The sequence below is a fragment of the Setaria italica genome, chromosome II, assembly GCF_000263155.2.
Source record: "Setaria italica strain Yugu1 chromosome II, Setaria_italica_v2.0, whole genome shotgun sequence".
Taxonomy (NCBI): Eukaryota; Viridiplantae; Streptophyta; class Magnoliopsida; order Poales; family Poaceae; genus Setaria; species Setaria italica.
This window is the reverse complement of record NC_028451.1, coordinates 30,398,450-30,467,424: the sequence shown is the minus strand read 5'-3', so window position 1 is coordinate 30,467,424 and position 68,975 is coordinate 30,398,450. Positions and strand designations below refer to the sequence as shown.

At 46.4% G+C, this 68,975-nt stretch overlaps 7 protein-coding genes and 1 non-coding gene across 13 annotated transcripts in view; 4 read left to right on the top strand and 4 right to left on the bottom strand.

Annotated features, from left to right (window-relative positions):
• The first annotated feature begins 18,506 nt into the window (after positions 1-18,506).
• Positions 18,507-23,657, top strand: LOC101776965 (microtubule-associated protein futsch). The gene is made up of 5 exons (XM_004956753.4): positions 18,507-19,017; positions 19,121-21,846; positions 22,302-22,712; positions 22,820-23,055; positions 23,151-23,657. The coding sequence occupies exons 1-5, from the start codon at positions 18,839-18,841 to the stop codon at positions 23,400-23,402; spliced, it is 3,804 nt and encodes a 1,267-aa protein (XP_004956810.1). The 5' UTR covers positions 18,507-18,838; the 3' UTR covers positions 23,403-23,657.
• A 3,532-nt stretch (positions 23,658-27,189) lies between these two features.
• On the top strand, positions 27,190-29,105 carry LOC101776281 (60S ribosomal protein L34). The gene is made up of 4 exons (XM_004956752.4): positions 27,190-27,351; positions 27,481-27,560; positions 28,557-28,666; positions 28,750-29,105. The coding sequence occupies exons 1-4, from the start codon at positions 27,273-27,275 to the stop codon at positions 28,838-28,840; spliced, it is 360 nt and encodes a 119-aa protein (XP_004956809.1). The 5' UTR covers positions 27,190-27,272; the 3' UTR covers positions 28,841-29,105.
• Positions 29,106-29,312: 207 nt separating this feature from the next.
• TRNAL-CAG lies at positions 29,313-29,393 on the bottom strand. Its single transcript has one exon. It is a non-coding gene; the product is annotated as a tRNA-Leu (tRNA).
• Positions 29,394-29,552: 159 nt separating this feature from the next.
• LOC101775463 (pentatricopeptide repeat-containing protein At1g74600, chloroplastic) lies at positions 29,553-35,423 on the top strand. Of its 3 annotated transcripts, XM_012843461.2 has the most exons (4): positions 29,553-32,296; positions 33,468-33,900; positions 34,872-34,928; positions 35,034-35,423. In XM_012843461.2, exon 1 carries the CDS (start codon positions 29,746-29,748, stop codon positions 32,182-32,184), a length of 2,439 nt encoding a protein of 812 aa, XP_012698915.2. In that variant the 5' UTR covers positions 29,553-29,745; the 3' UTR covers positions 32,185-32,296; positions 33,468-33,900; positions 34,872-34,928; positions 35,034-35,423. The 3 variants fall into 3 exon arrangements, with proteins under 3 accessions (XP_012698915.2, XP_004956806.2, XP_022680197.1); XM_004956749.2 differs by lacking the exon at positions 35,034-35,423 and having other exon boundaries at positions 34,872-35,003; XM_022824462.1 differs by lacking the exons at positions 33,468-33,900; positions 34,872-34,928; positions 35,034-35,423 and adding an exon at positions 33,270-33,458.
• On the bottom strand, positions 34,852-37,304 carry LOC101775876 (putative NAC domain-containing protein 94). Its single transcript, XM_004956750.3, has 3 exons — positions 36,797-37,304; positions 35,664-35,965; positions 34,852-35,568 (listed from the first exon to the last, which is right to left on the bottom strand). The coding sequence occupies exons 1-3, from the start codon at positions 36,975-36,977 to the stop codon at positions 34,852-34,854; spliced, it is 1,200 nt and encodes a 399-aa protein (XP_004956807.1). The 5' UTR covers positions 36,978-37,304.
• Positions 37,305-46,983: 9,679 nt separating this feature from the next.
• Positions 46,984-50,577, bottom strand: LOC101774793. 2 transcript variants are annotated; one of them, XM_004956747.2, is made up of 10 exons: positions 50,229-50,577; positions 49,866-49,954; positions 49,638-49,745; positions 49,417-49,499; positions 49,007-49,140; positions 48,718-48,767; positions 48,528-48,620; positions 48,309-48,400; positions 47,553-47,659; positions 46,984-47,328 (listed from the first exon to the last, which is right to left on the bottom strand). In XM_004956747.2, exons 1-10 carry the CDS (start codon positions 50,493-50,495, stop codon positions 47,287-47,289), a joined length of 1,065 nt encoding a protein of 354 aa, XP_004956804.1. In that variant the 5' UTR covers positions 50,496-50,577; the 3' UTR covers positions 46,984-47,286. The 2 variants fall into 2 exon arrangements, with proteins under 2 accessions (XP_004956804.1, XP_004956805.1); XM_004956748.2 differs by lacking the exon at positions 49,638-49,745 and having other exon boundaries at positions 50,229-50,576.
• Positions 50,578-50,676: 99 nt separating this feature from the next.
• LOC101774391 (activating signal cointegrator 1) lies at positions 50,677-53,949 on the top strand. Its single transcript, XM_004956746.4, has 4 exons — positions 50,677-50,893; positions 52,122-52,754; positions 53,162-53,260; positions 53,379-53,949. The coding sequence occupies exons 1-4, from the start codon at positions 50,732-50,734 to the stop codon at positions 53,727-53,729; spliced, it is 1,245 nt and encodes a 414-aa protein (XP_004956803.1). The 5' UTR covers positions 50,677-50,731; the 3' UTR covers positions 53,730-53,949.
• A 10,796-nt stretch (positions 53,950-64,745) lies between these two features.
• Positions 64,746-68,975, bottom strand: part of LOC101773993 (pentatricopeptide repeat-containing protein At2g36730) — a 4,567-nt gene continuing 337 nt past the window's right edge. Inside the window, exons 1-7 of one of the 3 annotated variants that reach the window (XM_012843494.3) lie at positions 67,094-68,975; positions 66,045-66,114; positions 65,895-65,959; positions 65,612-65,742; positions 65,444-65,522; positions 65,258-65,347; positions 64,746-64,797 (exon numbers count right to left, since the gene is read on the bottom strand). The exon at positions 67,094-68,975 is cut by the window's right edge and continues 337 nt beyond it. In XM_012843494.3, the coding sequence (XP_012698948.1) occupies positions 67,123-68,733 (1,611 nt within the window). In that variant the 5' untranslated portion in view covers positions 68,734-68,975 and the 3' untranslated portion in view covers positions 64,746-64,797; positions 65,258-65,347; positions 65,444-65,522; ... (2 more) ...; positions 66,045-66,114; positions 67,094-67,122. Of the gene's footprint in view, positions 64,798-65,257; positions 65,348-65,443; positions 65,743-65,894; positions 65,960-66,044; positions 66,129-67,093 lie in introns of all 3 variants that reach the window. The other 2 variants (XM_022824394.1, XM_004956745.4) reach the window with 2 other exon arrangements.

Here is a 68,975-nt window from a genome sequence, read left to right as displayed (position 1 = left end):
TTTCTCCAGGATACACCATTGCTTGCTTAGCTTGGAAGCAAACTTTCCTGGGCGACTTCCCGGGAGGCCTCCTCAGCTGCATCCCGCTCCCTTTGCGTGAGCCTTCAATGGGTCCCATAATGTGGAGGTGGTATTTCTCGGGCCCTTCCTAGGCTTCAGATTCATAGGGCCCATCTCCTTAATTGGGCTCTATGCAGTGGAAACCTCTTTCTGCAGGTGGGCCACACTTGTAAGTGCCTTCTCGGGATACACCCATTCCCTTGGTGCTGACAGCAACCCCCGACCCTAGGCTGGACCACCTTAGGTCAAGCATAGGGCCCGGAAGAAGAAAAGGGGACCGCCTCTTGTTCCTTCATCTTCTCCTTGTGCGCAAAATGCCTTGGTTTCGGTTGGGATTCCCCGAGATTCCAGGCCGCCTTCTGTGCTCATTTTTTGGCAGCCATTTCTCGAAGTCGAAGCGCCACACCTGTGCCTTATAAGGCCACATGAACTTTAGGGCTTCCTTCTGCACTTGTCATCTTCCTCGACTCCTCACCAACTCTGCTGCAATCCATTCGCCTGCTCCTCTACTCACCGCCATGGCCAGGAGTGACCGCTCTAGCCGTCGCGCGCCTCCGCTGCAGCAATGTGACCCTTGGGTCGCCCACCTTAGGTGCTCCACGCTCACGTCCGCGGATGCCCTAGGGAAGATCTGGACAATGCTGCCTCCAGTCGAGCCGGATGGTGGTGCGGCGATCCGCGGGACGACAAAGCCGACGAATCCTGACGAGCCAAGGGAAGTGGTCATGTTCCTCCCCTTCTTCTTCTATAAGCCCATTCACCCATTCTCCACCTTCTTTCTCCGCGTGCTGGAGGAGTACCAAGTGCATCTGGTGCACCTCACACCCAATGCTGCCCTCACACTAGCCATCTTTGCCCATTTGTGCGAGATGTTCATCGGTGTGTGGCCTTCTGTTGAGCTCTTCCGCCACTTCTTCTACCTTCAATGTCCAAGCGCGTCGGTTGGCAGTGCTCCTCATGTGGTCGGGGCATCCTTCTTCAAGCTTCGGACTACTCGCGAGGGGGAGTACATCACCATGATTCTCTACAACAAGTGGGAGGACTGGAAGCAGTGGTGGCTGCACATGAACGTCATCGCGCCCCACCAGCGCCTCTGCCTCCCGGCCTCTCCTTCGGTCACCATCGCCGACATCTGGTCTGCCCCGTCGGTCCTTGGAGAAGGATGGCGGCCGGTGCTAGACCAGATTGTCCAGCTGCGATAGGCCGGGCTTACATCAACCATGGTGGTGGTGGACTTCCTCCACCACTGTCTCGCCTCCCTGCGCGCGGGTCCGCCTGACGTGGTTCTACACTGGTGTCGATGACACAACCCGCACACGGTGGCCGGGGGGGGGGAGGGGGGCACCAAACCTTATCGAGGCGGAGATTTCGGAGCTGTTGGTGTTGATCGCGAAAGTACGGGATCCGGCGATGGGGATCCTACTGGGGGGCGTCGTACCCTTGTGTGAGGACCAGATGCGCCATGCTTTCCTCACGACACTTCTAGAGACCGACGCGCACGGGCTCGTCGCGCACCGCACTCGCCCTTCTGGAGGCATCTACATCGAGGGGGGAGCAAGCGGGTCATCAAGGATGGCGGCTCCTAGAGGGGAGAGGAAGCATTTGAGGCCCCATTCCCCGATCCCAATAGGTTCTTCCTCATCTTCGTTGCTGCTATCGCTCTCTCCTCCGCACACTCTGCCTGCCCTAGGGCCAGGGACGTCGTCTACGGCAGTGGATGGGTGCGTCTGCCAGCCGTTCTCCCCTGTCCAAGCGTCCCAGGGAAGCGATGATTGTGGTGGCCCTGGCATCTCGGTGGATCTACATGGGGCCTAGACACAGGTTTGACCTTCGCATCCTTTCCCCTTTGTCTCTTTTTTTAATGGTGATCTTTCTCCAGGAGCACAAGTGGTTCGCTGGGGCAGGCCCCTCCTGGTGAGGCTGGCAGTAGGGTCCTATTATCTTCGCCTCCCTCCACTCGGCAGATCTCTCCCATGGAGGGTCTTCTTCTCACTGGACCGTAGCCCTCTGTGGGTGGGGCCCAGCAATCGTGGACGACCATAGCAGCCCCACCAGCTATCGCTTTGCCTGCGTGTCGCCAGCCCATTGGGTTTCGAGGTTCCCACTAGCGGGGCACTTGATGCTACCAGGCAATCACATGGACCGTCCTCTGCTTCCGCCCCACCCCCCTCCTCAGGCGGAGGCAGTGCCGGAGTAGAGGTGGCGGCTATGGGAGCCCCCGACGTTCCGACGACGGCGGCCTCGGTGGGTGCTGACCCGTCTGGCGGAGGCGACATCGGAGTGGAGGCGGCGGCCACAGGGCCCCCCGATGTTCCAACAGCAGTGGCCCCGACGGGCGCTGACCCAACAGTTGTTGTGGCGGCGGTGGAGGCCCCGACGCTGACAGAGCTCGCTGGCATGGCTACGGCTTCAACGAGAGTGTCACAAGCCCCGGGTGCTAGAAGCGAGGAAGACGTGGCAGCTATCCTACCCAGGGTGCAGTGTGCCTTGGAGGCGGCCCTTGGGGACATCCAGCGAGTGGTGGTGGGTCCCGCGGTGCACCCTCCGAGGAGCATATGGTGGCGCTCCAGGAACGCGAGCAAGAACTGCTCTTCCTGGTGTCCGATCTTGTTCGCCATGAGGAATAGACCCTTCTCTGGGAGGTAGACCTAGCGACGTGCGAGGAGGTGACTGCCACGCGTGAGAGGCTCCTTGACTCGTCAGAAATCGACGGTGCTGGCCCCCGAGCTCGAGCTGTAGGAGCACTCCAATCAGCTCCAGCTTCGGGAGGAGGAGCATCGCCACGTGGTGGACACTGCCCGTGCGCCCGCCTTGGAGCGGGAGGAGCAACTCCGCGTGTAGTCGCTGAACCGTCATGAGCACAAGATCACCCAGCAGGTAGTTGAAGCAGCTGCCACACGTGAGCATGTGGCAGCGGTACGGGTAGAGGCCAACGCGGCGGTCCAGACGGAGCGCTTGACGTCAGCCGCCAGGATTCGTGCCGCTAAGGATGCCATCAATACCCAGCTTCTCGATGCCTAGCAGTAGGTTAGGGAGGCCGAGAGTGGCCAGGAGGCAGCCCTGAAACATGCGGCGGAGGCTGAGGCAAAGGTCACCGGCGTGCTCTCCCTTTCACACATCTTCCTGGAGGAGCTCCAGCGCCTCTGGTCTTTCGCCCAAGAGGCCACCGAGGGTTTTTGCGCCATCGGCCTTTGCCTCCATGATCTGCTCTCGGATGGGGGTCATTATTGGTTCCCCTTTCCCAACTTGTCGATTAACCGTGGATCAAAGCATCTTCTTTCTGCCTTCACCGGGCTGGCAGAGCACTTGGAGGTGTTCCGGTCAGCTATGGATGCGGCCGCGCTGCAGGAGGTGCATGACCTGGCGCAGACCGTCGCGGAGCACATCCCGTCTGTCGAAAGACTCGGCTGCCCAATTTTCCCATGGAGGCGCTGCGTGATAGCCTAGCCATCGAGGAGGAAGAGATGACACGCACCGCCATCTGCAACTTGGCCGCTAAGATGGTGGGCTACTTCGCTCCGGCTCCTGATGATGAGAGGGCTAACGACAAGGAAGGAGAAGGTCCAAAATGCCGCTCTGGCAGCTTCCCCTGGCGGGACCTCTAATGGCTCGTTAGCGATTGCCGTGCACCAGCCATCCCTAGCGGGCCCCTCATCCTCTTAGTTTTATTTATTTGTCTTGTCCTTCTTAGTGTTGGCCTTACCTGAGTGTGGCACCTGAACTTTTAGGGTACTGTGTTGTGCCCCCCACTTTTGTAATAAATTAGACTTCTACTTTTGGCTTCCAGATTTCGCTTTTGTTCCTTCGTTCGGATTTTTCCTTGGCTAGGTGGCGGTCCCTGATGACCTCGCACCAGCACATCCTATCGAGAACACTCGCGTGTCGCCCCAGCTTTGCTTGCACCGCTTGCTACGGTCCTCGTGTTGCAAGTGGAAGTGCCTGTCTGCTGGCTCCGCCTTGCCCTCCTTTTGAGGAAGATCGGCACCTGCCGACCATCTGTCAGAGCGTCCTTTGGTCCGTCAGTCCATGCACTGGCCTTGGGCAAATGATTGCCTCATGAACAGGGTGGCCCTATTAGGTAGCGTGCCTTCCCCAGCTATAAATAGCTACTAGGGCAGCCCTCTTTGCTACCCACCATAGCCATGTGACTCAAAGTTCATCAAGTTCTTATTGGGGGATCTGGTAGCTTCGCCCCCAGATCTCATCTCTATCATGCCACCTCCCCTGGCGAGGAACCTAAAAAAGGGTGGCTGCCGCGGTGTGCAACCCCCCTCCCCCTCTAGCATAGGAGAGCTGAGTTGAAGGGGCGCCACGACCCCGGGGAGTCGTGGCGCTCTAGGAGCAGAGGTGGAGGTGCGGTGGACTAGCGACGAGTGGGGGTATGGTGTGCAGACCCTTGGGTCCGTGCACCTCTCCTACCTCCCCTTCCCTTTCTCACCCAGCATAGTAGAGCTGAGTTGAAGGGGGGATACGCGGTTGGGTGACCTTGCAGGCGGCCCTCCCTGGATCCATCGCAGGGTCGCCTATGGGTTTTATTGCCCCTCGGGCAGCTCCCATGTCGCCTCGCTGACGAGGTAGGCCACCTGGCAGGGTGGAGAAGTCAATGAAGGCTGCCACCTGTGACCGGGATGAGACTGTCCCGAAAATTCGCTGCTATCATGATCACAACGTCAAAGAATGTTCTCTCAACATAGGTGACATGGTCCTCAAGCCTATTCAAGACACCAAGGGGCTGCACAAGCTGAATTAGCCATGGGAGGGTCCTTTCATCATCTCCAAGGTCACTGGACCTGGGTCGTACAGGCTACAAACTATCTCTGGTGAAGAAGTCAACAACTCGTGGAACATCAAGTACCCGTGTCGATTCTACCCATAGTTTACATATTCATGTAAATTGGCCAACAACCTCAGTTGTGCAATTATAATTTAAATAAAGCAGAGTTATTAGTTGTCATAAAACGACTAGTCTCTGCCTGATTGTGACTTGGAAAAGCAGGCTTGTAGAGCTATTCAGCTCCTCGGGTACTATCACCTTAATTCGCAGCTTGTAGTCACAAGCCTGCCAAAATATTTTCTAGGTATTCAACTCGTTGGACAAAGTTGTCTACATGCGGCTTGTAATAAACAAGTCTAGACTTACATTTTTTGAGTTATTCAACTTTTTGGGCAAATATGTCCATATGCAGCTTGCAAAAGACAAGTCTGCACCAAATCATGAGCTAGTCAGCTCCTTGGACAAAGTCTGTCCATCAGCAGCGTCTTCTATAAAAAAAGTCATTAATAGCCTGGGAGTTATCTATACTACCCGAGTTCTTATCTAGATAAGTCCATCTAGTCGCAGCTTGTAATAAACAAGTCTGTTGTTCAGGCCTTCAGGAGCACAACATCCGAACAACCTAGAGAGGTTGCAAAGATAGGCTCTAGCTAACCAAGTCATGAAAAGTCTACTTGCCTAAAGAGTCTGACTACCCAGATACCCGAGTACTTGCACTCCGCAGAAAGGGATTGCATCCTAAACGTACTCTACACTATGTATCTGAAGAGGCACACAAGAGTAGCCTTGTACGCAAACATTCACGACTACCATACGAGCAACTACCAGAGTAGTTCGGGAGATGCACTAAAACAAAGAATTCAAACAAGTTGACAAGTAATAGAATTTGCAACAAGACTTCAAAGAATTTACATTTTCATTCATAACATGTTCTTGTTACAATAACTTCATGTCTTTACATACAGCTACTCAAGGTCTATCTGACTAGCTACCTCTTTACCAATAGGAGCCACCTCTTGCAGGTACTGTTGAAACTGCTCATCAGAGAAGTTTTGGGCAATCCCCTCTGCAACTGGAGCCAAGTCAGCTTGTGGGTTGAAGGACTTCACCATCACCAATAGCTGCTTCGAGATGGACTCTGCCATCTTCTGGATGTAGCCGGTTATCTTCATGGGTACCTCCTTAAGTATCTCCACCAGTGGGCAGGGTTCCACGCCTTCCGTCGGGGGCTCCACCATGTCAGCGATAGGCTGAGCGGCCTCATTCAACTCCTTCAGAGCAAGCTTGGTCACCTTTAGCTCAGCCTCACGCTCCCGGATGGACTTCATGGTGTTTACGAGATCAACTTCCCCATCGGTGCGCATCTTCCGCTCATTCTCCAGATGGTGCACCAGAGTCTCGTACAGAGCAGACAACTTGTCGTGTTGCTCCGTTACTCTGTAGTACGAGTTCTGCCAGTTCGTGACTCAGCCTTGGAGATCTTATTTGAGCTTCTGAACCTCTACAAAGAACAACACAAGGGGTAGTTCAGAATCACCAAGTGCAATTGCTACTTGAAGACCAATAAGAGCAAATGAGTTACCTCCCAACTGATGCTTCAACATCTTGTTGCGCTTCCAGAGACGGCCTTTCTCCTTCGCGGCTTTTTGGACGAGGTTGCGGTACTCAGCAACTTGGCCATCGTACTTCATGAGTAGCCGGTAGGAGTACTGTCACTCCTTGGCCAGCTCGCACTCAAGAGCTTGAGCTCGCATTATCATGTCACCGTAACCTTGGAGTATTTGATCAATTTCTAAAAAATAGAACAAGTACCCGTATGAAGACAAGTGCAGAAGAGAAACTTACAACTGTGTATTCGCCTATATGGCGGTGCATCTCCTAGATCATGGCCTCCATCTCTATGACGGTCAGTGGATCAACAAGGACCTGGAAATCCTCCAGGTTCACCCCTTCAGTTATCCAGGGCTCCTCGTGCTCTTCGGCGACTGGCGCATCAAGAGGCACCAAGGCACGACTACTTGACAGACCTGCCTCAGAAAGCAGGATGGATGCCAAAACGTGAAGGGCGCCAACAGCTTCAATCTCTACTTCTGGCACAAGGGCTACACAGGTAGCCACGGCTCCAGAAGTAGTCGCCTCTGCCACCTTTGTCTCCGCCTCCGGCTCGGGGGCTACAAATATAGCCACCACACTAGAAGTAGTTGCCTCGATGGGTTCAGCTACTGGCAGCTCGAGGGCTAGCACTATAGTGACATTCGGTGATGCAATAGCATCATGCATAAGTGCAACAGCAAGGGATACAGTACCTGCAACTACTTATGGTGCAGGCTACTCCTCTGGTGGCAGAATTGTAGGCGCCAGGATGATGTCTTGGGCCGAGTGGCTGCCGCCATCGGTTGCAAACTTCGAGCTCGAGCCTCCAATGTCCATGTTGGCGGAATACCTGGACAAGACAAGTGTCAAAACACACTACAAGACAAAATCAAGTCACAATCAGTACTCGAGTACTTACTTTGTGGATCGCCTTCTCTTCAAGGAGGGCTCTCCCGCCAGGTACATAGGCTTAATTGTGGGTGATGGCTTCTTCAGCGTGGCTTGTTGGATCGTACCTTGATCCTCGCTAGCCTTGGTCTCCATCTCCACTTCTTGAGTCGTTTGCACGCCGGCGGGGTTAACCCTGGTGACAGGAGGCTCGTCATCATCATCCAGCTCGATGACCTCCTTGATCGCTGGCAGCTCTTGCTGCACGACTTCCGTAGTTGTCTTCTCTACCTCTGTCTCTTCCTCGACTACCTGCAATCCGCTAATGTTAATATTCAGCAAGACATGATGGTAAGGGAATTACTTGCGAGTACTTGATCCTCAGGATCTTGTCCTTCTTCGTATCTGATTACCGGAGGAGGGACTTCATCGGCGGTGGGCGGCTTCTTCACCACGCACTTGACGGTGACAGTGCGCCTCTTCTTTGGCGGTGGCGCCAGCCCAGCTTTCAGGTCATCTTCGGCTTCTCGCTTGGATGTCCCGAAAGAAGACCCCACCTTGTCAGATGGTTGGGGCTTGATAACAAATTTTTTAGCAGACTCTAAATTAGAGCTGCTGAAGGAAGAAAAACCCTCTGACTCCTCCTCCTCAACTACCTTCTGAGCATCGGTGGTCGTGTGCACTCGAGGAGCGGCATTAAAGCCATCCAAGCTGGGTGGAGGAGGAGCGGAGAAAAATAAGTGAACCTCTTCCTGCAAAAGAAAACAAGTAAGAAAAATGAACAAGTACAAAATTAGTACTCAGGGGCTGAGGCCACAGGTACTAACACTGCTTAGCGGGTTCACGGCGCAGAACTCCCGAACAATAGTCGGGATCGCGCTCGCGCGCTTGAACAGGCGCCTCAATCGTGCCATCACTTCATCCATGGACAAGTCATCAGATATCATCCGGGATGGATCATTAGGGCTTGAGTAGTCGTACCCCCAGGTGCAGCGCAGTTGTAGGGGTTGGACTCACCTCTTCATGAAACTAAAGGCTACTCCGACTCCGGTCAGCCCTTCTCATTTGAGTACGGTGATCTTCTCTAGAAGCTCGGGTACCTGAAAGCTATCTCCATGGGAAGGCTCGTCCAATCATTGGTTGTTCCAAACTCGGCAGTGGCCTGTCACCTTGGGTAGTCGTGGCTCATGGTTCCTGATGTAACATCACCTCTCCTTTCAGCCAGAGTGAATGTCAATCAGCTCATAATCCAAGTATAAGCCTTTGACCTTCTCCCACAATTGAATGCCTAACCCCCCCACTACTTCGGAGTGATCCATTCTGAGCTAAGGCTTGACTCTAAAGAACTTGTGGAAGAGTTGAAAGTGTAGTTGGATTCCAAGGAAAGCTTTGCACTATTGCACAAAAATTGCAATATGCAGAATAGAGTTGGGGTTGAGATGGACTAACTCCAACTTATGATAACTCAGCAGCCCGCAGAAGAAATCAGACATGGGCAAAGCAAAACCTCGATTGATGAAGTGTGTAAAGATCACCGTCTCGTGGGTGTAGTTCTCCATCGGCCAAGGGTTGCCGCAGGCTTCTCTCCAGTTGATGAATTCTTGATCTTAGAGTAGATTGGCATCCACCAATGCCAGGATGTCTGCCTCCTTCAGCACGGACATCTTCCAGGCGCACGCTTGTGTTAGTGGGACCGTCTAGTCAGTCTTCCCATACTTCGGCGCCGGCAGCTAGAGTTCCTTCTTTGCAGCCTTCCTCGTTTTGCTCTTCGCCACCTTGCTGGATGTCGCCTTCTTCCCCATTCATGTTGCCATGAGGGTCTTCTTGTGCATACGCTCAGGGGCTAAGCGGTGGGGAATAGGTGGCACTCGAGCTCAAAGGATCACGCAAGTGGCGGCAATAGGGTTACAGTGAGGAAGATGAAAGGGCAGGATGGCTCTGTTGAAAAGGAAGGGATGATTTCCTCAGTTATTTATAACCGAGGCACAGTTAAAACAGCGGTGAGATTAACGAGAATATTCCATTTTTGAAAACGCACGAAGATTATGCAATGGTCAGCAGTTTCCAAAATTATTGGAAGAAGATAAGGTTACTATTGGCAAACGGTCATGTTGACCAGTGGTTGACCCTTATACCAAAACTAGTCGTATAACGGCTTGGGGCTGTGTGCCACGTGCCCATCGGCTAAAAAGTTTTTTCTTTGGGTTTTTAAGGAACTCTGCCTGATTCTTCGATTTAACCTAAGGCTCGGGGGCTATTTCATATGGAGTGCGATTTTCATCACACTTCCAGATAAGATTCAAGATTGAAGATTCAAGACCAAGTTAAATGGGGATTGAGCACATTCTAGCCGCATGATAGTACTCAAGTACGTTTGAAGGCTCAAATCTAATGGAGTAATTGAAGAGCACCACAAATTAGTCAAACTACTGGGGACTGCTACATTTGACTAAAAAGTACTCATGGGCTTGTCGTCCATACATCTATGAGCCCACCAGAAGATTTGGACAATCTTAGATATGGGGTTGTACACCGAGACGTGTCAGACATGGAGACTATGGTGCAAGACGGCGTGGTCTACGTGGAGGACGAGAACTAGTTGAGGATTGGGAACTACTCGTAGCAATTAGAGTAGGACTCTCTAGTCAAATCCGACTAGTATTCTTATAAACAACCAACCTGTAGCCCTACCCCCAGCAATATAAGGCGAGGCAGGAACCCCCTCCAAACAAGTTCAATCAATACAACACAACCAACACACAGAACGTAGGGTTCTACATGATCTAAGCAAGCCCCATGCATAAAACACTACCTCGGGTACCCCCTCGATAGGTTGCCGGGTCTGAACACCGACACAAGGTGATCACACCGGTAGAGGTTCACCTACGCTAGCCTCCGACAACTGCACGGCCCTCGGCTCTCTGGAGAGGTGTCTCTCAAGCTCCTTCTGCTTCTCTGCTACTTCACGTTGAGTACGTCGTCTTGGATATGGGGCTCGGTGGATTTTTCAGGGTATGTATAGTCCAGAGAGCGCGTGGCAAAAAATGGAAGGTGAGGGGGCGAAGGAAACCCCCAGGCCGATCGGCCTGGGAGAGTCTAGGCCGATCGGCATGAGCCTTCCTTTTGGCCCCTTGCGTCCTGCTTCATCTCCAAGTCTCCTCTGGTGCTTTGAAATCTTCGTCTGGTTCGATGCTCGTTTAGTGCTTTATCCAAAAATATACTTTTAGGTCCAATTCCCTGCAAAAAAAGAACATCCTCCAAAATATGTTGCATATGTGAAAATGACTGGTTTATTAGGTGTAATCAATAGTTTAGGTATTAAATTCATGTCATTATTGAAGATAAATAGGGGTAAAAGTGTATCAATAGTGAGCATCAACACATTTCACACTCTGCTATCTCCCTATTTTGGAAGCCATCCTCGTAGGCCGTGTATAATGCAATGATGCTGTCATTTTTGGGTCGAAGCTGTGCAGTTTTGCCCAAACTACCACTCTTGCAGCCGGACGAACTACTGCTGGCCGCACTCTGTTGGCTTGGCTTTCGTGCTCAACCCCATGGATCACTTGTGCGTCCAGTTCATCCAAAAAAAATCACCTTTTGCTTGCTTCCATCATATGCTCACATACGCATATTACTCAGCTAGCTAGCTAGCTCCTCTTGCCTCCTAGGGTAGGGTAAATTAAGATATCCTTCTAGCTCAGTCCCTTTTTTATTGAAAAATTTTGTATTTATTGATATATATTTGAGATAGACTTTTATTTGGTTATGTTTTATTTTGAAGCCAGATGAGAACCAATTGTTAATTTTACATAATTCTACTATATATTTGCTCTAACTTTGGATCTTCAATTTTACTTAATTTCACAGTTTCTTGATTCATTTATTATTTTCATACTTTTCTAAAAATTCATTAATTCCAGCATTAATTGGAAAAGAATAGAAAATATGGCATTAGGACACACCACAATATCTCTATCATTGATCCTCTCCTTCCCTTTGGGAAATCAATTTTTTACTTTGTTTCTATATTTTTTGAAAGATTTTAATTTGTTTCTATCTCCTTTGGCCATTCTTTTCATCTCACCAGCAGCTATGAAGCATCTATGACTTTCGGCAGGTGCTTCACCTACTGCTTCCTATTTTTCGCATATGCTCTACTGAGCACCTACTGCTTCCTATTTTTCGCATATGCTCTACTGATCGGACTACCGTTAGGATGGAAATTCAGGACATAGTGGATCTCCTCAAATCATCTGTCTCATCATGCCCTGCTAATTCTAGGAATACGAATTCATTCATCTTTTGTTTCTTAGGTAATAATGAGTGTTGCTTTTGTAAAAACATAGTCTACTACAACCCTAATAAACAATACCATTCGATTTCCTTTGCTTCTTTTTAATCAAACTTCTGACTGTATTGCTTAAGTATAGCTTAAGTACTCTCTGTGTTAATGTAACTGATCCACCATTATAACATGGACCCATGGAAAATCAAATAGCATAGATTTATCTATCTCTTTAATTAACATGAGAATTTTTAGCCCTTGAGAATGAACATGATAGCTTCTTTTAATGCTCTAAGTATTATGTTTTATGCGGGTCGCCTCTTCCAAAGCTCTTCTCCTTTATAGGCGGTTCCTCCAAGTTGATAATGCTAACAACACCGTTTCATAGATTTGAGGATCCTCAATACTTGTTGATGGCTAATCTTAGTACCATAGCATTTCTATAGCTCAGCTGATAAGTTTCCTTATGGTGGAACATATCCATCTGGGTTTGAGTCCTCGACTCCGCGTGGGTACTCGTATTTTCCTATTTTTCAGGATGTAACTGGTACTACCATTTCAGTGGTAGGCAACATGCCTGTTGATAGTGAGGTGCTAGTGGTGACTTCATCAATCTCGAGGATCTGTCGGCTCAGTCTCTTGGAGGTGCTCATAAGGATAGGGTTGCGTGTGTGTATTCATTTCGAGTCCTCGACTCCGCGTGGGTGCTCGCATTTTCCTGATTTTTTAAAGATTTAAATGGTTCCTTTAGTGGTAGGTGACATGCATATCGATATCAAGGTGCTAGTGGTGACTTCGTCAATCTCGAGGATCTTTCAGATCAATCTCTCGGAGGTATTCATATGGATAGGTATGCATGTGTGTATTCATAGAATTGCATGTGCGTGCTTATATGTGAGTTGCTACGGTCGTAGTTTTTTAAAATATTTTAGATATTAATATTACAATTATTTTAGTATATTTTTATGTTGTCTTCATTGATTTTGGCTTTATTGTAAATACCACCATCGGTTAAAATGTCACTTTTATTTTCTTTTTATAAATCTTATCCCTAACTATATATGTATTTTTATAGAGTATTAGCATTCCACGCACTTTTTCTGTGAACCCATATTTAATTTGAATGGATCTTTTTTGCGTTACCATCACCCTCCAGCCCTGCCCAGAGGCAACACGCCAACACCTAATTCACAGCACAGATAGGCACACAGGCAATATTTATTTTTTTTCCCAGAAATCAAATTGCTCCTAATATTAATACATATTGGTAACCAATAGTATTTGCACAGAGGGTGATTTTTTTTAATTTTATTTTGTTGTTTTCCTCTTTGCCCGGAAAGCAAATTGTTTCCTAATACTAATACACATCATTTTTTATTGTTTACGTCCCCTCTGGAAAACTAAAGGATTGATGATTGACTTAAATAGCACATGTACCATCCATGGATTTACAACTCTGGTGAAAAGTCTCTAGCGTCATGATATGGGTCTATTTTCTTTTTCTTAAATTCCCAATTTACCTACTTGCTAATCTTTTTGGATATGGACTCTAGGTGGTTTAATATAGATAGTTGGATTTTACATAAAATCCAACAGGGCATATTCTTTTCTTTTTTCGATTAATATGGTAATTTTTAGATCCTTTCGAGAAACGTGATGATTTCTTTTAACACTATTGTATTAAGTACTAAGATAATAGATAATAGATGCTAATTAAAATTTCTAAGCAGAGAAAGCCCTATAAAGAGCACCCGCACGAATCATGACTGACGCCTAAGATTGCAACTTCCCATCCTTATTCTTCCACGGAGAACACAAACAAACTCTCCAGTCCAGATCACACAGCTGACGGGCCAAAATAGAGTGAAACGCACACAAAGGGCAGCCGCTCTTTCTGCCCTAAGGGCAAGTATATTATGTTACAGTCTCACGTAATCTTGAGACGACTTAACAAACCACATGTACAATAGGTTGTTTTTTTAAATTATCTCATAGTAATTCTATTTCCTTAATTTGTGCATAAAAAAGAAATATTATGAGTTACATAGCAACCACAACTCGTACAATGGTGGATTAGTCGTCTCATAATCATGAAATCTAGCCTATGATGCGATTGTTTCGCGAAACAACGATCTCTTCTCTCTCCTCACCCTCTCTCCTCCACATCAAAAAAATCCTAAGTGGTGTTGTATGAAACGATCTATAAGACTGCTGAGGTGTAACAATATACTTCCTCTAATAGAATCCGTTTCTCAGGTGACCCATCTAACAGGTAAAGTGCTAAACGAAACCGCCAAACTAACCTGCTGGTGTGTCGCTGCTCTAGAACCGGACATTCCAAACCACCAAGATTCCACGGGCCAGTTGGTTTCCACGGAGGAAAGATGAAAAAAACTGAAGGTGACTCGGAGGCCACCTCCACTGATTTCCCCAGGTCACCATCCGAAACACCTCACCACGGGCTGGGTTTATGTTTAACCCAAGCAACCTCCTTTGGAGAGGTGAGATTTTACTTTCACCGATGGAGGCGTCAATCAAGAGCGTTGTTTTCTCGGCGGGGAAGGATCGCGGTGGATGATTAAGTGTCGCGGCCGCGCGGGGAATTATTGTTCGAGCTCGGAGAGCATTAGGCCCGGAGAAAGCCGGTCTGTCCTTGTCATTGCCATTCTCTCGAGGAGTTCCAGGTGTGTAGTATGCGCTTGGATGCGTAATTTTCTCCATGACTGAGGGGCTGATCGGTTGGCTCCCAAAATCTGACTAGCCAAAACTAGGGCAAAGTTCATAAATTTTGGCACTCGGTTGGCACCCCAATCAAGTCATATGGTAGAATTTTTGCCCAAATTTTAGTATGGCATGCCCAAATTTTAGTATGGCAAATTTTGGACACCGACCAATTAGGCCTGAGTCTTAGTGGATTAGTCGAACTGCATCACTGCGGGATAGAGTGTGGTGCCGGTGCATCTAACGCACTTGCATAGTCTGTTGCATTCACTTTTTGCAGAAATTCTACTTGTGCCAAATCTTCAGGAGTTTTATATCCGCCCGCTAAGGTAAAAAGGACGACGAGGTGCAGCAGGGCATTCGGCAATGCAAGCACAAAACAAACGGCCGGCAAAATTGAGCAGCCGAAGACTCTTCGCGGCTACTGCGGCTGAGAGCCTTGGAAGCCTGGGCTCTGGCGCGCGCGTAGGACACCTGCCGCCCCGTGCGCGCACGCCGACGCGCCGGAGCCGTGGACCAACCCGCCGGCCGTGCAGCATCCCCGCGCCCGTGTCCCGTCCCCTGGGCGCGCGGCCTCACCCCCAACCGCCACACGCGGACGCGGTGGCGTCTGGTGCTAGTCCGGTGGCGTTTTTTGTGGAGCGATCGTGGTGGCGCGCCGGTCGATCTGGTGGTTTGCGCGCAGTTAAAGCGGGCCGCTTTGGATTTGAGCCGGGCGTGGGGTCGGGGAGGAGGGGTTGAGGCGTTTAGCGGATTTGGGCGTGCAGATTTGACATCATGTGACGATGGCTTTGCCTTTTCGTCGCGATGGAGGAGAGACGAGTGCGGCGTGAGGTACTGCGCCCCTGTCTAGCGTGTGCGAGCGTGACCGGTGGTCGAAAAGCGGCTGCTTTTTCGGTGGTTTTTGCGTGGCTTATGGTTTGTCGTGTGTCCTTTAAAACTGTGGTAGATTTTACGTGCAAGAGAGAATTTGTACAAGTCTCCTCGAAAGGAGGTCGATTTTCCTCCTTTTCCAGTGAGCTAGCGAATTCTTTTTTCGATTTGGGAATTGGGAATCTCGTTAAAGTAAAAAGGAAATGAGAGTAGAAAGCTAACATTCTCAATAAAAATATCTATGTAGATGACGTGTGTTCATGTGGATTGGGTGGTTCAAATTGGAGCTATAAACAATAATGTTAGTACTAAGGAACAGCTTAGCACTGCCATCTAATTCATCAACTATAAACACCGTGCAGACAGATCTATAATACATCCGCTAGTATCATACGGTACGGTCTAAATGAGTTTCACCAAATTCTGTTATCCAGTAGCATGAATGCATAATTCATGTGTGGCAGACAAATTTAGTGGATAGTGGCACCTCACAATTGACTCTAGCTATTTTGTATATGCCCCTAAACTTCCAAGCTTATCGTTTCTAATGATAAGAAGTCCTCTACCAGTTCTATTAGGGTATAAATGTTGGGTATGGTTACACTTGCATTAGAGTGGTTTTCTATGAAGAGAGGAAAAAAAACACTTAGGCTTCTGTCCAAGGCCAATACAATGTACATAGTACATCACAACTATGCCTATTTGGTCATTTCCAAGATATTCTGGTACTTTTGCATATTGGGAGAAACCCCCAAGATATATTAATTCAACTTATTGTCGTCAAGCCGTCTTCATAGATGTTGGGAGACCAGCTCAGTTTCATCCTTCATATAAAATATGGCCAGGGTTGTGTCTTCCGTGAGTGACCTCGACTATCATCTCCTCCTGTGCTACCTTGACTCATCCGCTAACACATGGAAGCATGAAAATAGTGACAGTGTGACACGTTACTAACTCATGGTTTATTGCGCTCAAGTTGAACCGAGTTTGGACGTCGATTTTCATCTCTGACACAAAGGAGTTGACTGCTCCTATGTCAACGATTTTGGTTCGGATAGCCCATGATTCAATTTCAGCAACATTGGAGTTGCTCAAGAAGGGGAGGAGCATGTGCGCCCCATTCATAAATACTTTTTATGAGAGGAATTCATTCATAAACATTTAGTCATGCATATTTATTAGTAGTCTTCTCTCCTCCACTTAGCCATAGAACAAGAATTCTACTTGGGAATACACCAAGAAATTAAGTAACTAATACACGAACTAATAAAAATCCTAGAATGTCATCAAAAGCAAGACACTCCAAAGAATGAGTAAATATATTTGGTGGTAAATATATGGGACCTAATTACACAAGGACATCATCGTGACTGTTAGTGACATCACCATGATTTTATCTCTTTTTATCCGTTTTTATATCTAAGGGTAAAACTTTATTTGACATTCCAGACGTTTTCAAGGCACTTAGAATTTCAAATTTGAATGTAGCAATTAGTGTAAGAGCAATATATATTTAAGGAAAGCTTTATACGTAAAGAATCATATTTTTTTTCCTGAGTTCTATTTTGCTTATCGTTTCATACTTCCTCGATCACTCATGATGACAAGTGAACAAAGAAAATAATATGCCTTAGAAAATACATCAAACACAGCCAGCGAGGGGTGCAGATGTGTTCCTCTTTGAATGCATGCTATCCTATAACGACAAGCAAATGCTTTTCATCACAAGCTAAAACGCAAACAGAAAAAGGTGAATAGAGGTAGCATGTTTTGGGAGGGCCTGTAGGACATTAGGACTTTTCCAATATGCTGGCAGTATAGTAGAAAATAATCAGGTTAGTCGATGACCTCAACACACTATTTTCTTGCAAACCAAACTTATTGTAAACTACTGTGACTGCATATAGTGTGGGTAAGGTATAAACAAAAATTAATGTGTTGGAGGGTGTAAAATACGTAATTTATTGTCACTACCGCCAATAGATAGTAATTTCAAAAAATGAAATAAATAATTATGCCATATACCTCTAATACCTACAAAATCATTAAACACGGGATCATGGGACACATCTTAGCGCACACAAAAAACAAAAATCTTCTGTTGCCGGCTTCAAACACCCAGGTGTCGTTTCAATTAACTAGCTGATTCGATGTTTCATACCGAATCATAGCATAATATAGCACTCTGAATCGGATCCTTTTATCGAAAGAGTTGAGTAGATACTATGCATGCATCGTGTAATTTTTCGGGCAAAATTCCTTAGCACCAGCTGTGCGAACACCAGGTTTAGGGGAAACCTGCGCTTTGCGCATTGACTAGGATGGCTGACTTTATAGCGACCTAAAGCCGGCATGAGTGAACTCCGTAGCATCCTTTTCCAAATCCGCACGGATGCGCCATAAAAAGGAGCGAATCCCATATCCCACACGCATTTTGCATTGGCAGGGGGCCAATTCATTAGCGTGCGACAAGAATCTCTCATTTATAAGAAAAAGGCAAACCATAATAAACTGGAATGCGCCAACGCTATCAGGCGACAAGAAAAGGCAACCAATGATGCGGTGCTAAAATATCCAGCCAGCCATTATGTTAGTAATAATATGCCCCGTTATCACAGGGAGTTCTAAGCCTGAGGTGGACTCCCATGAACACCAACGAGTTCAACGGCGACGGAATATAGTATAATAAGTTGATCGACTACTAATCCATTCCCCTTTTGTTTTCTACCAATGGCAGAGACGACGCACCGTCAGCCGAGTCCATTTCTTTCTTGTGCCGTGCAAAGCTACCAAAAGTATCATCCAAGGAAAGAAAATCCCGCGTGGGCTTGAAAGGGAAGGAGAGGCGAGCAACGTCGTTGCTCGTTCGGGGCTAGGACGGCACCGGCTGCTCTCGATCGGTCGGTCACAGGTCAGAGGTTGTTATTTGGCCGAGTCAGCCTCCACGCACTGACCTAACCCCAGCGCGACACCTGGTCGCACGCGAAGCGGACGCCCCACCCGCCCAAATCTTTCGCTCCGGTCCTGCGCGTACACGCGCCCCGCCGGACACGGGAGGAACTCGACTCCGCTTCCGCCTGATCGTATCGTATCGTATCGGCCGCGCGGCGACCCTGACCCGCGCCCGCCGGCCGGCCAGCGGCCAGTGCCTCTCCGACCTGCCGGCACGCCTTCGTCTGTGGTGGAGTGGTTCGGCCCGGTGCACGGGGCGCGCGTCACGTCAAAGTGTAGGTGCGACCCCTGTAGGCGACGAGGTCCTCTCTCTCTTTTGAAGCCGAAGCCAAAGCCTCCCCCGGCCCCTGCCCTGCTCTCGCCGTCGCGGGCTAGCTGCGCTGCGCTGCCCCATCCCGGACCAGTCGCTCTCGCCCCCCCGCCCTGCTATCTTTCCTCCTCCTCCTCTCGTCTCCACTGCACCCCTCCCGCTCGATACGGCTGGTGGCGCGTTGTTTTCTTCTCCCCCTTCTTCGCCCGCGGTGTAGAAAGCGGGGCGCGAGGTAGTAGGATCGATCGGTACCTCGTCCCGTTGCCCCGCCGCTACGTGTACCTCCTCGGTACTCGCCTGGCTTCCATGGTGTGCCTGGCTAGGAAGGTGGATTAGCCGCCAGGCGGCGTGAGTGCGTACGGTCGCGGGTCCTCCAGCCATGGACGCCGGAGGTGGAGTCGGCGGCGGTGCAGGCGTGGGCGCCGCCACGGCCGGCGGCTCGTCGTATGGGCTCGTCCGCACCGTGGTGGGGTACTCGACCTCGCCTCTCTTCTTCTGGCTCCTCACCGTCGTGCTCGTCGCCGCGATCCACATCGCCTCCGGCTCCAAGCCCTCCAGGTACCGTAAAACACAGAGCTTTCATGAATTCTGAATTCTGATCGATCGTGTTGATTGGCGGCGTGTTAGTTGACGTGTCGATGGGTTTTTGTCTCCCTTGCAGGAGCGATGAGAAGGAGAGGGATGAGAAGAAGAAGGCGCGGCGCGATGGGTTCGCCGCTGCCGAGGAGAGGGAGGCGTCGGGCAGGGGCGACGACCGGGTCCTGGAGATGATGCGCAGTTTCAGCTTCGTGCAGGCGACCGAGGAGGATTTCATGGAGGGTATGGCCGCCTACGAGTACAGCCGCGTCGACGCCGGCGCGGAGCACGAGCAGTACAACCGCGTCGACGCCGGCACAGCGCACGAGCTTGTCGAGCCCGAGCCGTTTGCGCCGGCGCCGGCGCCAAGCCTCAGCTTCAAGTTCCAGCACCAGATAGCCGAAATTCCGCGGGAGGCGGCGGCGGTTTCGAGGGAAATACCAGCCCAAATAGAAGCAGTGGAAGAAGAAGAGCTGCAGGAAGAGAAGGCGCCGTCAATTCCTTTGGAATCGGCGGGCAAGCACGAGCATGAAGACGAAGCAGAGGAAACAGAGCTGCTATTGGAAGAACATGTGGAAGAGCAGAGGAGAGAGGTTGTGGAGCAGGCCGCGCCATCAAAGGTCGTCTCAACCACGCACAACTACCAGTTCTTGACGGAGCGCGACTTCCGGGGGTTCATCAGGGAGCCAGAGGCCATGACGGTGCGCGTCCAGGAGGCTTTCATGCCGCCGTCGCCGACACCGTCGCCGCCGCTGCCACAGCAGCACGAGGAGCGACGGGGGGCCAACATCGTCCCCCGCACCGGCGGCTTCCTCACGGAGAGGGACTTCCGGCCGGCGGACGAGCCCGACGCGCGCGAGAGCGTGGCGTCGTCCGGGATGAGGACGCCGTCGCGGAGCCGGAAGCCGGCGGACGAGCCCGACGTGTGCGAGAGCGTGGCGTCGTCCGGAAAGAGGACGCCGTCGTGGAGCCGGAAGACGGCGGACGAGCCCGACGCGTGCGAGAGCGTGGCGTCGTCCGGGAAGAGGACGCCGTCGTGGAGCCGGAAGACGGCGGACGAGCCCGACGCGTGCGAGAGCGTGGCGTCGTCCGGGAAGAGGACGCCGTCGTGGAGCCGGAAGACGGCGGACGAGCCCGACGCGTGCGAGAGCGTGGCGTCGTCCAGGAAGAGGTCGCCGCCGCGGAGCCGGAAGCCGGCGAGCTCCCCGTCCGTCGCGTCCAAGGGCAGCGCCGTCGGCGCGAGGATGAGCTTCGCGTCGGAGTTCTCCGGCTTCGGCGACTCCGACTCCGAGTCCAGCGGCAGCGACGGTTACTCGGTGAAGGACCTCGTCGTCGACTCCGACAGCGACTGGTTCCTCTCGGAGAAGGACTTCCCGGCGTCTGCGCGCAACTCCGGCAACCTCAAAAGTTACAAGGCGAAGGTGCTTAAGGCCATGGAAGCCCTGGAGGCAGCGGCCAAGCTGGAGCAGTCTTACCAGGACTCGGCAACGACAGTGTCGCCGGGTTCGGTCTGCCAGGGCTCCCCTGACACTATTCCCGATGGCTCTCCTAAGTTCCCTGAAGACATGTGGTCTCGCAGTCCTTCGCCGGACGTCGAGTACAAAGAGGACGAGGAGAAAGTAACAAAAGAAGCTGAAGAACAGTATGACGAGGACGTCGAACATAGAAGCGTGGTGGAAGAGGAGGGGAGCGTCGACATGAGCGACGACGAGCACTCACCAAAGGGCAAGAAGGTAGAATCAGCACCAGTGTATGATCTGGCTCCTGCAGACAACAGTATGGATCATTCAGAGAAGGAAACCATCACTCTCAATGATTACTCAGGTGAAGCTATTTCTGATACTCAGAAAGGTCCAGAGGCAGTCTCTGCGAAAGAATTAGCTGCTGTATCATCAGACCAAGTTGCTGGCCCAGCCAAGAGAAGCCCTGAGCCATCAGAGAAGGAATTTATCGGTTTGGTTGATCATTCACTTGAGCACAGTTCTGACGACAGGAGAGAAACTTCCAGTGAAAGTGGTCAGTCATATGAAATAGTTTTTGACGACAAGAGAAGGCCAGAGCCTTCGGAGACAGAATTTGTAGGTACGAATGATCAGTCGCATGAACTTATTTCTGATGTTTGGAAACAGATTATCAGTAGAAATGATCAAACATCCACAGTGGCTTACGCCAATGAGGGAGGCCTGGATGCGTCAGAGGAAGAATTTGTGGGCAGAAATGACCGTACAAACGAGTTTATTTCTAATGAGAAGAAAGTGACTTTCAGTACTATAAATGATCAGTCATTTGCAGTAATTTCTGATGAGAAGAGCATCCCAGAGACTCCAGAGGAACAATTCAGTTTAACTGACCATCGAAATGGAGTAGTTCATGAAGCCAAGAACATTTCAGAGACCGGAGAAGATGAGGAACAAGCCAGTGCAAATGATTATATGGACGATGCCGCTCGACAAGCCTATATTTCAGTTACTGGGAAGGCGAAGATATATGAAGAGGAAGGAGAGGATCCGGAAGTCAAGTGGAAGGATTTGACAGAAGAAGAGGAGGATGAACTGGAGTCACTGTGGGAGCACCAGGACCTGATAGAGCAGCTGAAGCTTGAGCTGAAGAAGGTGCGGTCAATCGGGCTGCCCACGATCCTGGAGGAGTCAGAGACACCAAAGGCCCCAATGGAGGACCTCAAGCCATGGAGGATCGATGCTAAGTTCCTCCGCGAAGACCCGATGGACGAGCTGAACAAGTTCTACAAGAGTTACAGGGAGAGGATGAGGAAGTTTGACATATTGTGCTACCAGAAGATGTATGCAATAGGTATGATTAATTTCTCAGATATAAATTATTTATCTTTGTGTAGCCTGATTCCAGTAATTTTTAGTTGGGTGCAATTTCAAAGCTATTTATGCTTTGCCCATTTGTTCAGAGATAAGAAATCAAGAATTGCATTTTTTTAAAAAAATGCATTTCATCAGGATAGTTAAAGAAGCACTGGAATTCATCAACATCTTCAAAGCTAGATCAGGACTGATGCAGCATTTTCTTGATTTACCTAGGAATCATTTTTTTTTCAACTAAACTTGCCAAGAAAAGGAAGCCTCGTAGGGCATCTATCCTTTAAGACTTGTTAAGGACTGACACGGCTTTATCTTGCTTTATGTAGCAGCTTTATCTTGCTTTATGTAGCAGCTTATTTTCCTCAACTAAACATGCTCTAACAAATGGAAGTCTCTATAGGCACTAATATGGGGCGGTATTCAATTTGGCTGCAGATTTCCTACAGCTCAGAGGGCCTCAGCAGTCCGCCAACTCTCTAAAGTCCTTGTCACCGACCGTGGCGTCCATCCTGTCACACAATTTCCGGCCATCGCGTCGGAGATCCCCCGAGGACCCGTCGGAGCGGTTTCTCAAGGAGCTTCGGTATGATTTGGAGACGGTGTACGTCGGACAGATGTGCCTGTCATGGGAGTTCCTCCGGTGGCAGTACGAGCAGGCCCGTGACCTGCCGGAGTCTGACCCTTACCACAGCCATCAGTACAACCAGGTAGCCGGAGAGTTCCAGCAGTTTCAGGTTGTGGTGCAGAGGTTCGTCGAGGATGAATCGTTCAAGGGCCCCAGGCTGCCAAACTACATCAACAACCGTTGCGTCCTCCGCAATCTCCTGCAAGTACCCGTAATAAAAGGTGAGCACCATTTCAGACTTCAGAGCTGAAAGTTTAGTCAACAGTCCATGTTCTGCTGAATTTTCAATGAGAAATTTTGACCCTGATGCCTGTATGTTGGTTTGCAGAGGACAGCTTGAAGGACAGGATGGAGGATCAGCGCAAGGGGAACTATGTCATCACCAGTGAGGAGCTGGAGGAAATCATGGAGGAGGCGATGCACATCCTGTGGGAGTTCATCAAGGCCGACAAAGTCGAGACGACACCGACATCAGTGATCAAGGGCTTGTCGAGCACCCACGTGGAGCTTCAGGACCCTTCAGATCATGATCTTATGGCGCACATCCATGCCGCGTTACAGAAGGTAAGTGCCTAACATAGTGCCGGCAAAAGCTATGATTTGCTACAGTACGAGTAGAAGTACCAGTGTCATGACCCTGGAGCCTGAAATGTGTGCAGAAAGAGAAGAGGCTCAAGGATCTCCTCCGGACCGGCAACTGCATCGTGAAGAAGTTCAAGAAGCCCAAGGAGGACAGATCGAACCAGAACCTCTTCTTCTCGCAGGTTGATATGAAACTGGTGGCGCGGGTGCTGAGGATGCCGAGGATCACCAGCGAGCAGCTGCAGTGGTGCAAGGCGAAGCTGGACAAGATCATACTGGTAGATAGGAAGATCCACAGGGAGGCTTCATTTTTGTTGTTCCCCTGTTGAGAGAGTACATATATATGTTTTCCTTTTTTGCTCCTTATTCCCGATATAAAAAAAAATGTCTTCGCCATATAACAATCCACGGGTTTAGGATTTTGTTTTAACCTTTTGGCAATACATTCCTTTCCACAGGCTCGTAATTATAGTTGTAACTTGTTAAACATGACATGCCAGAGTCCACAGAGTCCATGCCTGCCATGGTACTAGGTACTTACATTACCTAGAAACTACTATATATAATAATTATTAGATCAACCATCGCAATGTTCAGTTTGATTGAACTGCTCTTCTCTCTGTCACCATATCATCTGATCATGCCGTGGCAGTACAAACGAAATAACCTACAAGGACTGCACTCCAACAACCTGCAGGCGGTTGCAGCACTGGTCCATCCCAATTGCACTCTGGCAAGGCTGTACCAGGATTTAACTGCACTGTCATTCCTGACCTCTGGAGGAACAGTTCTCGCTCCTTTTTGCTCGCCACATGAGGCGTGTAATTACTGACCACCACCCTACCCTACCTGATCCTAACAAAAACCCAAGTGCTAACTGCAAACACTGCACGCACTGTGCCCAGAAACAAACACATCTCATAACTGAAAGCTGATGGAAGTGAGATGCAGCTGAGTCGGCTCAAACAGTAGACACCAGTACAAGCTGGACCATTGGGGTGGCAACCTTAACGAACGCGCCCCAGCACAATCAGGCAAGCAGCGGCACGCAGCCGGATACAGATTGGCAGCATTCAGTGCGGGCGGGACGGGGCGCGGCAATCATGGAGCTGGGTGATCGGAGATGAGGAGATCGAAGATCATCCAGGATCGCCTCACGGCTGATTGAGGGGTTGGATAAGTGTTTATGTGCGGGCACCCGGGGGCCTGGCCGCCCTCCATTATCGGCAGGAAGTGGGAGCTAGAGCCCCAGACGGCAGATACAACAAAGATGCAACAGCTGTGCTGAACAAAATGCCTTTAAATCGAGTTAGAGCCCTACAGTGTTGGTAGATGTACTTGCCATCAGCTTTAGCGCGAAGGAGTTCAGGAGCGGATTGAGTTAACATTTTTTTAGGAACTACGGCCGGCAAGAAGCCGGCCTGAACATTTGTATTGATATGCAAGGTTTTACATAAGGGATTTGAGAAAGGGGGGGAGGTAAGGGGTATAGAAGTACATGACCCTTAATTTACATTACAAAGCGAGGTACTCCATAACAGAAGGTCAGCTTTATCAATTGCACGGCGCGCCCGGTGTGACCCGAGAGCAAGGTCTTGTGCAATGGCCCGGACACAAGATTGTGGCGTAGTCGGTTCATGTTGAAAGACCAGAATGTTGCACCGTTTCCAGATTTGCCAGGCAATGGCAGTGATAACGGTCGAGGAAGTCTTCCTGGAGTAGTCTTCGAGCAACTGTCCAGAGATCATGGGTGGAGGCCAGGTGAGGGGCGGTGTCCCATCCAATGAGCTTCCATACTTGCCTTGCGCACGGACAGCGAAGGAGGATGTGGTCTTATCTTCCTTTTCGCCACAGTAAGCACACAGCGGGGAGTCCACAATGTGCCGGTAATGGAATGTTATCAGCGAAGGGATCGACGGGGCGCTGAGTCATGATCCAATTATAGAAAGCAGACGAAGAAAATGGCACAAGGTCAAGGCCAATACCACGGCGGTCGTTCACCTCCAGCAGATGAGTCGTTGACAGGGCTTGCTGCACCACAGCGAGCTCCGCAGCAGTGGCAGACGACAGGCGATGGTGAAGGTGGAGTCCAATTCCCATTGGGGCTGGCCGCGGCAACCGACATATGTTGCGCGTGGCATGGGAGGAGAGTGCCGGAAACAAGTCGGCGAGGGGCCGTGGTCCAACCCAGTGATCAAACCAGAGCGAGGTGGCCACGCCATTGCCAAGGTGCACCTTAGTACATCTCCTGAACTTCGGAAGCAATTGCAGGAATTAAGGAGGACCAGAGAGGGGTGTCCAAATGATGCTCCTGGCCGAGGTCTCGCGCAGCTCCGGAGGGGTGTCCAAATGATGCTCCTGGCCAAGGTCTCGCGCAGCTCTGGAGGCATAGAGGCGGTGGAACCATCCCTGCCAGTTGGTTGTCGGTTCCAGGTGTAGTTTAGCGATGAACTTCAGGAGAAGACCCCGGTTCTGTGTCTTGTTCTTGCCAGTTGGTTGTCGGTTCCAGGTTGCCAGTTGGTTGAGTTAAGGGGCCTTTTCGCTTCAGCTTATTCAGTCGGCTTATCAGCCACCAAACAGTGTTTTCCTCTCACAACAAATCAGCCGTTTCAGCTTTTCAGCCGGCTTATAAGCTGAAGCGAACAGGCTCAAGATTTGGGAAGATCCAAGATGGGAAAAACAGACGTGTACACATGAGAGGGGTGGGTGTAATTTAGGCTGAACTCTCCGCACCATTTGAACACGTAGTTTTAAATATAATTTAAATAGAACAGATCATTGTACCGGTAGTTCTTTTTTGAATATGATATAAACAATGTTTTAAATAGCGGGCTAAAAGGTATAGCGGAAAGGCTCTAAAACAGCTAATAGCGGGGCTAAATGAGACTATAGGAGCTATAGCAGTTAAGAGGGTGTTTGGATACCCTATGCTAACGTTTAGCACCTGTCACATCGGATGTTTGGATGCTAATTAGGAGTATTAAACATAGACTAATTACAAACTAATTGCACAGATGGAGTCTAATTCGCGAGACGAATCTATTAAGCTTAATTAGTCCATGATTTGACAATGTGGTGCTACAGTAACTATTTGCTAATGATGGATTAATTAGGCTTAATAGATTCATCTCGCAAATTAGCACAGGGGTTCTGCAATTAGTTTTATAATTAGCTCATGTTTAGTCCTTTTAATTAGCATCCGAATATTCGATGTGACACTGCTAAACTAAGTATCCTAAACACCCCCTAAAATACGTGAGAACAATAAGCGGTATCCTATCTTAAATGGCTATAGCGGACCCGGCAGATTTAAAACCTTAGATATAAATAACAGTACTATCAACTTGCCTAGGCGTCGATTACATAGGATGACGCACCTGAGAATCACAACGAGTACAATGAAGCACACGAAGCTCGCCACTGGATCAGCCTGTGCTTCGTTGCGTCGTGTCCTCGCCTGGAACTCTCGAAGAAGACGAACCAGCTGTTCCTTCTCCTCGACAAACATGTTCCTGTCCGACAAACTAGACCCCTCTGCAACGTCCATCTGCAGCAGCAGACGGAGCAGCTCTCCCTGTTTCTCCACGATCTTCCTTTCAAGCTGCCACATTGGTAGCTCTTTATCACGAGAAGACGCAGACACCTCCTTGTTCTTGTCTCCAGGCAGAGGTTTCTCGTTCGGTGATCCAGGAGTAGCGGAGGAGAAGAGGCGCGCTGGTGTCAGTGCCACCACGGGCGGCAGGAGGTCTGGACGACGGCGGAGTCCGCCCGGGAAGAGTTGCCTTGGAGTCGGAGAAAGCGCCCCGGACGCAGCCCGAGGAACCATCGACGTCCTGCTCCTGCGCGCCGCAGATCGAAGAAGCACCGCCGCCGCCATCGTCACCCGCGAAATCGCTCGGGAATCCGGGGAAGGCGGCCGGTCGAAGCGTCGTATACAAGGAATGTGCAATGAGCCTCCATGGGCCAGAGCTATCAAAGGCGGCCATACAGCCCACTTGTTCAAGTTAAGGCCCATTTACTTCGGTCCGGCCCGTTATTGCATCACGCCGATCCTAGCCGTCCGATTTAGGTCAAGCCCTCGCGACGCAGCCATTTATATACCCCTTACCGCCGCCACGCGCTCGCTCCTCTTTCCCTCACACTCTCCTCCAGCCTCCCTCCAGGGTTTATCCACCGGCGGCGCGCGCGGCGGCGGCGAGATGGTGCAGCGTCTGACCTACCGGAAGCGGCACAGCTATGCCACCAAGTCCAACCAGACGCGGGTCGTCAAGACCCCAGGTCTGGATCCCCTCCTCTTCCGGTCTTCCCATCCTTTTCTTCTGTTTTCGTTCCATTTTTGGTGGTTCCTTCGATCTGCTTTGGGCGTGGTTTTGATGTGCTGGATTGCTTTGTGGCTTGTGCTTGCAGGTGGCAAGCTCGTGTACCAGTACACCAAGAAGAGAGCCAGCGGGCCCAAGTGCCCCGTGACTGGGAAGAAGATCCAGGGGGTGAGTGGCTGCTTTGCTGAGCATATCCTAGTCTGTAGCACAGCTTGTGATGTAGTTCTTACCGTTTGGTTAGCCTTTCGCTTTGGTAGTGCTATTCGCGTTGGAAGTAGGCATGCTGGTGGGGAAATGGGGTGTTGGGGGTTGGTGGTTAATCTTTTCGCAAAATGTAGTCTAGTTAGATGTTAATCTCGATCATTATGTTACTTTAGAATGTTTGGCACTTGTCTTTAGTGTGGAAATGGCGAGAATTTGTGGTCTAACTTGCAATTGGTAGGCAATGAGTTCAGCTTGTAAGAACGGAGTCCATAGAATGGCTTCTAGAATATCCTCATGTACCTTGCAGTTCCTAGTATCGTCACTGCAGTGTATTGTCAGAGCATAACAGCAATTTCACATTGGAACAAGCACAGTGTTTACTTTCTTAGTGCAATCATGGTTTTGTTTGTACAGTGGCAGTTCTTGTACAAAATACTGCTACACCAGTAATCCATGTCTGCATGCTCACATGTGCCTTCTGTATATATCTTGTTGGTTGTAATATGCTTAAGAAGATTAGTCTTTTACTGTTGAAACGTTTGTGGATACAATGCTGTGGTCTTCTTGAGTTCATTTAAGCATTGGATTATGCACTGTAAGTGCCAAAGATTGGTATTGTCATACTAGGCCTAAAATCTATTTAATCAACTGTATTGCTTGAGATGATGCATTGAAATTCAAAGCTTTTCTGTGCTACACACTACAGAATGCATACGCTTCATGTTACAATGGCAGAAGAAACCACTATATGTTCTTTGTAAACATAATTCCATTAGTGCTTCTTCCTCTAATCTTAGGAAAATGGTGCCTGATGAATGTGTTTCAGTAAACAGTAGTATGTTTTGAATTTTTGATGCATCTCTGGATTAGCATTCTAGAGAATGCTTCCATGTTCTATTTGACTGTGTGCCTTGGATATGTTATTGTGTTTGCTAACGCCGTGATGACTTCCATTTCCAGATTCCCCACCTCAGGCCTGCTGAGTACAAGAGGTCCAGGTTGTCCAGGAACCGCAGAACTGTGAACCGTCCCTATGGTGGAGTGCTCTCAGGAACTGCAGTTAGAGAAAGGTCAGCATATAGGCTCAATTATGTTCCTATACAATGTCCACAAAAAATTATTGTATGAAATCTCACGCTGGTTTGTATTGCAGGATCATCCGTGCTTTCCTGGTTGAAGAGCAGAAGATTGTGAAGAAGGTGTTGAAAATACAGAAGACCAAAGACAAGACTGCCACAAAGTAACTCTGAAATGGAAGTGAGCTCCTGTTCTGTAAACAAGGGAAGGTATTTTTGTCAATGGTGATGATCGATGGCTTAGTCTCATCTAGCTAAATGTTCTAGTATTTCGTGGTGACAACTGTTTGTAGGATTCTCGAAATCCTATCTACCATTGTGATGTCAAAGGTTATGAGACAACAATGATCCCTCTGTTGCTTTTGTTCACTTTGCCAAACCGCGATCGAATTCACATGAGTAATGAGTTGGTTTGAGTTAGTGTTTGATTTTCTGACAGTTGCTTGGTGATGCAGCCTTCGATCTCTTCTTTTCTGACTGATAGTTTGTGTCAGTGAATGAGTTTGTGGCCCTCGTTGCTCATTCGTGCTTAAGTAAATTTGCGGGCTAATTATGCACTTTGTTGCGTGCGTGGTGGCGGTAAGATGATATTTGCACGTCCGAAACTTGATATCGTTGTTTGGAAATGAAAAAAAAAGTCTGTCAAGAATGGGATTCGAACCCATGCCCTTTCGGACCAGTACCTGAAACTGGCGCCTTAGACCAACTCGGCCATCTTGACTTTAGTGCTAATTGTCAAAAATTATAATTTATAAACGAATTCAAATTAAATCAAAATTCTCCGTACTATACAACTCGTAGGTTTCCACACAATACTAGTACCAATTTGATCTACAAAAGCAAACATTTCTACAGGAGTCAGTAATATTTCTATTCCAACAGGGCAACAAAAATCATCTCTGCATTCCATTAGAAAAATAACATCTGTAGGAAGTTGGAAGCAAGACATCCGAGTTCTCAAGTCCCAAAGCTCGGGCGATCTGCGCCATGGCGATGGCACGCGCTCAAGTGTAGGTAGCCTCTCTCCCACCAGGCCACCAGGGCTCCCCGCTCCACTGCCACACCGCAACGCAATGCCCCCACCGCGGCCCCGCCTCCCCGCCTCGGCCCCAGCCCGCGCCATCTACGCGTCCTCAGCCTCCCCCGCCGCGCGCGCCCACCACCCGCTCGACGGAATGCCGCGCCGCGGCGCCGCGGACCGCCTCTCGCACCTCCCGGCCGCGCTCGCGGATTTCATCCGAACGCGTGCGGCGGGGGCGGGAGGCCGCGGCCCGTGCCGGTACTCCTACGGGAGCTCCATCGCCGCCTGCGCCACCTCCGCCGCGCCGCTCGCCTTCGCCGAGCAGCTCTACTGCGCCGCCTGGAAGGACGGGCTCTCGCGGGACGCCTACGTATGCAGCGCCGCGGTCGACCTGCTCGCGAAGCACGGCCGCCTGGAGGACGCGCTGCGGGCGTTCGAGGACGGGGACCGCGGCAGCGTTGTCTGCTGGAACGCGGCCATCTCCGGGACGGCGCGCAACGGTGAGCACGCGCTCGGCATCGAGATGTTCTGTGACATGGTGAGGGGGTCCTCTTGCGGGCCCAACTCGTTCACGTACTCTGGGGTGCTCAGTGCGTGCGCGGCCGGTGCAGTGTTGGGGGTTGGGAGGGCGGTGCATGGCATGGTGGTCAGGTGTGATCCCGGGTACGATGTCTTCGTTGGGACATCGATTGTTAACATGTATGTGAAATGCAGCGAGATGGGTGCTGCCATGAATGAGTTCTGGAGGATGCCAATCCGGAATGTGGTTTCATGGACAACTGCAATCGCTGGTTTTGTGCAGGAGGAGGATCCAACAAGTGCCATGCTACTGCTCAGGGAAATGGTGCGGAGCGGCGTGGCGATTAACAAATACACTGCTACGAGCATATTGCTCGCCTGTGCTCAGATGTCCATGATACAGGAGGCTAACCAGGTGCATGGCATGATTATGAAGACTGAGCTGTACTTGGATCATGTTGTCAAGGAAGCTTTGATTTCCACATATGCATATGTTGGGGCTATTGAGCTGTGTGAGAAGGTGTTTCAAGAAGTTGGCACAGTTAGCAACAGAAGCATCTGGTCAGCTTTCATATCCGGGGTTAGCAGCCATAGCCTACAAAGATCAATTCTGTTGTTAAGGAGGATGCTATCTCAGGGCCTGAGACCAAATGACAAATGCTATGCTTCTCTTTTCAGTTTCGTTGATTCAACTGAGCTTGGCAAACAGCTGCATTCATTGGTCATAAAAGATGGGTTTGTTCAGGCTGTTCTTGTGGGAAGTGCACTCTCCACCATGTACTCCAGATGTAATGATTTGAAGGATAGCTACAAGGTCTTTGAAGAGATGCAGGAACGGGATGAAGTGTCATGGACATCAATGGTTGCTGGTTTTGCAACACATGGTCATTCAGGTGAGGCATTCCAGGTGTTCAGGGATATGATTGTTGATGGTTTTACACCAGATGATGTGTCGTTACGTCCCATTCTATCAGCCTGTAACAAACCAGAGTATTTGCTCAAAGGGAAGGAAGTTCATGGACATGTCTTTCGTGTCTATGGAGGAACCACATCCATTAACCATTTCCTTGTTTCCATGTACTCCAAATGTCGAGATTTAAAATCAGCTCAAAGAATTTTTTATGCAACTCAATGCAAAGACCAGGACATGTTATCTTCAATGATATCTGGATACGCTACAAATGGTTATAGTGAGGAGGCAATCTCATTGTTTCAGCTTATGTTTACAACTGGTTTTCGAATAGATAGATTTGTATGCTCATCAATTATTAGCGTCTGTGCTGACATGGCAAGACCATTCTATGGTAAACTATTACACGGGTATGCAGCTAAAGTAGGCATACTATCTGACCTGTCCGTGGGCAGTTCTCTTGTGAAGCTATACTCCAAAAGCGGCAACCTGGATGATTCTCGTAAAGTTTTTGATGAAATAAGTGCCCCTGATTTAGTTACTTGGACATCTATAATTGATGGATACGCTCAGCATGGAAGCAGTCAGGATGCTTTGGTGATGTTTGATTTGATGATTAGACATGGAGTTAAACCAGACCCTGTTGTACTTGTGAGTGTTTTGTCTGCTTGTGTCCGTAATGGTTTGGTTGAAGAAGGCTTCAAACATTTTAATTCAATGAGAACTGTGTATGGGGTTGAGCCAGTGTTGCACCACTACTGCTGTATGGTTGATTTACTTGGTCGATCTGGGAGGCTTGCAGAGGCGAAAAGTTTTATTGAGAGTATGCCTGTAAAACCTGACTTTATGGTGTGGAGCACACTGCTTGCTGCTTGCAGGGTTCATGATGATGCTGTACTTGGACGTTTTGTAGAAAATAAGATCCGTGAAGAAAATTATGATTCAGGGTGTTTTGCTACTCTTTCAAACATTCGAGCAAATTCTGGAGACTGGGACGGAGTAATGGAAATAAGGAAATCAGTCAAGGATGGGAAGAAAGAACCTGGATGGAGTATGTTGTAAGAATAAAAATGCTTCAAGAGATATATAGAAAAAAAGTGAATGCCACACAGAACTTAGAAACATGTGTGATGGCACAAATCGGCCATAGAAATTGACCAAAACATTTTGCAGAGTATGTATTCAAAGCTTCCTGTCTCAGCGATTTGTTTTTAAAGAATTTTTACGATCTGCTTTCCTATTAGTGAATGCATTACATAGGTGTTTGGTTTAAGGAACCAAGTCATCATTGGATGTATTCAAAACTTTTTGCAGAATATTTACTCAAAACTTCCTATCTCTGAAAGATTTATTAGAAATGTTTATGGTCTTCTTTTTAATTAGTGAATGTATTACATAGCTGTTTGGTTTAAGGGACCAAGTCATCGTAGAATGGCTTAGTTCATCACTTCATTATGCGATCATTCCATGATTTTTTTAGGGATACTTCCCAACTTTCTACAGGTATTGTGGTAACAGGGAATGATTTGTTCATGTCAAACATTTAGTATTTCTGTAACCCTAAACAACTAGGTTATGTTGGGAGTTATGCTTAAAAAATAAATCCATTCACCATACCCTCATATCAAACACTCAACAATATACTGTTAAACTTGAAACCTTTACCTATTATCATATGGAAACTGGAAAGTGCACCAGCTGATCCTGGTTGTATGTAAGTATAACCATGAATGTCAGTGATATTAAATAAAACTGTCAAGCCTTTTCCACTGTTAAATGGGCTTTGCATGGAGAAGAATTGTTGGTTGAAAAAAATTCCACTGATGAAAGAATAGCTTTTGCAGAACTCTTTCTGTACCAATTTGTTACTGTTCACCTATGATGGAATTTGCGTATTTTACGTAAAGGGCACACAGAACCGAATCTATTTTTACCAAGCTGTCCTCTTTGATATCTTTACTGCCAACACGGGTATAGTTCGTAAGGTATAAAGGTAACTGAAAATGTGTAATGGATGTCTTTTGCTAACAGAGATGCTAACTGGTATATTACTTGTTCAATCATCTATCAAATCTACCATAAATCAAATGAAAGTTAATTTTTTGGTGGAATTCCATACTCATTAGCTGAACTGTATCTGTTACTAGGTTTTATTGCATATGGATCATCTCTATGTCCAATACCTCCATTGTGTGTACTCTGATCAACCATGTACCGGTTGTATGGTCCAAACTGTCTTAACTCTGTGTTTAGCAAAGCTTCAGCCATAGTATTCCAGGGACCATGGTCAGAAGCACTGATGTGGCTTCTGATGGCTGACTGCTATGGATGTCTTTCTTTGACAGATGAGGTACAGCTAGATTGACTTTACATGAGGTTCCATCTTGTGAAGTGTTGGGCTTCTGCTGCTGCTGTGCCTGCAAACAACCAAACATTGTTGGGCTGTTGGCTGTTGAACGAACCGATTTGCTGAGCTAGAGGAGCTTTCCAATACAAAATGTGAAGCTTATATGGACTGCAAGGCAGATAACATCTTTAGTTCTGTTATTTGCTTGTTGCAATTGATTGACAAACTCATGAGTATTTCTTGCAAAAATATTGGAAGGATATGAAACAGTTGCAGATCCAGCAGAGGAGAAGAAAAGCCAAAGATCTTTGTCCTCTCAACTCGATGCAGTAGCAGACAGGAAATTTATATATGTTGCTACTTAGCAGATACGGAACAAGAAACAATATGGTGATTGACGTGCAAACAGATATCTTGAATTTGACGGTGAAGTAAGTCATTTTTCTGAGAAACAAATAAGAATTGGAACATTTTGTCAATTACAAGATAACATATCTAATATCTTATTTGTTCAATTCTACAAAACTACTTCAGTTGATGTTACTACAGTAGTTAAAATTTAATTTGAATGAAATCTCCCAAAAAATTGAATTGCTTCGAGGCAATTTCAATTTGATACTACAGTTACCCCGGTCTGCGTGTGACATACATTAATGAAGTTGAAGAGAGGGATGGTGACAATGTTCAGTCAGGAGCTCTTTAATTCAGTTGTAGTAAAGAAATCTTTACCATTCGGAACCTATGATGTCAACCACAATAGCACTTATACTTTGTATCCTGCAAAGGAAATATAGAATATAAAATTGCCAGGACCGGCAAAATTAGGCGAAGGGAAACCTGAAAGCCAAATCATGTGGTCATTCAACAGCCGAAGATAGATAGATTTGTAAGCTCATCTATTCTTAGCCTCTATGCTAACATAGCAAGACCATTATGTGTTAAGGTTTTACATGGCTATGCAACTAAATTAGTGATTCTCAGACGGTCGGACCTATCTTTAAGCAGTTCACCTGTAAAGCTGTACTCCAAAAGTGGCAACATGGACGATTCTCGCAAAGTTTTTGATCAAATAAGGGTCCTGGATGTATTGCTAAGCTCAGCATGGAAGCAGTCAGGATGGGATTTACATACATAGAAAAACACCTTACCATTGAATTTGCATACTTGCATAAAGGTCTCGCACCTAATTCTCATTGAATTATAGGGTATCCATTGAACTGAAGAACTAGACATATAAAACTGAGCTCTCTCTGATAGCTTTTCTGTTAACACGGGTATAAATGTATATTCGTAATGCATGCAGTTACAAACCCAAAGTAAAAATGTACAATGTATGGTCTTTTGCTAATCGATGAAGATAGCTCTTAGTCTTATGTATCTAACTATGCATAATATTTTTCAGTGGAACTGCTATTTGACATTTCTGTGGGTGGTGGGGGGCAAGGGAGAGAATCACATGGTATGCTGCTGGTCCAATCATCTGGTGAATCCACCCCTAAATCAAATGGGAATTTTATTTTTCGTGGAATTCCACACTCAGTGCCTGAACTGTGTACATGAACAGGTTTTCTTGTATATGGGTCATCATCTTTATCTCCAATAGCTCCATTTGCATCTATACCCCAATCATCTGTGTATCCATAGGATGGTTCAAGCTGTTCCATCTCTGTGTTTGGCAAAGCTTCATTCATGCTACTGACTATTTCAGGGGCCATGCTTAGAAGCACTGATGTGACAGCTGATGATTTCTCCAGTGATTGTGTTTCAAATGGCAAGATGATCGGACTGCTATGGGTGTCTTTCTCTGACAGCTGAGGTAAAGATAGACTGCGGTTAAAGTTAATAACTTTACATGAAGAGCCATCTTGTGAACTGTTGAGCTTCTGCTGCTGCCGCCCCTGGAAACATTGTTGGCTATTGAATTGATTTGCTGAGCATGATGAGCTTTCCAAAGCAAAATGGGAAGCTTGTATGGACTGCAAAGCAGATAGCAGCTCTGGTGTTGTCGTTGCAATTGATTGAGGACCCCAGGAGTGAGACGACACTCTTTGTGCCACAGAGCTAGGCTTTTTAAATATCCTGCAAATAGACCATGCATCCTGTTTGATAAAGGAAACTATAAGAACAATGCAACACATATAGGCATTTTCTGAACTTCTGGGCTATACCTGAATGTTCAGAGTAAAATACTTACATTGGCTGGAATACTTTTGTCTTTTGGTGTTTTAGGAATTGAGGGATCACTGAGAGAAGGCATCCTGTACTCATGCATCATCCAATCTGTCTTGATCCCTTTTGCTGCTCTCCCTTTGTAAAAGACAAGAGACTTCTTCAGGCCTATGCATTTTGTTCCTTCAGAAGAGTATATTGGCCTATCTGTTCCTGTTGCTTTCCAGAATCCAGCTACTGTGACTCTATTTGGTCTAGCACTGTTCCGATACTTTCGGTCCCTTGGGCAGTAAAAGTACCATTCTTTTTCCCCGGTGCTTGCAAGTTCTATGCAAGAGCAATACACAAGAATATAAGATTGCAGAAAGTTAGGTGAAAAAGTAGGCAGGATGTAAGCTGTCAAGAGGGCAAACATAGTATTCTGGTGGGAAGGTACTAGTACTAATCTACAAGGTATCTATTGATTTGAAGATGAACAGCTTGGTGCTTGAACATACTATTGTAAATATGGATGAAACTGAGTGCATACTATACTACTATGTTTCCCACTTTTGCTATTTTTTTATGGTTGCCATTGTATTCAGAACCCTTTCACTTGCATGCTCACAATATTTGATTTCCTTTTCCTGGTGATGGTGTAGAAGTCTTCACCCAAGTAGATTTTGTGTTTTTGCACCAAAGATTGGCTACTATAAATTTGTCTAGATTTGTTTCAGAACTCAAGATCTATCCTAAAGGGGATGAAGCTGACATTATTGTTTTGCTGATGTTCTTATGTTACTTGCATTAGGGATAATTGTGTAAACTGAAAGCTGTATCTTCATGCTGTAGTTTTTTGAAGTGTGGGCAGTACTTGTACGTCATGTTGCATGGCGGATCATGAAGTTGGAGTGCTGTGGCTTGGGCTACCGACTTCTGTGCATACTTTTGTTGATATAAGCTGGTGGTGAGGATTAATCTCGAGCTCCTAATCTATCCTTTATGTGGGACATAATATATGCATGCTAGTAGATAGAGAAACTACATTCCACCAGTTCTATTGAACCAGAAATATAGATTCTTTTTTTGCAGTCATTTATCATTTAGAGAAGCAGTTTCTTCACAAGATCGAAATTGGTCGATTTACTAAGAAGAGGTACAGAGAAAGTAGTGGCTTACTTGGGAGATCCCATGGATCATATTTATAGATGTCCAACTGCCTGATGAGCTCTATGGACAGAGGTTTTTGTTGAATCTTTCTCTTGAGATAAAAGCCAACGAGCTCTTCATCTGTAGGATGGAACCGAAAACCAGGAAGGAGGACCTCGTCTGACTTGTCCATATCAGCTCTCTCATCCATAACTTGGGCTGGTGAAGACTGATCCTCGTTACCCACTCTTAAACTACTGTGGAAATAGTGAACGGTTTTGGGACTTAAATTGCTCAGGTGAAGACAAACGCCCAAAGCTCGCTCTCTCTAAAGTTACTATGGACTCCCTACTGGCTACTGTCATGTGCAGTACGAGCTTTGTTTGTGCTTGATCAAAGATGACACAGGTCTTGTCACTGGCAATGAACACAGTGCATTAACGCTATCCACTCAGACAAGAGACGGTGAACTGCTTGATGGACCTAGGTTTTAGAAGTTGGGAAGGAGGAAGAGAAGGCCAGTAGCTTAACTGGAGGAGACGAGGTGAGAAACAAGTGCTTTTATAACTGATCTTGGTGATGAACTGCATTTCAATTATGAACGTTCCCAAATGCCTCTTACTACACGCCTGTGTTCCGGGTCATAAACGTTAGGAAGGGAAGGGTAACATATGCTTTACAAAAGAAATCATAGCTGCCGAAACACGACTAGACCACCTCCGGTCCTTTCAATAAAGAACTCCTATATTCCTTGTCTCTCCGAACCTATTTAACATTTTTAACCAGGGATTAGTATATCAATGAAAACAATCTTAGCAGCATACAGGGACCATCGGTCCCTTTCGATTCACACTGCACACAGGATTATATGATCTAGGCATGCAGGATGATATTAACAGGCATAATAAAATATTCTCCTACAGCAGTAATTGTGTTGAGAAATCATATATACAAACTGAACGATTTTTATGCAATAGAAGCTCAACACTTTTTAATACATCAGATGATGCACCGATATTAGGGATGTAACTGGGTACCCAGTGGGTAGTTCTTGGTCACCACCTTAGTTTACTTCCATTCCACTTTTCTTGCTTTGAAATTCGGATTAGTTCGATTAATTTGGATGAGAGAAATCAGAATTTGTATTTCTAACTAATATCACAGCCGCCAACAATCTTTAAATTCTTCTTAGATTCACTTTTTATGCAAACATTAGCATTAAGAGATATTTCTCCATTCTGTGGATTAAAAAATATCTTGCATATTATTGTTTTACTATGCACCTACATCAAGACCCTTTCATACTTGTCTAATTTGGTTCACACTGTAGAAGATGCATTTATGTGGATAGATTTTTTTACTTGTCTAATCAACTGGAGCAATGTCGATGTGACAGCATATGCACTTGTCCTTATGAATTTCTGTCTGGAATTCTTTTGTCTTCAACCAGCAATATTATCTCACTGCTAAAAAATCGCATTAGGTTATTACTTACTACCTCACCGTATCAATGGCCTAGCAATGTAGTTGTCGTCCATATTTTATCTGCTGTCGTCGTGTACTACTTCAAATCTCACGGTATCTTATTTTGAACTAGTTTTTTAGGGCTCAATGGCGAGCAAAAGTGCATTTGAGAACTACTACTATACTATATTGTAAGCCTGTAATTCTGTCATTTTAGTTTTACCTCTAGTTGGCGTAGAATCAAGCTCAATTTGTTCATACATTTTGGTTTAATGCTAATGATAGGCTAGGCTAGTTCATTGCTCGTTCTAATTCGTAAGAGTACACTCTCAAATCTTATTTAATACTAAATTTCATGACTTAGTCCTACATGAAACATTGTAGAAACCTTCCATCTTCTCTTTCATCAGCTGTTCTATAGTATCTTGACATCATATTGGTTTTAACCTTTTCTGAATCATATATACCTCTAATGAAACGTGCCGCTTCCATCTTGTTTACACCGGAAAGCTTAATAATAACTAAGATAGATCCTTGTATTACATTCACCAGCAACTGCAACTTATGTACAACTTCTTTAATTTTGCATGCAGTCAGCGAAACCTACAAAAGAAAGATCCTGAGTAGAGTGATCTCAAGAACCCCAAGGTTTCATCTGAACGATTACCACCTAGTCCGCCCTACAAGGAAGGCTTCATACTTCCCTATCATTTCTTTGTCCATTTACACTTACCAACTTTACATTGCACCATTCACAGCCGCTCTGCTTGCGTTTGTCATGACTGTTACAGCGATGGAAATGGACTGGTCGGAAAGCAACACCTAACCTCCCGATAATATAATTGGAGCCGTTAACTTCATCTGATCCTTGAACGAAGTTACTAGATAGGACACCAAGCCAAAGTGCAGATCAATCATGTATCAAGAAGATTCAACGTATCCTGAATTCCTGATGCAATATTCGCAGCTCTTCCATTCACATCGAAGATCCAAGGAGAAAAATAGTAAATGTTGGAACCAAGTTTGCCTTTTATGTGTGTGTGAGGGAACAAGAAAGATGTTTGCTAGGCCGTGGTTGGGCCATCACGAGGCACCAGGAGGCTCTTGCGGCCCAAAAGGGGCTGAAAATTTAACAATTCCCTACTGGGCTGTCAATCAGCATAATGTTAGATCTAGTCGTGTGTTTTTTCTCTGCAACTTAGGGGGCGTTTTCTTCCACTGTCTTATTTTTAGCACGTGTCACATCGAATGTTTAGATACTAATTAGGAGTATTAAACGTAGACTATTTACAAAACCAATTACATAAGTGGAGGCTAAACGGCGAGACGAATCTATTAAGCCTAATTAAGTCTAATTAATCCATCATTAGCAAATATTTACTGTAGCAACACATTGTCAAATCATGGACTAATTAGGCTTAATAGATTCGTCTCGCCGTTTAGATTCGTCTTATGTAATGGGTTTTGTAAATAGTCTACGTTTAATAATCCTAATTAGTATCTAAACATTCGATGTGACGGGTGCTAAAAATAAGTCAGTGGAAGAAAACGGGGCCTTATACAAGTTATACGATCACGATTCCCTTGCAGCGCAGATAAAGTTTAATCTGATTCTCCGAAGATCTCGGTAAACCATAAATATTGAAGGAGTATCAATATCTGATACGCGAGCATTCGTGCAAGTATGTATCTGTATCGGAGCACCCGGATAAAGGTATAGCTATGATCCGTCTAAACTTATACTAATACGAAACAAGGTTCGTTTTAAACCGAGTCCGCGGCCGTTGCATGATTGGTCTGTGTCTTGTTCATGCCTGCTACCCCTGCGCGTGCGCACAATTAAAAAGAACTAGCTAGGAATAATCAACTTGAAGCAATCCAACTATATATGCAAGGATCATTATGATCGTTCAGTCATATACAGCTAGCCTAGTGTACATAGAAGATTGCAATATAATTGAGTTTTCCAATTCAGAGATTCCTATAAGTAGGACCCTACACACAGCTCTTCTTGCAAAGCCAAACAGCCTAGCCCAGTACGTAGTGGAGCTTCAGCTTCCAGCAATCCTCTTCCCGCTCCATCAATCTCTAGCTCCCCAAGAAACACCAGGAGGAGCATGGCTGCCGCCTCTAGCCGCAGTGCCGCGCGGAAGACGGCCGCCGTTTTCATGCTGGCCCTGCTCGCCGGGCAGGGGCAGCTGCTGATGGCTGCGCCTGCGGCCGCCGCCGACAGGCGACGCCTCAAACTTCAAGGGCTAGGCAACAGGCGGATCCTCCAGACCGACCAGTGCAGTTTCGCTTCTAAAAGGGACAGGTGCATTGCATGCGTGCAAGACTGTTTGGCCGCCGGCCCCTCACCATGCACTCTCGACCCCATTTCTTGCGATCCACCAAGTTGCTCCCGCTGCTTGACCGCGTGACATGCCCTGCGGTTGTTGTTTCCGCCGTCGTCGTGATTGTTGGACCCCCAGGCGTGATTATATATCATCGAAGTTAATAATCCTGCACTTATCGCTTTCTATACGTTCCGTCCACCACGTGCGCGCGCATGGATTAGCGGTCCACTTTCAGCCCAATAATTAGCATCTAAAGGAGTATGTGCCCACTTAATTAATCACGTGGTGGTGAATGACCTTCCTGATGTATGCAACAATTAGTGGAAATAAATTGCACCGTGCATGCAAGAAATAGTGGAAAGAGCATGCAAAAAAAAGAAAAAAATGATGATGTGACCCACATACATATAAATCTAAAAACTAAAAAATTATAACTTCCAAACCGAACATCCAAATTAAATTTTAGTTACATCATTATGTTTATTACGATGAGATCTTCAAAATAAGACCCCACTTGAATATGTTTGGATAATATTTTTTAAAAAATATTTTTTAACATACGGATTAATTAGTTCGGATTAATTAGTTGTAACTAATATGAACAAATACTTGGACACCACGAACAAATTACTATTTCCTGCGAACAAAAAATTAAACATGATGAACAAAAAATGGTACGATGTGAACAAAAATATTGAACATCACGAACATTTGATTGTGTATGAGAAAAAAGAAACTGAATCATCATGAATAAATAAATCCACATCACTGAACAACTTAATCTACAAAATCAAACAAATAATTTAGAATAAATCAATCTAAAAAACTAGAATCACATGCAAACTAGTTATTATTACAGATGAATAATTGAGTTTATATGGCGACTAAATATTATAACATCCTGAACAAATATTATAACATTACGAGCAAATTATTTTTATTGTTGAACAATTCGGTATACAAAGCGAATCAATATTATAACATTAAGAACTCGTGGATTCGTGGATTCAGGGGAAAGTGATTAACCATTTGAGAGTCAGGGGAAGGTGAGGTTAACAGGCTATCTCGGGCTGGTCTCTATAAATCGTGCTGGATTGGGCTGCCCGTCGTATAAATCTTGCTAGTACATTTTGCCTTTCTTTTCAAGACTAAATCTTGCTAGTACATTTTGCCTTTCTTTTCAAGACAAATAATATTGTGAATCTTTTTTCTGTATGTAGTAACATCGGAAGTGGAAGGAGAAACACCCACGCCACCATGTATTGATTAACAGGATTTTTTTTCATTTTTTCTGTAGTATTTTATATCTGGCCGGAGATCAAAGTTAGGTGCTGTGCATGGTTGACTCTAATCAGTTCGTTCCTCCAACGAAGAGGAATGCTTAACCTCAGCTTTTTAGATTAAGGATAAAAATTTGACCTTCTATATCCACATGGTGGATATATATAGCCAAAGCTTACAGAGAGTTATTAGACTCTAATCCTTAACAATGAAGAGCTCAAAGAGCTCAAAACACAAGAAAGAAATTTCTAAGGCAAAGAAAAAATTAGAAGACTCAGCTTCATTCTTCTTCTTTGTCGATGCTTCAAACTTGCGTTGTCTTTATGCAGCACCAATCCATCACATCTTTTGTTTGCTTAGAAACTTAATGTTCGAATTGGAATACTTGTCTTCTATTACTCGCACAACAGACTCCACCTTAGATAATGAATGTCAGGTAAAAAGATCTTCCAAGACGACGCCTTCAAGAAGGACACGACATCGAAAACGCCGTCGCCACCCATCCGGTGAGCCGGAGTAAGGTTTTCACCTAGAAGACCGCCGACCTTGCACAAAACATCACAACAAACACCTCAAAGGAGGAAAACGACACCCAACGATGCCGTCGTTGCTGACACTGACACAACAGTCGGGTAAAGCTTTCACCTATAGCTTCTGCACGACCATATCATTACCACAACAAGAATTCTGTCAAGCTCCCGCCTCACAGCGCGAAAGAGGTATCAAGGACGTGCCGGAGGCCCGGAGGCGGCCATAGGCGTCTCCTGGCTGGGGAGGCATCCGGCCGATAAGGAGGCGACCTGGCTGCCGGTGAGCCCACAGGGCCAGTAGAGCACGCAGATCCGGGCCATGGGGAGAGGTCCGATCACCGGTGTACGCGCGGCGGGCTACCGCGCCGCATACCGTCTCACCCATGCGCCATCGCCGGGATGCCATCCGGCCCGTGGGGAGGAAGGTCCGGCCGCCGGCGTATGCACAGCTGCCGCGGACTGCCGCCATCGCAGGTCGTGTCGCCCACGTGTGGCCGCTGGGGACGCCGTCCGGGCCATGCCACGGGCGGCCGCGGGAAGACCTGACCCGCACCGCCGCTGGCCACCCGCCGGGGAGACCCGCGCCGCCACCACCTCGTCGGCAACCGCCCGTCGAGGATCTGACCGGCGCTGCCGCCGCCGCGTTCGGCCGCCTGCCGGGGAGCCCGACCCCGCGTCGTCCTTGCACCAGATCTGCAATGTGAGAGAAGAGGAGGAGGAGGCGGAGGTCCTCGCCGCTGCCGTCCTTGCGGCCGCCGGGCTTCCAGCAGCCCACTCGGGCAGCAGCGAGGCGGGGTAGAGGGTAAGGCGGGGTAGAGAGTGGGGCGCGGCCGGTGGCGGCGAGGGATGGAGAGCCGCTCGTGCCCCTTAACCTCTTAGCTTCTCTTAGCTTATTGAGGTTAAACGAATAAGTGCCTGATATGCTTTCTTGGTTTCGGAAGTCAGCACTCACACCACCTTACCTTAATTGGTAACCACATACCACATACATTAACAATTCCCTTGCTATTTTGTAACTAAATTGCCCCTTAACTAGATTGGTGTATCTTTTTTCTATATGTAGGTACACTTTGGAGGTGAAAGGAGAGACACAGTTGACGAACCTACTTATCCATCCCATGTTGTAAGTCATTCCAAGAATCCTGGAGAGTCAAAGTATCTCAAGTTTGACCAAATTTATATGATAATATAATAACATTTATGATGTCATCTAAGTATCATTAGATTCTTCATCAATTATATTTTTATAGTATACCTATTTGATGTCATAAATCTTTATAGTTTTTTCTATAATTTTGGTCAAACTTGAGATGCTTTGACTCTCCAAGATTCTTGGAATGACTTACAATTTGGGATGGAAGGATTTGCTGAGAAGCTGCTGGCTTCCGGCACAAGCTGTGGATAGATAGAGCAGCGTGAGAATATCCCTCGATTTCTCCTAGTTATTTGATAGCACTTGAAAATGAAAGCAAGACGAATCCTGATAGGATAAAATTGTGTTTATGATTGTATATTGTAAATTGCCTGAACATTGTGCATTGACCAAATTGTGGACGGATGGCAGATCAAATTGTGATAGTAGGTAGCTGATTTGTAAGTTGTAATATGATTGTCATTTGAGATCTTTTACAAATTGAAGGAAATTGATGTATTATATAATCATCGATGTGGGATGTTTTCACAGTTATTGGCATGCTAAATCTGTCTTTCCCATCGTGTTTTGTTTATCCACAGTTTGCTGCAAACTGAAGAAACAATGCACAATAGAATTCCAAATTATGGGTAATATGAAGAGTGACAAGTTAATGTCTGAGTCAGATGCAACATAATGCAAGTAAAAATTCATTATTACACCATAACAAAAATCCAAGGCAAATAACAAAAGAATGCTGCAAAGTGGCATCTTTAACAGCTTAGCAACCATGGATGACTCCCGGCCGCCTCCTCCTGTCATAGCAACTCCTGACCTCCAACCATGGCGTGTGCGATTTCCATGGAGGCGGCGCCGGAAGGCCTGGTACCGGTATGCGGCGAAAGAAGATCGAGTCACGATGGGATCGCAGCCGCGGATGAGACGCACGTGTGCAAGGCGAAGATATGGTCTGCCTCTTTTTGTTTCAATTCCTGGAGCCGAGATTACGTAGGGCTGGGGCTGGGACCTGGGACTGGGAGGGATGGGAGCCGAGCCGAGGCTGTATGTGGGAGCCGAGAGCGCGTGCGAGACCATGGGCAATGAGCGATCCGTCGGATGGAGGCAGCCTCCACACAGCTCTTCTTGCAAATTAAAGCTAAACAGCCAGTCCTCTTCTCGCTCCATCTCTAGCTCCCCAAGAAACACCAGGAGGACCATGGATGCTTCCTCTAGCCGCAGCGCCGCTCTGAAGACGGCCGCCGTTCTCATGCTGGCCCTGGTCGCCGGGCAGCTGCTGATGGCTGCGCCCGCGGCCGCCGCCGACAGGCGACTCCTTCAACTACAAGGGCTCGGCAGCAGGCGGATGCTCGTGGATTGCAGCTGCATCTAACAGGGACAGGTGCCTTGTATGCTGGGCAGGTTGTTCGACTGACCTCACATCATGCGGCGACCCTTGGAACTCCTTGCCTTGCACTCCAGATTGCTCCCACTGCTTGAACGCATGAAGAAATTAGCTGATTGAAAGGTCCCGGTCTCCCAGACGGTCAGACCAGACACATGCGCAGGGGGCTCCTTTGTGTTTCGTTGTTGTAGTGTCGTTGTGGTTTGTTTTTGCTTCCATCGTGTTGCTAAATTGAGGGGTAAAGTGGTCCATGACATCTTGAGTATTTATATACCTCGTCTTTGTACAAGTACCCGTTGTATTTCGTTCCAAAGTCTTGTCGACCGATGAATAAAGATCGATTACCCTTGTTATCATGTAAAAAAGATTACATGTGTGGTCTATGATGGTATACTCTAATCTGCTTTGTAAGGGGTTCTTTGAAGGTATTTCCTTGAAACAAATCCGTACCGTTGATTGTTAAGTGAGCTACTACTAGATTCAGAACATTTACTGACTGGACTTTTTAAGTGGACGACGGGATTCAATCATTAGCATTTTTCTCCTCCGAATGGCTGACAATGCGTACGCGTGTGATTGGATCATTTCCTGTGAGTGAAGACGAATTCCCTACCAACTATTCACCGACGACGAAAATCAGATTAGGTGCACAAATAAGAAAAGGCCCCGTCGGCAACCTGCTATTTATCTCTCAGCACATGTCACAAATCTAGTAGAACTAATGCTACTAAAACATTTAATAACGCATTCACCAGGATTTATCCTCACAAATTGGTACGCAAATTGGTGTTTGTGCATATATACGTTAAAGGGGCACTCTATTTTTAGGCGGTGGGTACAAAGAAACTCACGTTAGATTACATTACATGGTGTTTTTAAGACCGGTGCTAAAGGCCAAGGCTAATTTACACACAAAGAAAGAGAACATCAACTGTGTCAAGGCTGTGACATACTTCTACCACGCAGCTTTTTTTTTTTTTTTTTTTTTTTTGATAAAGGACTACCACGCAGCTGTTGAAAGGCAGCATGCGACTTGCGACGGCTTGTTTCCAGAGCCTTGCTTCATTCCTGATGTACACGAAGAGCTCGTGGTTGTCCCTCGTGCGGAACACAGAACACTCTGCCATTTGGCTCGCTCACGCCATACCATCAAGACATCAAGTGACCAGCAGGAGAGCACACATCCAATTCTTCTACGCGGTGCTCCATAGGCCTGCCACTGGGAGGGTAAGGTACGGGCAAACTCATTCTTATTCACACTTAAATCCAAATAATTATTATCCACTTCTTATCCTCCTCAATCCCACCCATATTCAATGGATAATTAACTTTGTGCTACATATATATATATATATATATATATATATATATATATATATATACATGCATATCCAATTGATTAATTGTACCTTCCTATTTCTAATGGGTATATAACTTTCTACCCATACCCTCCACATTTGAAGTGGGTGTCGATTTGAGGAGGGTATGGATACCCAGTGGCAGGCCTAACACTCCAGGTGTGCATTGGCGCATGTCAGCCAAGAACTGGACAAATTAAAGGACATTAATTGCTAGTGGGCAGTGGTGGTGGACACTGTTTGGAATAAATTTCTCAAATTGAGCGCAATTTGTGCATGCCGTATTATAATTTCAAGGTCTTTTATAACTATCTACGGACTCAGAAAATTGATTTCCCTTAAATATAACAGATAGTCAAAAACCTCATAGACTCTTAGTAGATCTAGATCTAGTAGTACTTTGATTTTTTTTTTAGATAAAGGAAATAAGTAGTAGTAGTAGTACTTCGATATAACCATCATATTCTTGATGACAGGAAAGAGCAAGGTCGCCTATGTCGGCATGGAACTCTAAGAAACAATTTAGATGTGCAAGTCAAATGTGCCACGGTTATCATGTCGCCCGATGGATAAGATTCAGATCCCCATTTGAATCACACTGGATGGAGTTCATATTCAGATGTATTGATCTTATTTTTGGTAGGCATAAGCTGTGCCGCCCTCTACTCCCAAGCGCAACGCCTGGCTGGATATACATTCAAAAGGGACAACTCATGAGATGAACGAGGGCGTAAATTCGTCTGCATTTCATGCGTTAATTATTTTTGACAGGTGTTTCTGCAGTTCTTGCATTAAGGTCATCTGCCATGCGTACTATATATAAACTGCTTTACACAGTAGTGATGTCCCGTAAAACTTCCGGAAACGCAACCACCTATTACACTGAACAGCTAACTTGCAGTTGCACGCCCATATTTCTTTCCACGTGGTTTTGCTCACATCAGGTATGCCAGAGCACACGCCCAACAGAGCTTCATATCACCTTATGCACAAAACCAGGCTGGTTTGTCCAAACCTTCACGATGCCCCCAACAGCTCCTTGATGTCATATCCTTGCAGCTGATGCAGTAGAAAAAACACTGTCAATTGCGTACCTCTTACACCCCATAATGTGCCAGAGCACTCCCACTTAAAAGAACAAATAGAAAGATATTTTGGTAACAGAAAAATGGCTGTTCCTACTCTTGTGCAATTCTATGCATGATAGCTAACTTATGATTTCGAGAATGTTCACCAATAAAGAGTTTACTGACTGGTAGCCTGATACAGACGACGAGGCATACCTGAAGAAAGGTGAGCAGTAATATTACTCCCGAGTTCCAAAATGCGTGTATTGTGATAGGAGTTAGAAGATTGCGGGTTTGAGCATACGAAAACCCCAGTGCAACACCTGCAGAACAATGAACAAGGTTGCTAAATAACAATGGCGGGCCAAAAAGCAAAAAAAAAACATTCAAACAAATTAGCAACTCCAGTATTAACAACTAATGTATATGCCAATAGTTGTGACTGTGCATAGTTGTAGTCATCGGATCTAAACTCATTTAGGTGTTTCATATTGTGCCTGCCGGTTGTGTGTTTGGCTACGATTTGCAGCTATGGCTCTCACATCTCAGACATCCGTGCAGCCAGTTTTTAATTCCTTTCTTCCAAATACAGGCCATAAATATGACATGCCGCACAAACGATGGCATGCCAAAACTTATACGAACAAATTACCAATTCCTGTAATTGGCAATGGTTGAATATGCCAATGGTTGTGATTGTGTATGGTTGTGGATGTGATTTAATCGTATTTAGGTGTTGCATACTGTGCCTGCCTGTTGTGTTTTTTCCCACAGTTTGCAGCTGTGGCTGCCATGTATCCTAAACCAAATATTAACTTTTTTCATCCAAGAAAAATCCATAGATATGACATATCGCGAAATGGCAACAATGATGTAACAAGCCAATGCAGGATATGTCCAAATTGGTTACCAACTAATATGTTTGTCATTCGTATCATTTTCTATTTTAGTAAAATCTGAACAGAGAATTACCAAGTATAAACAGCTGTGGAAATTGTCCAGGAGTCAGATGAGCAAGGGCAAATACAGCAGCACTGACAAGTACACAAACTGGAGTCGGAAACCTGTACCCAGAGAAAACTGTTGAATATCTCAACATGAAAAATTGCGAGTTGTAATGCACCAACTTTCTACATGCAAGAAGGAGAAAAAAATGCTACGACAAAGAGAAAACAAGATTTGGAATTTTACCACTTAGTCAAGGACACCATTAGAAATCCTCGAAACAAAGTCTCCTCCAGAAGTGGTGCTAAAACTCCAGTAATTCCCACCAAAAAGGCAGTGCTAGCAACACAACAGAAAGTTGGAAACAAGATCAAGTTTAGGTTGCCCGATTAGAGGCAGGAACTCACTAAAATACAAAAGCAAGATAGATGATTACCTGGTAGTGGATGAGCCAATCAGGGGCAACAAAAGAACTAGCGAATCAGTCTGAGCCAATGAAAAGAAACAATTTTGTAAGTATTCAGCAAATTACAAGAAACACTTGGCATAGGTTACTGCTCTACATGTGCTCAGCAGTCAAAATATAAACATATTTATGCTGAAACACATTGAATTAAGAACAAGTTTTGAATGGGAATGAGGTGACAAAGAAAGTTGATAAATAATAACAAACGTGTGATAGTGAACAGGAAAGGTCTAGTTGCTAAAGCATATATTTATCTGACCTCTCTCTCAGGAGGTTCACCATTCAGATAAGTCATAGCAGCTCCGGTTAAACCAATAGAAATTATTGCTCCAAAAAGGCCAACTCCAGCCCACAAAAGCCATCCATTCTTCAGCTTGAATGGTTCTTTAATATCTGAAAGTTAGGAAATTCCTGCATATATTTATACGTTTTTCCTTTGACAAAAAATTGTTGCAAAGAAACGTTCATCACAAATTAACTTTGAGAAGCAGCACGCATGAAAAAGAGGATAAATCTAGACTGTTAATTATCATTTACATGGTAACTTATGTTTCATCAAAATATCACACAACACTTCTCACTTGACAAAATAGCTTTCATGAGAAAAATGCTTTAATACTTGCATAATAAATTTATTGAGTGACCAAGATTACAAGATTGAGTCCTGACCATAACGAAATACATCATCTGGGAATGGTCGAAAAGTATTGGTGATGCCAAATATAACGCCAAGCACAACTACTGTCACGCTACTGCACAGAACAGTACAAAACGAAAATGTTAATCTTTTGGCAATTTGTGTTGCTCATTTATTGGTGGAACGTAATCAGCTTATAAGCAAAGGGAATTGAAAGGTCTTGTGCACATAAGAATAGAAAATCATATCCTACAGTTGCCCAAGAAACAATATTTCTGCCTTCTCATCTATAGTTGCCTCCAGAGCTTTAAACCCCACATATTGCAAAGCGGATTGCTCAACCAATCCTGTTAAAACAAAGCTGTCTAAAGAACACTCAGAATGCTATATTTAATGAACTCATATTGTACAATCAAACATGCTAACCTCACTGTAAATAACAAAAAGAAATAATATCTGGTGCATAAAGGTCATGGCTTACCTTACCCCACAGCCTACCATGCTGAGCACAACAGTTTGCCACTCCCATGGCACATCCCACCGCTGAAGGATTCGCCAGTTGTCTGAACTCTGCATAGGTCCAGATAATGTCACAAGCTCCACACCAGTCACGGAAAAAACATCATGAAAATAAGGAATAGCCACAATGCAAATGAGCTCCGGAATTATCCAAGATTTAACTAAGCACGCTGCAGTTATGTATTCCTGACAGTTCATTCTGGTACATTCTGCTAAACAATATATTTTCGTTGCTATTACCGGAAGGCGGAAGCTAAATTCTTCAGAGCTGCACTTTTGTATTCAGGTCAGGAGGTTATCAAGAAATGATACGGCTGAGCATCACCTTATCCGAAGGAGGGGGGCTTTCGTTGTTGGCATTATACGAGAAACACGGGAAGCCTCCGCCCCTCCTCCAGCTCCTCCCCCACCGGCCGGTCTCCGGCAACCGCAGTAACCGCTGCTGTGCTCGTGCAACTGCTATGCGGCCAGATTTTGGATAGGGAAATGGCTTCCTGTGCCTCGAGAGGAGGAGGGGTTTGGACGGGAGCGCCCGGATAAGGAGAAGCGAGAGCGGCGGCGACGACGATGAGGAGGATGCCATCGGAAACATGCCTTTCGCTCTCTGCCCACGATGGTGAAGCCTCGCGGTGAAGTATCGGCGTATCGCGGCGTCGCGGGGATAAGATGAGGGGTCTTTTGAAAATGACGTATAATCCAAGGCAAAAACTAAACAAAATTTGTACGGGTAGGCGTATTACTGAAATATCCTATAAGTCGAGGGTCCGAATCGCGAAAAAGTCATACCCTCTTCTTCCTGTACCGGCGTTTGTGTTGGCGGCGGCGGCGATGGCGACGTCGGCGAGCACGTCCGGCGAGTGGCTGAAGGGCGCCCTACAGGAGCTTCGGGAGCGTAAGGGGAGCGAGCTGGATTTCGATGCTGACCTCGTCTCGAGCCTCGTCTCCTTCTGCGAGCTCGCGTCTCCCCCCGACGCCGCCAGCTACCTCGAGGTTCGTGCGCCAGTGCCCATCCCTTAGAATGACGCGTGTATTGAGCGCTTACTCTGCAGTGGCCCTTCAGATTCTGATCGGAGTTTATCTTGTGCGCTCGCGCCTGGCGCGGCGGCTTGATCTGATCGCCGGCCAGTGTGTTATTATCGGATTAGGGTCTGCGAGATTTGATTTCGGTGAAAATTGTCAGTTCTTAATAACACGATCGCCGGCCTGTTCTGATTGTATGGGTGTTTGCTGCTGTGCGTCGCTACCAAATTGCCGTGCTGTTGGGGTTTGGATTTCTGTGGGATTTCGTTGCAAGGAGAGGAGATGAATGATCCAAGTGCCTCGGCTACTAGCTTAGAAGACGCTTCATGCTACTGGGAGTCTTGTTGACTTGTTAAGTGCTTTGATGAATTGTTTCATCGTGAATGGCATTGGAGTATAACCTGATTAAGTATTGCAAGTGTGATTGAATGTCAAATCTATTGCTTAGATGTGTGTCTGCATGTTTGCCGCATCCTAAATGCTTGGGTCCGTTAGTGTCCAGCATGATTGAGCTGAAGATTATTAATTTATTTTGTATGTTCTTACAGTGATGTTAGTGTCTGTGGCACAACATGATGGAGTAACATGGTTTTGCTACTCAATTTGAATTTGGTTCAATGGATCTGCAGGATCTTTATCAAATAAGCCATCTGGTTTCTTTAAGGCTGGCATATTACTCTTTCCACTGCAATTTTCAATTGCCTTCTCTTGTTGTCGATGCAAAATCATGTTTGTCTCTTGTTTTATCGAACATGTGTATTATTCCATCAAAATCAAGGTCTCATGTGTTAGTGCATATGATGAAAACATGTTACTTTTCTTGCAAAACTGTTGCCTTGTAAGTTGCAACAGTTTGAATTTTTGTAACCTTATGTATCTCTTCCTGTTTATCTCAAAGCTGAAAGGTGAACTACATAAACTCAGCCTAAATTCCCATTAGGCCATGTTAATTGAACTAGTGTGCCCTTAGCATCTTTCTTTTCTTTCCTTTTTTTGCTGGAAACTTCTTTTCTCAGTTGGGCACTTTGCATTATGAGAAATCTCTAGTTCCATTACTTCATTTTGTTTTGGTTTATGTGCTTCATACCACTTGTTTTCACACCATTAGTATCATAACCACATTATGGACAAATGTTGAAACCACTGTACCTTAGTTGACATAAATATTTATCATGGTTTGCACTTTTTAATGGCACAGAATTTTATTGGAAAAGAAGCTGCTCAGGACATTATTCAGGAGTACTTGCGAAGGAGGGGTCACATTGGTTCCTCAAATGGAACTGAAAGCTCGCAATCATCTAACCTTCAGCCTTATGTTAAGCCATCAGCTGATGCACCGACTGCACAGACAAAGAAACAAACACGCATACAAAAAGATGCCGCATCTTCTTCTAATCAGAGTTCCAAGAGTCAACCAGAAACTGGAGAATCCCGACTTGCTTCCAAGAGAGGTCCAAAAAAGAAAGCAGCAAAGGCCATTTCCCTCGCTGAAGCAGCAAAGGGTTCCATTGTCTTCAAGCAGGGGAAACCTTGTTCATGCCAAGCACGGCAGCATAACCTTGTTAGCAACTGCTTATCATGTGGCAAGATTGTGTGTGAACAAGAGGGCGAGGGACCCTGTAGCTTCTGTGGTGCACTGGTCTTGAAGGAAGGTAGTACATATGCAGGTTTAAGTGATGTTGGACTACCTCTTTCAGAAGCAGAAGCTGCAGCTGAAGCATATGCAAAGAGGCTTGTTGACTATGACAGGAACGCTGCTGCAAGGACTAAAGTTTATGATGACCAAAGTGACTATTTTGAAATGGAAGGAAACAGTTGGCTCTCGTCAAAGGTAAAGTACATTTGATCCTTATGGTTCATACATGCTCATATTTTGATACTGTTCCATCCATTGACCTATGCTTGTGTCCATGCTAAACCTTAACAGCCACGGATATTCATACTGAGAGCTTGATCTATTGCGCAAAATGCATCTGATCCTGATATGTGAATTAATTTTTAGTATAGGATTTATTATGGCTGAGTATTCCTTTTAGGAAATTTAAATTAGTTTTGCGGAGCTGATTCTGTTTCTGTAATGAACTCATAATTATCATCTCTAACATCATATGAATTTTTAAGAACACGTAACCTCATGGATGATATGAAGAGGTTATGTATAGATATCTTAAGATGGGCATATCCAAATTGAACTGCTTCCAATGATGCTAACTTAGTTACCTATTTTTTACACTCTAGGAAAAGTCAGTCCTACAGAAGCAGCAAGAGGAAGCTCAGGAAGCAGCTGAAAACCAGAAGGGGAAAGTGGTTGTTACATTTGATTTGGTGGGCCGTAAGGTAATTACTTACTTTCTTGCATTCCTGCTGGACAGCAGCTCGTCTATGCTTGGTTGAAGTCTAGAAGCTTCAGCGGAACAGTTGGACATAGACATAATTTCACAAGTGTTTTCTGCAGGTGATTATGAACAAGGATGGAGCCACTGAGCTGGAGACAGAGCACCCAATCATGAGACCACCTGAAGAGAAGGATCAGAGCCACCGCATACAGCCCAACCCCTCAATCAGAGAGCAACCTGTGTTCATCGAAACAGGTCCAGTGAAGCCCAAAACTGACCGAGCAAGACAGAGTAAGAGACTTGCCAAGAATGGTCTGTGCCTGGAGGTAACCGGCAGGCTGCAGCATGATGACAAGGACCTGCAGAGCATTCTGAGTGGCAAGGTGAAGAAAGGTGATCACTTGGCTTACAGTTCCTTTGGTCAGGCACGCGAAGGGAACGACGTCGAATGCTCCCAAGATTTTGATTGAGATTTTACATGTGAATCATGATGCTGTAAAAAAAAATCACAAAACAGCCTGTAATATCGTCATGTTCCCCATCCAACTCATGCACGTATACCTTTTGGACCTAATTCCCAGCAAAATGCAAATGTGAGAGGATAGCACCTTTTGTCATTTCACATTGCCCTCAGGCGTCAGTTCAGCTTTTTGTCCATGGAATTTGATGTATAAGGCTTATGCTAGGCAATTTCTAGCTCCTAGTGAGTGGTGCGTGGGGGAGAAAGTTGGTTTATGTTGGAAAATATTTTAATGACATTTGTAGCGTCATGGTTAATAGGTAATATGTCACGAATTTCACTCGTGCAATGGGTGCCTCTTTTTCGTGATCTCTCAGGCCGGCCCGATAGGCGAGTTCCCTGTCGAGTGAGGCGTGGCAAATCCTATTTATCTTCGACAAGATAGGCTCCGCGCCTAGCTTCAGGACACAATACTGAAGGCATTTTCTAAGGCCGTCTCCAATAATCTGGCTTAGAGCTAGCTGAATTAATATTTTACTTGTGAAACATTGAGAAAAGAGACTAGTGTAGAGGTAAAAGATAGTCTCGAACGTTTTCTGATGTATTTCTCTCTCGCAGCATAATACTTAATGCTATGTTCTCTTCTTCGTAATGGTTGCTAACTCACGCTGTTGGAGACGCTCCAGAAGAAAAGGGAATAGAAACCGAAAAAATGGAAGAAAAAGTGAAGCTACGCTGGCCTTTTCTGTCCACTGAGCCTGTCCGCGTGGCTGGGTCATATTGGGCCTTCTTTTGCTCCCGTTTGTTGCTGGACGCGCGTGGAAGGTCTCGTGGGCCGTGGGCCTGTGTCGATCGGCTGGTGTTGGATTAAAGAAAAAGTCCATTTTACTCCCATCTGCTTAACTCTTGAATAAAGTTTTGATTCATTTTACTCCCCTAAAACTAGTCACCCTTGAACAAAGTTTTGATTCATTTTACTCCTCTAAAACTAGTCCAATCTACCCTTAATTAAATTTCTATTTTTTTATTGTGTATGAGTTAAATTTTGAGTGCGCTGATGCTTTATGGTTAAAAATTTTTCATGGTTATTTTCATATGTTAGGAATATTTAATATGAAATTGATTTTAGATATGTAAAATTGTAGAAAAAAAATTATGATAAAATTATAATGTATTTTTATAACATAGAGAATCATGTTATAAAGTCAATTGACAAAATCTAAAATTAAAATTCAATTTGTACACGAAGATAAAAAAAGAATCTAATTATGGGTAGATTAGACAAATAAAATAGTTTGGGGAGCAAAGTGAGCCTAAATTTTATTTATAAGGTTAAGTGGACAAAGTAAATAGATGAGAAAAGTAAAATAGATTTTTTTTTATGGACGGACAATAAACTTTTCCGTTGGATTGCCGCTATAGTTGGCCAGCCGGGCCGCCCGGCACGGCACTGGCACGAGCACTATCTGGCACGGCACTATATGGCACGGCACTATCTGGCACGAGTACTTAACCGTGACGTGCCGTGTAGTGCCGCCGTGCCTAACTGTCGGCACAGGCACGGCACTAACAGGCAGTTAGCGTGCCGTGCCGGGCCACAGGGCACGGCGGCACTGCAGTGCCCGTGCCGGCCCTGGCACTAAGTGTGCCTACCACAAGTCCACAATACCACTCTTTTTACACAGAATTACAAGCACAATCCAAAACTATTAAGATTCACAAGTAGTGGAGAACTTATCTTGTTGTATTCACAAATTTGTAACAAAGTCACAAGTCACAACCCAGTCACACAGTCATAGAGATAACAAAATAACATTTTATTGGGAGCTTTAGTGCAATGGCTGCCTCATTAAAAACCTATCTAGGTAAAACTCACCCTTGTGAGAAACCCTAGACAGGAAAAAAGAGTACAGCCCAGCTCCAATTATAAAGTTCATCACAGTCCATGAGTCCAGTACTTAATATTACAGTCCCATTACATAAATGATAACTAATCAAGATAAAGTTCTTCAAAAGCTTCTTCAAGTTCCTTGTCCTCCACCATGTGTTGCAGCCTTGCTTTTGCAGCCTCCCAGTCTTTGATGCAGGTGAGCATCTCCACCATGTCAGGCTTTAGCTTCCTCCGCCGCTCCTCGATGATCCTGCCAGTCATACTAAAAGTGGATTCTGAAGATATGGTTGAAACAGGAACTGTTAATATATCCTTAGCCATGGTTGACAACACTGGATATGTGAGTTTGTGTTGATGCCACCAGTTCAAGATGTTAAAATCATCATCTAAATGATTCACTGTGTCACAGTCCAAGTAAGAAACAAGTTCAGAAACATTACCACCTGAAGAACTGGCAGCATGCAAAAGGGCAGTTGCAGATGTATCTCTAGCCATGCTTAGAGTAGCAACTAGAGAATGCATGCCACCAGCAGAACCAACATCATCGTCATCATAAATTTCATCCCAAGCAGACCTTTTCTTACCAGATAGGTTAGGAGGTACAGTCCTCCTCAACCTAACACCTCCATATTTCTCCTCATACTTGTTGTAGACATCAGTAAGTCGAGCTCTAGTGCTAACCTGGTAAGCACTGTAATCTGTACTGGTAAGGGTACCCAACCTCCTGAGCACTCTATTGAAACCTTTCATTTTAGCTCTAGGGTCCAGGATGAATGCAAAAGAATAAAGCAAAGGTATGTCCCTCCAGTATTTGTTATACTTGTCTATCATAGGTTGAACCACATGTCTGATGTGAGTATCATTAGCATAATTCTTTAAGTGCATAGCAATCTTAACAAGATAATGAATCATAAGTGGAGATGTAGGATAGTACACACCAGACAATGTAACTGTAGCATCATAAAAAAGTTCAAGAAATCTTAGCACTTTTTCTGCCATAGCCCAATTATCATCAGATAAAAGCAACTGATCACCTTCAACCCTAGGATATTGAGCAACTATGAAAGTTGTGAATGGGACCTTATGAGGAAACAAATGCTTAAGCATTAGATATGTAGAATTCCACCTAACTTCCATGTCTAGCTGAAACTTTCTAGGCCTAACACCAGTGGCAATGCAATAACTTTTATATGCAGCAATTCTCTGATTAGATGAGTTTAAGAAAGATATTGCAATTCTAAACTTCTCAATCAATGGCTTAAGAGCAGTTAGAGCCTCCTTAACAATCAGATTGATAATATGGCATGCACAACGCTGATGCAAGAACAAAGAATTAATTGAATGTGCATTGTCATCCCTATCATCATCCACAACTTCAATACCAAGATATTTAGAAAGAACAGGTCTAAGCTTTTGCATGGCTGAAACATTAGATGATGCATTGTCCAAAGTAACAGCAAAAACTTTTTCAGTCAAACAATAGTCATCAAGCACAGATGCAACACGATCAGCAATATTTTGACCATTGTGTGAACAATCAATCAGCCTAAGACCAAGCACTCTCTTCTCTAGTTGCCAATCAGAGTTTATGTAGTGAGCAACAACACTGAGGTAGTCCTCTTTGGCATTACCAGACCAAATATCAGAGGTTAGACACACACAATTAACACCAGCAGATTTCACAATCTCAACAAGCTTAGCCTTGCAATCATTGAAGTATTTTAGCAGGTCTCTAGTGGTGGTTTGCCTAGATACTGCAACAAATTTAGGATTATGAGCAGTTCTAATGTAATCTTCAAATGCATAAGATTCACCCAAAGAGACAGGAACATCAAGCCTAGCAAGCAGTCTAACAAGTTGAGTACGGGCAACTATAGGATAGTACTCCCAATTACGAATACTACCATCAGGATTAAAAGAGATTTGTGACTGAGACATGTGAGTTTTCTCACACCTTCTAGGGCATCTATCCCTATGGCGGGTGAGGTGACCAGTGCCACCACTAGAGCGCCCAGAGTACTCTTTAGAGCAATGGATGCATTTAGCTCCATACCTTACCTTCTTACCGTTCACCATTTTGAATATCTTCTTGAAATCAAGCCACACGGCCGAGGTAGAGGGGCGTGAGCGCTTACCGTTGTTCTCTTCCCCGTCCCCGTCCACTGCTTGGTCATCGCATGGCTCAAGGATGATGGGAGGTTGAGCCACACGGCCGAAGAGCTCGGTGGCATCCTCGCGCATGTCATCCTCGTCATCATCTCCGGCCAACCCGCAAAGCCGTCTCTCTTGGTTTGACCCACCCTGAACCGTCTCGCCGTCGTCGGATCCGGCCATCGTCACACGCCCGCGCCCCGGTTCCTCAACGGCTACACAAAAAGAAGAGTTAGGATTAGCCGGTTAGGGATAAGGGGTCGATTGAGCAAGGGTTAGGGTTAGGGTTAGGGTTTCCTACCTTGATAGCCGGAGCACCGGAGTCGCCGGCGACGTTGACGAAGCACAGATCCAGCGAGACCGACTACGGATCCGGCGAGTTCTAATGCGGATCCGGCGAGATCGACGCGGGGCCAAGACCTGGCGAGGCCGACACGGAGATGACGAGAAGGACAACGCGAAGCGAGAATGCGAGATCAAGAATAGCCATAGGTGATAGGAGTATACATGGCCGTGCCGTGTGCAAGTGCCGGCGGAGGCCGGAGGCCACCGGAGGGGGAGGAGAAGGGCAGAAGGGAGGGGATCCGGGGAGGGAGGCAGAGAGTGAGAGAGCCGGAGAGTCGGAGAGAGAGGAGAGCGAGCGAAGAGAGAGAGAGGAGCGGCGCAAATGAGCTAGGGTTACCGTCGCCGCGTCGCGCGCCGTTGGCCTCGGCTTATATACGCGCCCCCGCCAACGGTCGGATCCAACGGTCGGATGGAGTGGGGGCGGCGGATCCGACGGCTGATAGCCGTTTGGCCGTGCCTTAAGCGGGCCGGCCCATTAAGCATGCCGTGCCCGTGCCGGCACTACGGGCCGAATTGGCGGCCCAGACACGGCACTAACGCCGTGCCGGGCCTGGCACTGGCACGATGGTTCACGGGCCGGGCCGTTTTCGGGCCGTGCTTCTTCGTGTCGTGCTCGGGCCGGCCCGTAGTGTTAGTGCCAAATGGAAATCTATAATTGCCGCGCTGCCGGAGTCACAAACTCACAACCCGCCGCCCCACTCTACGCTCTCCTCTATGGCGAAGCGAAAGCGTCCGGCGGTGGCGATGGAGGAGGAGGGGAGGAACTGGGCTTCTCTCCTCCCCGACCTACTGAACCTCGTCGCGGCACGGTTACTGGCCGTCGACGTGGTGGACTACATCTCCTTCCGCGTCGTGCGCGCGCGCTGGCGCGCGTCGGCGCCCAGCCCGCGCGACCCCACCCTCCGGGACCCCTGCCTCCACCCACGCGGCTGGGTCGCGCTCTGCGACGGCGACGGCGTGCGCCCGGCGAACGCGTTCGAGGTCGCCTTCTTCCACGCCGCTACCGGTGGACGCCTCCGCGTCCGCCTGCCGGAGCTCCGCGGCCACCGCATCGTCGGCTTCACGGACGGCCTCCTCATCCTGATCAACAAGGAAACCACCACCGTCCGCGTCCTGCACCCCTTCATCCGCGCCGCCGTCGACCTACCACCGATCGCCGCCATCTTCAACCACATGGTCAAGGACCAGCTGTCCCGCGCCTGGGGATGAGAGCTGTCGTGTGCGCGTCCCAGGCATCCGCCGATTCCATCGCCGTCGTCGCATGGTTCCCCACCGTGCCCGGGGTGGTCGTCGCCGAGCATAGCTCCCCCTGCTGGTACATCGTCTACCACAGCGTTGAGCTTGCCTCAGCCATCTCCTTCCAAGGCCGTGTCCTCAATGCTCGAAACCTTGTGTTGCTGATATCCCGAACACATTCGGCATCCCTCAGACACACAAGTTCTTCCTGGTGGAATCCGCCGTGCGCCTGATACTTGTCCTCCGCCATTTTCACTTTGACAATTTCACAGAGGGAGGGTATCGACCTTGCCAGTTTGCATTGTTTGAGGTTGACACGGTCGGGCACCGTGAGCTTACACCGGTGAGCAGCCTTGGTGACCAAGCTGTGTTCCTCAGCCGGGACCGATGCTTCTTAAGGCTACTTTGGCAGCTCAGGCCAGCCCTACCTAGGCAGCACAACTCCCACACTTAATTATCCTAGGCTTAGGCCTGGCCTGCGCATCCCTGCCCAGACCAGGAGAGAACGTCCCCCTTCCGATGTCACCGTTTGGGAGTCAAACTCTAATGGAGGACCTCCTGGTCTCTTATGCACACTATACCAAAAATAGCTCACAATTCACAAAATACCTCAAAAATACCAAAAATCAAGGAGGAAATTCAGAAAAATCAGAAAAAATAACAACTTGATAAATAAGATACAATCCAGGACTTGGGCTTCAGATGATACATGTAGTTAGACCACCATATTACGTTGCATCCAACTGGACTAAAAGAACATATGCTCTTTGTATGTTTTAAGCATCTACTTAATTAGCTACAAAACTCTGCTTTTAACTCAGCTGTTGCCGCATAATCTAATTATTGTATAAGAGATTTAGCTTATAAGCGAAGCACCTGCCGTTCAACATTCTTTCTCTATTCATGTTCTTCACTGTTCACTGATTCTGAAAAAAACAATAAACAATAGTCAGCCATCACCACCATCATGCTAAACATACATCGCAAACATAGCACAGCCAGGAAACTGTAATGTTGGAATGATTCCTTCTTCCTCTGCACATAGCCACTTCAAAACCAATGCAGTAAGCAATTGTATGTATCAATATAGGAGTTACTATACATCCTGTCAAGGTTAACTAAAGTTCAATTTAGTTAAGAAATAAAAATGCATGTTTCCTGTAAAGTTAACTAATTATATTTGACTAAGACAAACCAAAACAACTAGTAAATAAGGCATACTGGTGGTTCTAATAATCAATTCTGAATATGAACTAAGGGACCTCAACTATACATAAAGATGATGCTAGCAGCACCTTAGAAAATCATAGCTATGCTATACACATGCAGGAGAAAAAAATAATCAGGTAGTGTAACAATATCAACATAATCAAAAATTGGTCGAGCATACGAGCCAGGCAATACAGACTATAAGTAAATACAATGTTCTGAAAAATAGCTTAGTTTCAAGCTTACCAACCTTCCTCCAACATTCTTTCTCCTATTCATGTTCTTCAACACCTCACTTTTCATTGATTCCGAAACAAGACAATAAACAATAATCAGCATTGAAAAGTCATAAATGAAAACTTAATATACTATTTTATTAATTCATTGATGATCATGCCACAAACCAGTCACCACTACCTTGCATAGCCAGGAGCTAAATAATCCCATGATAAGATGAAATTAACATCAAAGAAGCAAGAGATGCTATTTCTAATAGAGCATCAATAATTAATTTGGTTCCAATTATCACACATGTTCATCTACATGTCTAATTTCTAAGAATTCATCAGCAATTAACCAAAAAAGAAAAGCAATTAACCAAAAAAAAGAAAAGAATCATTCAGCCAGAAGCAACATGTCCTCCAACAACACCCAAATAAGGTTGGACTACCTCAGAGGCACCCCGGAGGTTCCCGAAGTAGCGAACAAACTCCTAGGCTATATGTAACATAACAAGACAATATATAAACATAACAGAATTTTAACCTTATGGTAGTAATCTATGGTTAAAATTATCTGGGGAGCAAGACTTATTATGATAGCAAACAGAAAGCTTATGAACATATCATCCTGACCCAGGCAAGTTAGCGCTGATAGGGCACTCTACACAACTACTAGCCAACGAGGATCATTCAGAACATGCCACATGAACTGTATTGTACTGCTATGAACCTGCCCCTTATAGTTTATTGCTATGACAACCACTAATGCTCAAGTTTTACAACTTGATGTACGTTGGAGAATCATACTAGCCAGCACAAGATTGGCCTCAAGAGAGCATATAAAATAGAAATTCAAGGGATAACACTGAACTCGCAATTCAAGTGACATCACTTAACTCAACCGTGAGGCGCCATGGATGTAAACACACGATTATGACATAATACTTCAATCAATTACGACAGGCACATCACACGATTCAGTCAAGGTGGATTAAGTTGTAATTCAGCAAAGCCATTTATTCAGAAAGCTGCTTACATTCATGACATTTCACGCAAGTACAAACTGATCGACAGGGGTGGATAACATGCTAATGATGAGCACTACTAGCATACTAGATGCACGGAGAGGCTTACCTATACCAAGAATGTTCGGTGAAGAGACGAACAAGGGGTGGATCTTGGCTCTGGCAGCTTTGAAGTCACCAAGATCTAAAAAAACTCGAATCAGCAAGAGGAGTATAAGCCCTAGGTAATAGGAGAGGAGGAGAACTTGCGTGCTGAGGAGGAAGACGTATGGCGCTACCGTGGTGGATGCAGAGATGGTGGCTGAGGTGGAGGCGTCGTCACAGATCGGAGGCGAAGAGGCGGTGCCTTGATAGGGAGAGGGAGACAGAGCAACTGTGGCGTATCGACGGGACGACGGAGGGGGCGATAGCACCTGGACGGCGGAGGGACGACGGTACCTGGACGGAGGCATGGGCGGTGGTGGCGCCTGGACGGAGGCAGGGCAATGGGGAGGCGACGCGAGCGCTCGGGAGTCAGGAACAGCCGCCCAGATCCTAGAGGTGGGGAGGAGCCGGCCCACAAAAAAGGAAGGGATAGGGTGGAGCTCCCTGGCAAATGAGCTTCCAAGGTTTGATTGGCCCGTGACCGGAGGGACGTGCGAGCCTCCAACCCGAGGAAAACGCCGAAACCGTCGGGGTTTGGCATTTCCAAAGGGGCCCTTAGCGTCTCAAAACAACCTGCCTTCCATCACCAACAACACCATTTACTTCGACTCTGAAGATCTCTACCCTGTTGTTATGTACTCTGTCAGCAGCGGCACGTCTGAGCTGTTATCGAGGTTTTCCATCATCCATGACTACAAAAGGAGGATCCGGCCCTCTGTGCGGCCCTTCACGCTTGCAGATCATTTGTTCACCTTTTACAACCATCGTTGTTGGTAGGCTCTTGGACCTTAGTAGATATCACATGCATTGTTTGCGTAACTCTAATAATGTTCTAATTGGACCACTTTCTCTTATTGTAGGTCAAGGGGACTCATGTTTCATGAATACCACTGCTTACCTAGACCTTGGAAGAAGCTGTTCAAGAAACTCAAAGCTCAAGACCAGGAAGTTCAGGTTCCAAGCGAAGGGCATGTGTAGCGGCTGCATGCCTCCAAAATGTATGTCCCCATATTGCTGTTGGTTGATGATCCTCCAAATCGGTACTATAGGGAAATTTAAATTAGAGTTTCCAGTTTTTATGTTCCTTTTGGTATTAATTAATTTGTTTCAGTTTTGCTGATTTCAACATCTAATTGTCTTTGTTCTTTATGTTTGCTTACTATATGGATCATGATGCATGCTTACACAAGATTTAGAAATGTGCCTTTTGTGTTCTGCCAGGTTGATTAGCATCATGAAGAGTCGTATTTTAGGACCTCTAAGGGATTAAAGTTGCAGAGGTGGTATGGTAATGGATCCTCCTCAGCTCCAAGGTCACGGCTCACAGTGAGGAAGTTCCGCGACTTGCTGGAGCAATGACGAGTTATTTTGCCAGTGTTATCTTGTCTATGTTTACAGCATTCAGTCGTGGTTGAGCCGATGCTGGTTGCATACTCATCGAGGTCTTGTTGGAAGTGTGCATGTGTCTCTTGTCACCCCTGCTAGTTGTAGATGAAGTTTTCTTGAACCGATGCTATTCAGCACAGTTTTGCGTATGTGCTGCTGCTGCAGAACGATTCTGCACAGTTAGGCTACAGAAGGTGCAGCTGAATAAGACAGTGAAGTCGCATCTTGGCCCGGTAAGTACGGAGTAAAACACAACTAAATGTCATAGTTAACCAAAACTGGGCGCTGGCCAGCAAGCAGTACCGCTGGAAGGAGAGCTCTAGCACTGAGTTGCGCGCTTCACCTGTTGGATGCTGGAAATGCTTGCCTGCGTTTGACGGCAATTCCTGCTGAAAATCCAGTTATTCCTCTCTTTCCCGACCTCCCAAATGGCGAGGATTGCCAACATGTCTAAAGATATAGGGTTAGTATTCATGTGCACATGCTCTGCTTGAATCGTAAGCGGGCACATGTGAGACCACCACCAAACAGCAGCCAATTTCACCTTTTGACATTTATTAGGGCCGCACAGGATCCAGATCCCACGCATCTTTACACTCAATACAAATGAGGCCTTGTTTAGGGGGTGTTTGGAAACACCCTGTTAAAGTTTAACACCTGTCACATCGGATGTTTGGATGCTAATTAGGAGTACTAAATATAAACTAATTACAAAACTAATTGCATAGATGGAGTATAATTCGCAAGACGAATCTATTAAGCCTAATTAGTCCATGATTTGACAATGTGGTGCTACAGTAACCATTTGCTAATGATGGATTAATTAGGCTTAATAGATTCGTCTCGCGAATTAGCACAAGGTTCTGCAATTAGTTTTATAATTAGATCATGTTTAGTCCTCCTAATTAGCATCCGAACATCCGATGTGACACTGTTAAAGTTTAGCACCTCATATCCAAACAGCCCCTTAGTTGGCCAATTTGGGAGATGCAAAATTTCTGTTCCAGCACTGTAGCACACTGTAACGTTTCGTTTGTATTTGTGAATTATTGTCCAAATATTGACTAATTAGGCTTAAAAGATTCGTCTCGCAAAGTACAACAAAACTGTACAATTAGTTTTTAATTTCGTCTACATTTAGTACTCCATGCATGTACCACAAGTTTGATGTGATGGGGAATCTTCTTTTTGCATAGTGTCAAAGTTGGGAGTTGGGAGGTAACTAAACATGGCCTGATTTGACGAAAAACTTAGGCACCAGGTCATCTGGTCCTGCACTTGATAGAAACCATAAATCCTTGCGCAGTCCGAGCAAACAAGCAATCTGCGGTCGCTGCAACTGTGGCCAATACCATCACCGTTGCGGCGGTTGTTGCCGACGTGTGGCAGGGGAGTCCGGTTGTGCACTCCCCTTCCTTGCCCCGACAGCAGGATGAATGCCACCTCCGCAGCAGCTAGAGCAGCAGCCTCCTGAAAACAGTTATACACACAACACAATTAGGGATTTACAAAAGGCCCTAGAGCGACGTTAGATGCTGCGAGTGGCCAAGTAACGGTTATGCAGAGGCACAATTGACAAAGTTGTGCAAATTTTCATGCTAAATTGAATTCTCAACAGATAGTTTCCAACACACTCGATTGCACGGGTTATGCACACTGCCAACCATAAGTTTCAACCATGTTCATACCCTTACCAAGAAGTAGTAAGACAGTAGAATGGTTGCATAGCTTTAATCCTGATCTTGATTTTCGCAATGAGCATGGCAACTCAAATTCAAACAAGTCACACACTACTATATAGAAATAGGTCAGCTCGAATTTCAGTATATTAGCAGCATGGCAGTGAATAAGTTGCAAGGTGTTCCTGATATGTCTTAAAGAAATAAGGCAAGATCGAGGAGGATATTCATATTAGATATGAAAAGCTAACCTGTCTCTGTCTGCGGTGCCGCAGGATACTGATTGCCCAAGCCTTAATGTAGAATGGTAGCAGGAAACCAGCAGCACGCAATAGAAAAGGCTGTCAATTGCAAACCACCAATACCAAGTGTTAATGGCAGCATCTAACCATAGGATGCTAATAGTATATTCCAAGATGGTCATTTGTTTCACTTACTGAAAACATCGCAGAAGTGTCATCATCATCCTCATCAGTTAAGAGTCAGTGCGTGCCTCAAGAATATGAGAGCCATTAACTGAGCATAAAAAGGCACATAGGATGTTATATATAAAGAAAGCCCTATTGATTTAAGTAGCAAAAATATTATATATGTTCTGTGGTTACTCATAACAAGAGCAGCAGAGCAGCAAAACTGGCATTTGTCATATTTAGCTTCCATGATATGGTTTTGTGCCACTGCAAGAATCCTTGGATCACACAAGTCCAATCCAGTTCCAGTAATGTTCCAGCCACCACTATGAACCGAAAAGAAATGAGATGTGATGACGAGGAGATAGATGAAATATATTGCAAAAGAAAACATCAGAAAATATGTAACGGAACAAATTAAAAAGTTTAAAATAGTACTCTAGCATCCAACTTATGCATGAAAACAAGCATGCCCTACCTTGTACCAATGGTAGTTTCATCAGGATGAGCTCTGGGAGGTGCAGTGTACCGATATTTGTAAGGCTGCAGAGTTGTATATTTAAACACAATTCAGTAATTGCCATCTGTGAAAAATGGGATCACAATTCTTTGTTCATGCATAAATCACCTCACGACATTTCACATGTTACATCTCATTTCTCATTGCAACAATGTTGTACACAAGCCTGACGGCCATACTGCATAACACAAACTAAATGCGTGTTAGAAGAGTTTCTGTGGAAAACAATCTTAAGAGTAATGACATAAAAATGCATGATCCTCATGCATAGTGGATAAGGAATGTAATTTCAAACATTTTTGTTTCCAAAACAAATCTGTGAAGCAGGACAAAAGGAATCAAATCGAAATTTAAACCTAGCAGATGGAAGAAAGAACAGGTGTACCCAATTTGCTAGGAGGTGATTCACAAATCAAATTAACACTGGCTACTTCAAATTCGGTCTATCCCACATACTTTCTTGTTAAATAGTAGTTAGTCGTATCATTAGCTTTATCCCATGGAGTACTCATAACTGAAGATAAGCTTCTATAATATTAGGAAATTTGTATTTAGATTTATTCCAAATGTTTGGGTGTTTTTAGGCTGACTATTCTAAATATGCTCACAACATGTCATCAAATTGACCTTCTCTTCTATAAAAAGAAATATTTTTTAGGACTTGGCCCGTGGCTAGTTGAAAATTGCAATGGCATATTGCTGTCTGGATGAAAGATTATAATATCTTGGCACGTTCAAATGGCACACATATTATTCAGCAATGGGCATCTTTTGTCAGGTAGTAAAAATTATTAAATTGTACACATATTTCTGGCAAAATGCCTTAAATTACAATAGTCTCATGTCCCTAGATATTGCATGTGATACTTACCAAAATATAAGATTATTATTCAATTTATTTTGCTGAAACTGAAGCCTAATCAATCTATGCTCAATTGACATTTACAAATTGTCAATTTCAAGTAGAACTGCCATGTCTTAAATGTCCAATGCACAAAATGAATAAAGGCAGGAAAGAGGACCCCCCCAAAAAAAAGGCAAAACAGGGACCCACACCAACAACATATTAATGCCAAAACAGAAGTAGCCAAAAAACAGAACCACAACCTCTACACAAGCACACAGCAAAATCAACCAGAAACAAATGTGGCACCAACCTGAACAGTTTGCTCGGCGTATGCAGTCCTCAAATGTCAGCATCAGCAAGCAAAATGTTGTCCACAGGTTCCCATTTTCTCATGTTGATGTTCAGATCATGAAGAATCCTGCAAGCACCATCAAATCCAGGGCAAGAATCATCCCCGGAGATGAACCGTTGAATCTGCCCTCCGATCTCAACACAGCTCTCCCCCGCCATCTTCTTCATCCCCCCTTCCCTCATCACCCTCCTCGCCATGGCCGCCTTATCCCACGACCCAATGTCAGAGTATATGTTCGCAACCATCACGTAATTCCCGCTTCGCCGGGGCTCCAGCTCCAGCAACCTCTTCTGCACCTTGTCAACAATGTCTATGCAGTCCTTGGAGCTGTGCAGCTGGCAGGCACTCAGCAATGTCCTCCAGACAACCGGATCGGGCTTGACCGGCACGTCCATAACAAAATCATAAGCTTCCTGGAGGTGGCCATTGCGTCCCAGGACATCCACCATGGCACTGTAGTGCGTGATCATCGGTTTGATGCCATAGACATGCTGCATTTCATGGAAGAATTGGTGGCCCTCGTCAACCAACCCAGCATGGCTGCATGCACAGAGCAGCCCAAGAAATGTGACATAGTTGGGTGTGATAGATGCATCCTTCATCTTATCAAACAGCTCCAGCGCTTCCCGTGCCATTCCATTCTGCGAAAATCCCACGATCATTGCACTCCATGTCCAGACATTTCGCACCGTCATCCTCCCAAACAATCGTGACGCGTAACTTACTGCACCGCACTTAGCGTACATATTCACCGCTGCTGTGCCAAGCTGAAGCGTCATTTCCAGCCGCCGGGCAACGACCTGCCCATGTGCCCACTTGCCGAGCGCCAAGTTCCCTAGCTCGGCCGCAGCGGAAAGCATGACCACAAACGTTGTCTGGTCAGGCTCGAAGCCAGCCTCTACCATCTCCGCAAACATCCCGGCGCACCAGTCGTGGCGATCGTTGTCCGCGCAGGCAGTGAGCGCGGTGTTCCACGACACCACGGTCCGGCGAGGCATTTCGTCGAACACCTGCATGGCGCGCCCGAGGTGGCCGCAGGCCGAGTACGCGGACATGAGGGCGTTCGGTACGTACACCACGGCGCGCGCGAGGCCGCTCTTGACGGTCTCCCCGTGGGTGCATGCGACGAGCGGGAGGGAGTCCGGCGCGAGGCGCGCGAGGGCCTTGAGGACGTGCGGGAGCGTGTGCGCGTCGGGGCGCAGGCCGCCGCGGCGGAGGCGGGCGAAGAGGGAGGCCGCGGCGGACGGGTCAGGCGAGGAGGCGAGCGGGGGCAGGAGGAGGTTGAAGAGATCCAGCGGCGGGGAGGGTAGGGAGAGGAGGAGCCGGTGAGCGAACGGGAGGTGGAGGTGCGGCGGGGAGGAGGGCAGCGAGATGACGCGGCGGAGGAGGGCGGGACCGAGGGAGCCGACGCGGCCGGAGGTGAGGAGGTGGCCGTGGATCTGCCGGAGGTGCCGGACGGTGGTCGCGGCGGCGATGAGGGCGTGGATGGCAGCCGGGGGCGTGGCAATGCTATGGAGGCTCCTCCTGCCGCGTGCAAGGATTGCGAACTGCTTGCTTCCCACGGTTTCAACATCCGGTGCCGCCGTGGCACCAAGCATTGGCCTCTGGAATCCAGCGGCAGACGGATCAGGTGGTGTGGAGAGGCATGCCTCTGCTGCTCTTGAATTCTCCGCGACGCTGCCTTCCGCCGGCAGCCGCGTCTCCGCGAACGCGAGCTGCGAGCGGATCGAGAGAGTTGGGGATGGACAGGTTGCCGGGCAACGGCTTGAAGATACAGCGAGATGGTCTTGAATGGGCCCAATTCGCTAAGCCCACACGGCAGGAGTTTGTTTTCCTTTGC

Coding starts and splice junctions, on each gene's coding strand:
- LOC101776965 (XM_004956753.4), top strand. CDS start 18,839: ATGGACGCCGGAGGTGGAGTCGGCGGCGGTGCAGGCGTGGGCGCCGCC. Junction 21,847..22,301: donor CCAGAAGATGTATGCAATAG/GTATGATTAATT, acceptor ATTTGGCTGCAG/ATTTCCTACAGCTCAGAGGG. Junction 23,056..23,150: donor TCCATGCCGCGTTACAGAAG/GTAAGTGCCTAA, acceptor AAATGTGTGCAG/AAAGAGAAGAGGCTCAAGGA.
- LOC101774793 (XM_004956747.2), bottom strand. CDS start 50,495: ATGTTTCCGATGGCATCCTCCTCATCGTCGTCGCCGCCGCTCTCGCTT. Junction 49,955..50,228: donor GCCCCCCTCCTTCGGATAAG/GTGATGCTCAGC, acceptor GGACCTATGCAG/AGTTCAGACAACTGGCGAAT. Junction 47,660..48,308: donor TCCACAGCTGTTTATACTTG/GTAATTCTCTGT, acceptor ATTGTTCTGCAG/GTGTTGCACTGGGGTTTTCG.
- LOC101774391 (XM_004956746.4), top strand. CDS start 50,732: ATGGCGACGTCGGCGAGCACGTCCGGCGAGTGGCTGAAGGGCGCCCTA. Junction 52,755..53,161: donor ACAGTTGGCTCTCGTCAAAG/GTAAAGTACATT, acceptor TTTACACTCTAG/GAAAAGTCAGTCCTACAGAA. Junction 53,261..53,378: donor TTGATTTGGTGGGCCGTAAG/GTAATTACTTAC, acceptor TGTTTTCTGCAG/GTGATTATGAACAAGGATGG.
- LOC101775463 (XM_012843461.2), top strand. CDS start 29,746: ATGCCCCCACCGCGGCCCCGCCTCCCCGCCTCGGCCCCAGCCCGCGCC.
- LOC101776281 (XM_004956752.4), top strand. CDS start 27,273: ATGGTGCAGCGTCTGACCTACCGGAAGCGGCACAGCTATGCCACCAAG. Junction 27,352..27,480: donor GCGGGTCGTCAAGACCCCAG/GTCTGGATCCCC, acceptor TTGTGCTTGCAG/GTGGCAAGCTCGTGTACCAG. Junction 28,667..28,749: donor GGAACTGCAGTTAGAGAAAG/GTCAGCATATAG, acceptor TTTGTATTGCAG/GATCATCCGTGCTTTCCTGG.
- LOC101775876 (XM_004956750.3), bottom strand. CDS start 36,977: ATGGATGAGAGAGCTGATATGGACAAGTCAGACGAGGTCCTCCTTCCT. Junction 35,966..36,796: donor TGATCCATGGGATCTCCCAA/GTAAGCCACTAC, acceptor GCTCTTGCATAG/AACTTGCAAGCACCGGGGAA. Junction 35,569..35,663: donor ACAAAAGTATTCCAGCCAAT/GTAAGTATTTTA, acceptor TTTATCAAACAG/GATGCATGGTCTATTTGCAG.